Source organism: Betta splendens, chromosome 1 (assembly GCF_900634795.4).
Source record: "Betta splendens chromosome 1, fBetSpl5.4, whole genome shotgun sequence".
NCBI lineage: Eukaryota > Metazoa > Chordata > Actinopteri > Anabantiformes > Osphronemidae > Betta > Betta splendens.
The window spans coordinates 8,915,403-8,984,492 of record NC_040881.3 but is presented as its reverse complement, the minus strand read 5'-3'; the positions used below and the strand labels follow the sequence as shown (position 1 = coordinate 8,984,492).

Below are 69,090 nucleotides of genomic sequence, written 5' to 3'. Positions count from 1 at the left end.
CAACATTTGCTCGCCCTCGGGGGGAAAACGGCGTGAAACGAAAACTATAAACGGAAAAAGGAGAGAGACGCGGGTTTAAATTTAGCTCGCTGCTAATTAGCGGCGTCCTAATCTGCAGCGTGAGTGTTTTGCTTGATGAACTTCCCGTGTATACGTGAAGGGCACCGTTATCAGCGGCAGCACGCGCGGAGCCTCCGCTGAGCCGCGTCACTAAAGGGGAAAAAGAAACAGCGCCGCGTTCTTTAACCCGCTGCACGCGGGGCGTTTAAAGGTTAATGCGATGCGGCTTCGTCGCGCGCAAAAGGACCAGGAACGAACTAATGTGCAGGAACAACCTTTTTTTTCCCAGCAGACATTTTGACTTATCAAACACGTGGAACTAATCGCGCCGTTAATTGGTGCAGATCACCGTAATTACGGGTGGGAAATCATATCTGTAATTAGTTCCACCTGTGCTTTCGCGGCTACGGCGCATCAAAATGTCTGCTGCGGGAAATCGTCTGCGAGTCTGATTCGTCCAGTGGAGAGGAAATAAAAGGAAACAAGAGCACTTTCATGGCTGCAAAGCTGTCAGTGCTCGGGCTGGAGAAAAGAAGCAGGCAGAGTTCTTATTGAAAATAAATCAAACATAAACAAATGATGATCATAAGGAGAAACCCTTTGTCTTTTGAGTATTAGAGCCCTGGCAGCCTGAGAGGGTTGTTTTATTGATGTCTACTCATTAAGCCAGCATTGTATTGTATTCCCATAATGGTCTGTCACTTCATTAATCTGTTAAAACTATTAACACACAAATGCAGTTCTGCTGCAAAACAGTAGCCAACAACGACCATCAGAGGAGTTTGACGTCTCACGTGGCTGCGTTTGGTCAGATGGAGGGGGAAGTAAAATGAAGTGGGGCTATTTCCTAAATTGTGAGTGAATTATTCTGGGTGTAGTGTAGTTTGTCGTTCATGGCGGTCAGCATCCTTTTTGCTGAGACTGTCCAGAGGTGAGAACCCTGCCGGCACCTCTGACGCCATTCGGCACACAATTAGGTTGTGGCTGTTTACTCCACACACAGGCCAGAGTGTAGACACAAACGCTGTACATACTGTAAACACATCTCGGCAACAAGTGGCTGGCTGCAGTCTGCTGGTTTCCAAGCAACCTCTCCATGGCGACGGGACTCCAGGAAGTAGCGGCGGCATAGGTCGCCCTCGATGTTAAATCCACCTCAGTGTCAACTATGACGATGGCTGTAGCTGATGCGGATGATTTCAAAGGAGACTGGAGATTTGAGTAATAACCTATATTTGCTTTACATGCGTGAAAACGCCTCGCAGTGGCAGGTGGCGGAAGAAACCAGAGGAAATTAGAAAAAGAAAACGAAACGTTCAATCATTGATCCGTGGACGTGCGCAAACTCAATCCGGCTCCTGTTGCGCGAGGCGCCTGCGAACGTGTCGCGCGAGCGCAGCGCGGCGCAGGAGGGACGGCGCGTCGAGCGACAACACGCTGAGGCCGTTCAAAGGGAAAGCCACGCGGCATTGGCGAGCGCACAGGAACACGCGCATCTGCTGGTGGTAAGTCATACGGACGCCCCCACGCCGTCGTTTATATGTATATATTTATAGCCCACGAGGATCAAGCCGCTCGCTCCTACACGTTTCTGCCTGTTTGTTTCCATCCACAGGACGTGATCTCGGTGTGTTGGCGCGAGTGGGCGCGCGAGTGCTTCTCCGTGTGTGTGCGCAGCGAGAAAGGCCGCGGGCGTGCGGGTGAGGAGGAACTCTGACACGCGCACGCTGAGCCCAGCGTTTCTTCCCGTCATCCTTTTCTCCCCGGGGAGGGGCGGTGGGAGGGGGCGGGGGTTGTACCGCACCGCACGAACACCCATCGAAGCTTAAACGCACGTCTGTGGGAAGCAGCGGGGGGGGGGGGGGGGGGGGGGCTTCCCGGGAGCGCGTGGACGTCGCTCTGCGTCTGCGCGTACACGCCGCGCGCTAACGTGCGCTGCGCTCATCGATCGAGCCGTCGGTCTGAGTGATCCCACGGCCGCGTGAGCGGAATAATGCACGACGGGGTGACGCCGTCCGGTCACTTCGGGACAGGACCAATACTGCACGTGCTGCAACCCGTTTGTCCACACGTCCAAAAAGGTCGGAGCACCTTCAAGTGGATGGTTTGTATCACGTTCCGCACACTCACCTTGAGATGCTGATTTGCGTTATGAGTTCATTCTAAGCTGCAGGGGTCAGAGGGTCGGATCAGGCTGTTTACTCAGGGTCCACATCTACAGTTTCTCACCATCGCACAGAGGCTGTTTGTCACCGCGCTGGGAAATCCATTCACAGCACGGCAGCGTTGGCTCCATTTTACTTTTAGATTTCCGTGGCCCCGTGAAGCTGCGCATTTACTCTGGAGATCATTTGGGGAGTCGGGAACAAAGCAGCCACGGTGGAGCCGCATCAGAAACAAATGAAATCACAACGCGCTCCGGTTGTTCTCGCTTCCGGACGCGTCTGTGATCCGGCGCCGCGATGGGAACAAGGGATGCTCTGTTCTGGCAGAACCGTGTCCAGTGAGAAGCAGAGAGGGGTTTAAATAGGGATCTAACAGCCAGTGAGCCAGTAAACGACAGGGACTTGAGTGATCGAGGTTCACGGCTCGTACACGTACGACCCCTCTGCACCTCGAAGGGAAGTTAAAGGAACGATATGCAGGAGTTTACGGGCCAGTGAAGTTCCCTTTAAATGCATTTAGCCTCAAACGTGACGTGCGCGGGAACCGTACGCGACCCACTTCCACCCGCGGCCTGTGCGGAGCGGCCAGATGGCGGAGCAGTCAGCGGATCAAAGTCCGACGTGGACGGAGGGTGAGAACGTGGTGTTGGGACGACAGCGTCCTGCTGCGAGACGACAAGTGTCCCACGACTCGAAGGAAGCGCCGACGAGCAGCTTTCTGCTCTCAGTCGGACCACATTCTTACTGCGCAGAACAAGTATCTTCTTCCATAAAGGCTCGTTTTGAATGTTTGCCGTTCATAGTTGGTGTTGCTTCATTTTAATATCCACCACATGCAGTGTGTAACAAAATGGACCGACAAAATGTCCTCTCACCACAGAAAGCGGCTTACATTATGAAGCTCATAAAGAAACTGCATCACGTGACGAAAAGCCCGTAAATGCTTCGCGGCAGCCCAGATGATATCGCTCCGATTTTCAGCATGACCACAGAAGCCACGGTCTGATTTTAAATGTGCACCGTATGCAAATGAGCCAGACAAACGCTCACACATTCAGGACTAAAAAGTTGAGCCATCTGACGGAAGCAACGGGCAGAACGGGGGAATGATTGGCCTCGAGCGCCCCCTGGTGTCCGCGGGCTGCACTGCAGCCAAGTGATGGAGGAGAGGACGGGGAGGAACAGATAAAAGGGGCGATGAGGCATTAGTATATCACACAGTGCGTCAGGGCAAAGCCACATGGGAAATAAGACAGGAAGGAGAAAGCAAGTGAGTAAATGAGGATATATGAGGCTGAAAGGGGGCGAGGTGAGGAGAAAGGTAAAATACAAAGAGGAAACAAGGCAGAGGAGGAGGATCAAAGCAGGCCTTCATCTTGTGGGCACGGTGCTCTGCCCCCTTCTCTTCTTCCAGCTCTTTTGTTTGTCTGATCACTGGCTCCACTTTATCACGACGTCGTCTTTATCTTGAATTCAAGAGCGTTCTTTTTGTGTGTGTGTGTGTGTGTGTGTGTGTGTGTGTGTGTGTGTGTGTGCGTGCGCGTGTGTGTGATGTGTCAAAGAAACCTTTCCTCACTCAGTTCTAAAGCCGCCCGCTCGGCGTCTCCCTGCTCTCGATGCATTTCCTCCCATGTCTCTCCAATCATACGCTGTGAATCTCCCCTCTCGCACACACACTTAGTGCCTCTGCTTCACTCCATGACTCTCTACACACTTTCTTCTGTCCTCTCTCTCTCTCGCTCTCTCTCGTATACCAAACAAATGCTGGCAGAGCCTTCTTGTGCCAGTGGACTACATATCCGTGAATAGCACATTTAAATGTTCACTGCTACACACCAAAGAACAATCACATAATTCTACTAAATCCCCAGCACACATGCCCCCGCATCTTACTAACGGGGAAGAATAAAAAGCAGATGCAGGCTCTCACACACACACACACACACACACACACACACACACACACACACCCATCTCCTGACTCACTTTCACCGCACATTCAAGCGCGCGCACACACACACACACACACACACACACACACACACACACACACACACACACACACACACACACACACACCATGAGACCTAACGGCACAATTAACAGTTTCATTCCAAAGCTCTCTACTTACATATAAACCAGTAGATTCATTTTTATAACCATATTATTAATTTTTCTAACAAATCATTAAAATTGCATGCTTTTACAGAAACGGCAAAGAAATCAGCACAGCTTTGGTCAAAGCTGTCATTTTTCCAAATTTAGAAATTTGGCTTCAAATTATTAGTTATTTTACTATTTGGCTCATTTATGCAAGAAGCATCTTGGCCAGCAGTGAGAATTTGGCTTCTTTTCTGATTGCGATAACTGCATGTTGCTTTTAAACCATGAAAATCCTTTCTCTGGCTCCTGCTCTGTTCCTACAGTACATTTCTATTTCTGATCCAATACGTTAGCCTCTCTACTGCAGCCCGGCGACCGGCTCTGACAGCTGCCGGTGACACGAGCTCACACGCGGCGCGCTTTGATATACACAGTCTCTCATCCGTCCCTCCCTCCCTAAAGTGATAACAGGTGGGGAGCAGGCAGCTAACAAGTGTTTCAAACATCCACCATCCTGAGTGCTGCGAAAGTCCCAGCGCAGCAGCCAGGCGGCAGGCAGGTGCTATTCACAGAGAGATAATGAGGAGAAAACTAGGGAGAGAATGATGTGAGAATGAGTCGTTACTGTGTGTGTGTGTGTGTGTGTGTGTGTGTGTGTGCGTGCGTGCGTGCGTGCGTGCGTGCGTGCGTGTGTTTGAAGATGGAAGTCACACATAAAAGGAATATAGATGAGCATTTTTTAAATGAGTATGAAAAAAAATTAATAAATTAGATATTATATGGTAATGTGTTCAGGGACATGATGAAATAAGTTCCTTTGTATCTTTGCTGTATCTCTTATGTAAGAGCAGCCGGTAATGGCGAATAAATTGCCCATAAAGAGGTTAAAGAAAATAATTACTTGTACATTGGGAAATAGCTTACAGGGGCCGCTGTGCACGGATTCGCTTTTGCATCAGAATTTAATATAAAAGAGGAATTTAACTCCTCGGAGTTGGAGGGATACGTAGGCATAACTGTTGCTTGGATATGGAGGAGCCGCGAGTGCAGCTGGCTTTGGAGGCCTTAGTCTTGGCACAGGCGAAGCTGCTCAGAACAAAACATCTTTAGAAAGGAGTAAACACATACTGTACAACAAAAGTGTTGCCTGGAGGTAGAATATTCACCGAGGCAGTGTCAGAGCCAGCAGGGAATATGGATGAAGAGAGCGCATGCGGCGAGGGGGCTGCTGGCTTCAACACCCCGATGTTGTGCGGTTCATTACCGGAGGAACCGGCGCTGGCTGCTCCCACAGCAAAAAACCCAAACAGACAAAGACGCCCCATCAGCAGGTAACTGGTGGACTCAAGCACTACTATATAGAATCAGTCCAAGAAAACACAATGTACATGCATTAAATCTCTATCTAAATACAAAAGAGGAGGTCAGAGGAAACCACATACACCTCATACACCTCCGAGTGTCACGGTGCCGTGCGTGGACCTGGAACAGTACGTGGTCCGATGCGCAGCGGCACATTTACTCTAGCGAACCGGGCGTGCCACAGGAGGACGCAGCCAACGAGGCGCGAGGAAGGAGCAGCGAGGAGGAAGCTGCTCCCGACCGGCAGCCGGGAGCCGGGAGTCGGGAGCCCGGAGCGGAGCAGGAGGCTCAGTTCAGTTAGCAGTTAGCCTCCACCTAGCATTTTAAGCTAACAACTCCACCGCTGCATTGTGGGTTTTGCGTGTGTCATCCTGAGGAACGCGGTGACGCCTCGCTCAGTATTCTTCTTTTTGTACATTCTGTGCCGCAGACGAGGACAGAAAACGCCTCCTACAGTATGTGATTGGAATGAGGTTAAGAATGTAATATATTTTTCATCATCATCATCCCTGGGGTAAAACTTTCCAAACACAGATTACAATAATTACTTTGTATGAATATATAGGACTTCACGTAGATGGTTTCATTTGTTTATATTGGATCCGTCGTGGAGGATGCACGTGATCCACTTGCTTCATTCATGTTTTACCACATGCGCACGCTTCGTTAGCCTCGTCCAGATCACACAAACTCCCAAACCTCCTCCCACCCGGCGGTGTCTGCAGCGAGTTTGGAGTCCGTCGTATCGAAATGACTCTGCTGCTTTGAAGCCAACCAGTGTCTTGTGCGGCGTCGCAGCTCGGCGACAGCGGCGGCGAGGACAACAAAGAGGAGCGAGACACCCGGCGCAGAGAAACCACAGCCAGGAGGACTTATCTGCTTTCTATTATGTTGTTTCATCTCACCCCGCTACAAGTGAACCACAGCAAAATAGCCCTCGTTTATATATGAAGCTGATAACTCAGTCTGAACAAGTGGGAGAAAGAGGTCGCAGCCTCGGTCTGGAAATAAAATGGAGCCACGGACTGACAGTGGCTGCACGAGAGGAAAAAAGGCCACGGTGACGCAGATAAGGAGGAAACGGAGACGGCAGCAGCCGGTGACAGATCGTAGAGGAAGAAGAGGGGAACGGAGCGGGAATCTGCAACAAGATCATAGGGGAGGAAGATGAATACGACCGGGCATCTCCATTGAATAGAAACGGGTAATGAGATGCTAATGTAACAACAAAGAAGCCAGGACCCTCCGGGGAGAGCTATGCTACAGCAAGCTGCTGTATGAACACAGCAGAGGGAGGAATATTAAAATGCCCTAAACTACTGCAGTGCACACACACACGCGCGGTCGGGTGCACGTGTAGTGATTAAAATCACACCCCTTCTTTGCACCTTGGTGTTGGGAACAGTAAGAACAGCTCCTGGAAAGAAGCTGACCAAACAGAGAGAGAATGATAGACGTGATGTGTGTGGAGGAGCACTGATGAGAGACCAGGTCTTTACAATAGCAGACAGACTTTTTGAGAGGGAGGTGGAGATGAAGATTTACAAGTAAAGGGGAATAGCGGAGAGATCCACGGCGCGTATGGGAATAAATGATGGGGCGGATGTGAACCAGAAGCGGGACTGGGCAGCACCCGAGAGACTGTCAAAGAGAATGCTGAAGGAGGGGAGCAACTCAGGCAGACAGAGGCTAAGGGGTATCATAAATACGCTGCGAAATAATTAGAAACCTGGAAATCATTGAAACGCGTCCTCAAGAGGGAGCAGGAAGCAGAATGATGGTGAACGTCGAAGGACGCCTGCAGGCGATTCACAGGTTGGCTGATGTTTTAAAAAAAAAAAAAAAAGACGCTAACGCTGAATCAGACAGAGTTTTGATGCGATTTATGTTTATTTAAGTTCTCTCTGCCTCTGGGACAGAAGCGCGTCCGCATCTGTGCACAGCTCCTGTTTGGCTGTAGGCAGCAAAAAGCCTAAACGCCGGCCTTATCCAGCCAACTCTCCGCTAGACTCGATTATTTCCATTGAAAGTGAAACTTAAAATTGTTTATAACCTACAGTATGAAGGAATGCAGCGTCCCATAGGAGCTGGAAGACTTTATTTGGTGCTGAAGAAACTCCAGATATTTCAGCCCATTCAGGCATCACTGCAGGCTTGGAGTGTGTTAGCGGTAGCATGGGGCTAATTGGGTTTCCGCTCTTAATTAGGCCAATTAATTAGGAAACGCGGATGAAGACATGAGCACTCCGGCATTTAGGGATTACGGGGAGAGAGGGAGAGTCGTGGGAAGAGTAGGAGAGAGGAAAGGAATTGAGGAGCTTACGAGCAAAAAGGTCACTCGAGAGAATCTTTGCAGAGAGCACTTCAGCGATCCATCCCTTCAACCTCCCGCTGAATGCTATCACTAAGTGATTCATGGACCGCGGGTAATTACCCATTTGTAACAATTACATCAAATCAATCACTTCTTTTGGGAGGCGGCGAATTGAAAACAGAGCCTGTTAATTCAGGCAATTTCCCAGATGACACCCATTGTTGCTAATCTGCCATGAGAAACACATGAAGTGATGGTGGAGCGAGATGTGGAGGAGAGCGGAGAAGGGAACGTCTGAGACAAAAGGCTGTGAAATGTGCTTTTCGCCTCAGTTCGCTCCGCGCGACCGCAGCCGTTTCCTGAACCTCCGTCACCTGCCGAGTTCACAGTTCGCTCACATCCACAGGTGCAGCCTTCACTGTGATTCACCCCTTTGTCCACGGTAGCAGCACATCACCTCTTAGTGTAGTTTCATGTGAAGGACAAAATTCACATTATTTGCCTGGACCTGTTTCCGGTGGTTTTAACGTCCGGGTCGGACCAGGACCACACCTGCAGGTGCGAGAGGCCGACCAGCCGGAGCGGACACTCACCTCCACAAAGAGGAAGCAGGGCACGATGTAGGTGCTGGTTTTCTGCTGGCTCCGCTCCGCAGGGAGACTCCTCGTCACCCTCCTCGGAGCCGAAAGCCGGCTGTCCATCATCTGTGGGGTTAAAGGTCATCGTAAGGCTTTTGATCGGTGCACAGTGTACCTTGTTCTCTAGTAAAGTCATACAAGCATTAAAAGTCACGCGGGTCAGTTCATTATGATGATGCTCAGTGTTTGTGTTTCTTTTTCCCTTTTACATTTGTTCCATTGTAATGTTTTACTGTATATGTGTTAATAAGATGCTAAGCTACATTGAGGCTGTTATAATACCATTATTCTCATCCCAAGTCAAGCAGGAAGTTGCCCTGTGGATAATAATTCGTTAGACTATTTTTTATCACAGAAAAAGTCCTCAATGGCAATTTAGTCACTTCATTACTTTCAGCTTGGAGACTAAAATGAGTCACTAAATAGTCCTTTGCGTTCGAGGCAATAAATAGTGTAAATAGTGGTTTATTTATATTTAGCGCCTGCGATGCAGAGAAGTTCTCAGTGGGAGTGTTCAGTCACAGCACAGAGGAAAACAATGAGCCATTCAAGTGAATGTGATGACAACAATCAAGAAGGTTAAAACATTTAACTTAAAGTTTGGGAAATGTTATTACATGCATGTACTTTTGCTTCACAGCAAAAACTTCAGTCATATCGACCTCTGTGCTCGAATTACAGCTACAGTGGCAGTGAGCGGAACTGGAGAGAGGACGGGACTGTGTCTGTGTATATGTACTGTATATATGTAGCATCAGAACACAAAAAGCACGCAATGGCCCTTTAAGCCCTTCAGTTGAAGTGCAGCACACTTTGTTGTTGGAGTGAATACGCCATCGTTGTTCCTCTAACCATGTTTGAGTAGTTGCCACTAATTATGTCTAAGCAGGAAGCTTTTCATTATCAAGATGATACTTATGCACAAAGGTACAGTACACACACACACACACACACACACACACACACACACACACACACACACACACACACACACACACACACACCTGCTGTACATGCAGAGATAACCAGAAGACATGGCATCCGAAAGGCACACTCGCAGGTGCACGTGCACGTTCGCGCACGCCCGCACTTGCAGGCAATCAAAAGAACTGAGGGGGGAAATGAGGTTGAAAGGAGGAGAAGTAGAGTGGAAACAGTGGAGGGATGATCAAAAACAAAAGCCTGACAGAAAGAGATGAGAGAGACACAAAGTCATGATGCAGACGTTTGGAGACTCTTCAGAAGCGTACGGGGTGGGGTGGGAGCCAGCAGACTCAGCAACGGGAAATAACAGACATGGGGGGGGGGGGGGGGAGACGAGTAAAAAAAACTGGAGAAACCCGGGAAAGGCAGAGGAGGACATTTGAACAGGAAGGCCAGTTATGACGTGCAAAAGACTGCACTCACGCCTAATAATGCTACCGCTTCTGCTAATTTAACTTGATGGACGCCTCAGAAGGCGACCGAGTACCGATTCTCTTTGAATTAAACAGCAATTTATTCAAGAACTCTGAACCCTGAAATCGTGATTTTATCGGCCATAAAGCGAAAGTGCAACAGTCTTCGCGCTACCTTTATTATTTCAATTGCCAGCTGGTTGGAGCTCACGCCCTCATCTCCTTGACAACAATTATCTTGCTGACTTGAAGTCTCTGCTGCCTTGTCAGCCCTTTCCCCAATCGATGGTCATTATGGGTGAGAGGGGAGGAAGAGACACTTTACACGCTGGGAACGGATCCATGCTGTTTAAATTCATATCAACAGTCTCGTCAAAGGCTGGGAGGGAAAGATGAAACGACAACAATACTAAAAATACGGTAAAACCACTTGTGTGCATACTTGCACGCAACGAGGTCAGCGAAACGTTCTTATTAAATATTATTAAAGAGCACTATATCGTATTAATTAGTAAGTGCAGTCATTAAAGATGCACTAGTCCTCGAAATGTGAATTCAGCCAGATCTTCTCTCATCTGTGTCTGAGTCGATGCATAAAACCAGCTGAAAAACAAAAAATGTGCTCAAAGTTGCAGTAAAGTCCTTTTAAAAACCAGTCTGTACAATTGATAAAAACCTGCAAAACCAAGGACTCATCTGCCTGCGATGCAAAGCTACTGTAAACACGATCTAAAATGATAATTTCTGCAAGATCGCCCGAAGGCGACGTGTGAGCTTCAATTATCTCTGAAATGTGATCCCTCTTAGCGGTTTCTGCTCTGTGTCACACATTCATCACCGCAATCCGCCGCAAACTCAAAATGCCAATAAATACCTTCCCAAATCTGTGGCGTCTGACACCGACGCGTCCAGGCTGCGTTCAGGGGGATTAAATATTCACGCTGTGATTCATTTAATTGTTTTCGCCCTTTTCCTCCACTCTCGTCCGTCTGTCTCGTGACAAACACTATCCCACTCGGATCCCGCTATCCTCACGCAAATATAGCAGCAGCCTCAGACGCTTTGATTGGCCAATCAGCAATCACCGATGCTAAATGGAGAGAGGACAGGTTGCACAAGTTGTTGCGCGTACAGTATGCGGGTCTCCTTTTATGCTCTCGTCTTCCAAAGCGGCGAGAAGCAATCAGGCACAAGGCTGCTGTGACTGATTGTCTCTTGTGTTGCTGTCCATGTCATTCTCCATGATGTGCGTCCTCAAGCGTCGGACTGGCAGCCCGGCAAACAAAAGACCCACTCACTATCTCGCGCACACACACACACACACACACTGATTTCTAACACCTGTATCCACACACACACACACACACACACACACAGAAGTGACCATTATTTCATCTCTCGCTCCGTGTCAAGTCGGATGCGAGTCCAACAAGTGGTGTCACACAGCTGTTTGTGTGTCCAAAGAACTGGGGAGTGACCAATAGAGCAGGAGAGAGAGGGGGCGAGAGAGAGAGAGAGAGAGAGGACATCCTGCACAGAATCCCTGCTGTGATGCACCTTAGGTTCAACAATATGGGTCACACAAACGCGTATCTCTCTCACACGCATCAAGCAACAATCGTTTCTAAGTAGAGAAAAACAAGGAAAACGAGACGTTGACTGGTTTTAAAAACTCTCACCTTAAATCTGTGCGGGCTGCGAGCGACGGATGCTGCCGGTTCTCCGTGCGCGTCTCCGTCTCTAGGACGATGTGCTGCCGCCGCGGACTCTCATCCTGCGTGTGTGTGTGTGTGTGTGCGTGTGTGTGCGCCGCGCTTCCAGCCCCGCGTCGTTCTCGCTTCCCCTCCTCGCCTCTTTCCAAGCAACGCCACCCCTCACTTCCGCCGCGCCGTCACCGAGAAGCCCCCGGCGCCGAGTGTGAATGGGGAGAGATAGAGAGCGTGCCCGCTGCCAGGCACCCTGCCTCCAGCCAGCCTAGTCTATATCTGTCTGCACTCCGCCGCTGGGTCGCCGAGCTAAATATGATGATCTTCAACAGCACTTCAAGGCTAATTACTCAAGTGAAGGGATCCACGGGCGAGGGAGGCTGCTCGTCACAGAGGCTGCCGGATACCGGGAGAGGGAGACTGCGGAAGGAGAGCGCGGGGGGGGGAAAGATTGTGCGTCCGCGTGTAAGAGGAAGAGAAGGAGAGGCAGAGAGGAGGAGGGAAATCAGAGAGTGGGAAGGAGGGATAAGAGAATGGAGCAGCAGGAGAGGAGACTGAGAGCAGGAAAGAGCCAGCGTGGGTATGAGAGAGAGAGAGAGAGAGAGAGAGAGAGAGAGAGAGAGAGAGAGAGAAGGAGGGACTGTGTGTGTCAGAGGCAGAGCCAACACAGTGGCTAAAATGGTAGATACTGTGCACTTTAGGACCCCAGGAAACCACTTTGACACCGGGCCGACACTGCGGGCTTAATTGGAGCGCACAGGTGTGTGAGCTCCTGTTGGACCGGGGTCGTGTGAGGGTGCATCGCCCTGGGAAAAAGGCCGGTCCAGAAGGAAGGGGACAAGGTTTAGGGGATAAAAGATGCATTTTGTGTGTGTGTGTGTGTGTGTGTGTGTGTGTGTGTGTGTGTGTGTGTGTGTGTGTGTGTGTGTGTGTGTGTAATGAGCTCAGGTGACTTCAGACTGTTGACAGTGGGTTAATGATGCATCCTCATGTTGGAAAGTGGGACGCGTCCGACACATGGCCCTGCTGTATGTGGGTCAGAGGCCCACAGGTGTGAGCTCTGCAGCAGCTTTTCACTGTTCTGTGCATCTGCTCTGTGATGGTGTCGCTCTGCCTTTGTCTCCCTCAGGTTTGGAACAAAGGCGGTGTGTGTGTGTGTGTGTGTGTGTGTGTGTGTGTGTGTGTGTGTGTGTGTGTGCGTGTGTGTGTGTCCACGTGGGCGTTATTGTGTGCTAGGACGCGTTTAGATGCGCTGTGCCAGCACCGCCAGACAGCCACGCATACGGTGCTGTGGGTCTGTGAGGACAGATGAAAAGGCTGCAACTTCTCCGCTGGAAGGATTAGAACTAACACATCCCTCTGTGCAGAAGAGGTGGTGATGACAATGGTGATTAAAAGCAAAACTCTGGTTGACAGTGGTGAGTATTAGGTCAGTACCTAATACTTTCATTCACAGGTGGATTTTTTTTTTCATGTTTCCAAACCTTATGAAAGCTAATAAGCTCTGTAGGATCAGCCTTCTTCCACAATTTAAAACTGCTCCTTTATTTTTAAATTGACAAAAAATTAACCAAGATCTTAACACCTCCTCCATTATAGCCTCTTGTTGCTTTCAAACAGGTCTCTCACTTCTGGAGAGGGAATACGGACCAGTCATAGAGGAGCCTGTTATTTTTCCTAGGAATGGTGTCATACAGTAGATGTCATAGTTGCCATGGTAACCTGCCTCATTCATCGGGGTGACATAACGAGGAAACACGCACTCGCAGGAACAAACACACATGTGCACCTTTAAAAGCACACTTACGGGGAGCAACGGGCGAAACAAGTGCCACTTGGAAACGGCCTCGCTCACGAGCCGCCGAATCTCCATACGTGAGCGACGGTCCTCTGAAAAACCCTGACCCAGCGCTGCCTGAGACGACCAGAAAGGGAAAAACTCTCAGCAGCAAGTCATACTTTAACTATCTACAATCCCTGCTCAGACAAGCATTGTGTCCAGCGAGTTTCTGGGCCTTTTGTTATTGTTATCTTTATTAAAACCACTCATATCCACCATTAAAAGCACAATCTGCTGTTTTATGGCTTCAATAATGTCAAGGTTTGAGTGGCTACATAGACCAGAGGTGGAAATGTGATGCAGATTTATATTCAACATCACACTCTGGTTGCTGCAAGGACATAGTTTCATCGTTTCAGCCTCCCATATTTTATTTGTTAAAACGCTAAAACATTTGTCAAAGTCAAAGGCGAAGACAAGACGCTGCGGCAGATAAAACCCGTGCACGGCCTCGGCCCACGCAAACGCGCCGTGGTGTGTGAGGTTTCCTGGAATCATTTCACTTTGATGTTATTTTCTGGCAACAGAGACTCGGTGCCCTTCCGCGCGAGTGCACGAGCGCACAAGTCACACTCGCGTGAAGTATTTTCACACTTGCCTGCATGGCTGAGGTTCTTCGCCGCCGCTTTGCCACGTTCTATCTACAAACAGCTGCCCCGCTGATCGTTCACGCACAGGTTTCCCCTCAAGTTGCGCGAAAAATGCGCACAACTCGACTGACGTCACTGGCCGCGCGAGCCTCAACACAGACAAAAACAGAAACACGCGGAGCTCTTTCAACAATGCGCTCCGCGAGCGCGCGCGGTGGGCGGGGCTTAGAAAGCGCTGGATCTCCTAAGTGCGAACACAGGTGTTGTGCTAACGGGTACTGTACCTCCCATCACACACACACACACACACACACACACACACACACACACACACACAAGACATAAAGGCGGCCCGGCCATATTGTTCGGGGACGGGGAGCCCGCGTGCTCCCCGTATGGCTGTTCATGTGAAGGCTCTCAATTATCTTGGGGAATGAGAAGTAGGCCGAGTCAGTGGATGTGCTCATTTCATTCACTATCGCCGTGGATCACAGCCAGGGACGTTCGCACTTCAAACTGCTTTGCTAGGGGTTTTCGACCATAAAGAATTAATCAGATATTTTAGCAGAATAGGTTTATAAAAAGAAGAATACAGCCCAGGTCAGCTAAGCTCTAATTTATGTGACTGAGACACTGACCCTCTCATAAGACGCTGTTCCACTACATCAGGGGTTCATAGCCCAGATCTGAGTGAATTTAAAAAAGCAATTAATTGGGAGGAAGTGAAAATAAATTACATTGAGCAATAAATGAAATATGACTAAGCTATAATGAAATAAACATAAAAATAGGCTGGCCTAGTTTTATTTGATAAAGCTGGTGGATGATGTGTTTGAGGGTAGGTATCATGTGACACGATTAATTTGAAGGTTAATTTTCTGTTTATTAAACCTTAACCCAAACTCTGGCCAGCATGACTGCACATACTGGGCTATTATGCTCCCAGCGTAGCCCCTCTGAATGAAGGCCTGTTTGTTCTGAGCACAATAAAATCACCTGATCTGTCTCTTTGTGTGCGCACACACCCAAATAGAACCGCGTTTGCCTTCACATTAACACACGCCAATATGTGAGTGTATACATTTTATTTGCACCCAGCTGTGTATTCTCCTTTTACAGAGGTCAGAAGCGGCAATAACGCTGATTTATAGTGCCAGAAACGCACTGTCAAGCCAATGAGAGATGACCTTGTCCACTTATTATTGATATCGCAGCTTTTTCCCCCCAATCATCAACCCTTTGACCAAAATATTATTTTTGAGCTTTCATTGCATTTCAGCTAGCTCTATTAAGATAAATGGAAGGTGAGTGCACTGTGCTGACAGCTCAGTGAGGCCAGTCCCCAATTAGGGCTATATTTTTAGCAATAGATGGTCATTTTACAACTAGAAGAATACAAAAAATATTTCAGTCTCATTTCCATCAGAAAGGCAGACGACACGTTCTGTCACGTTGCCCGTCAAACACAGCAAGTACGGCAGATGCAGGCAACCTGTCGCCCTGTGAAAGGCGAGCTCACAACAACAGGAAACGGGCCGCGCGTGTGTGCGCGCGCGCGTGTATGTAGAGGGCTGGCCCCGCGTAGTGACTGGAGTCAGGTAACCGACCCGCTCCGCTCCTCCTCACTGCCGGGCTGAAGGGCACCGGCGACGGCCAGAGTTTCGCACCATTCTCTTTCTGAAGCAATGCGAAACGCACTTTTGTAGGTGTTTTGTAGAAGTTTTAACGCGGCGTTGATGTGACGCGCTTCGCGGTTCGGAGCCAGCTCGTGCGCAGAGGCCGCTCAGGTGCGCTGCCGCCGCCGCCGCCGCCGCCGCTGCTGCACGAGGAAGTCCGCGTCGCGTCTCCAGCCCTCGTGCCACATTACGTTAAATTCACTGACCTGGACGCGGGACTGCACTTTTTCTCGCTCCTGCCTCGCGCTTCTGCTCGGTCCGTCCGAGCACGTTGGACTCGCGCATCAGCTGGCGGCGTTTAAACAGGTAGGACTACTTTTTGGTTGCTTCCCCCGACATTCTTCCGCCAATTTGAGCCAAGTGTGGCGCACGGGACCGGACCGGACAGCACAGCACGGCGTGTCGGTTAACACCCTTAGAAACGGTGCCAAGCGGTGGAAACGAGCGCAGCCAGAGCCGCACAGCAGCAGCTGTTGACTCGTCTGACCCCTGTTAACGACGGCTAAACGAAGATTAGAAGCTCTGTCAAACGCTACTTGACTCCTTGGTGCTTTTTTTTTTATTGGATTTTTCCGTCTTTCTCAACCAACAGCAGCTAGTCTTGGTGTGTTCTGGGAGTTTGTCCTTAAATATCGACCGTGTGTGTGTGTGCGCGCGCGCGTGTGTACAGTAACCTGTGTGTCACCTGGCACAGGCCTCACAGCTGTATCTGCTTTCTGTCAACGGCGAGTGTCGGGTCAGCGAGCATCTCGTCCGCGTGTGTGATGAAGCGGTGGTGGAGCTCTTCTAGCACCACGGCACATCCACCCACACAACAATAGATCCGTGTCAGGTTAACCCCACATGTGTTGTCTGACTCACCGCGTTTAGAGCAACACACACACACACACAAATGGCCCCACACCGCTGCTTCATCACTTTTAACCACAGCTGTGCCACACCTGTGTGTCACAGGTCGATCCAAGCGCGCCGCGTTCGTATTTGCAGCTCCGCAGCTGATTTACAAGCAGGGGTCCCAGCGGGAGCTCCTGGTGCAGCTCCTCTTCTGTCAGGCTGAGCAGCGGAGGCCTTCAGGCAACTCTTAGCGCCTTGAAGGAGCGTTAACGAGCACGCTCGCGCCCGAGGTTCTGAGGGGAAGTCGCGCACAGTGGATCACTTCAAAGGAGATTTTGCAAATAAACGTGTCACATCAGCCAAAGACTGATGACGGCGTAACGCATAGGATTCTCTGTGTAGACTCTGCGGCTTGTGGAAAATTGCAAAATTCGTTTCTGTCACCATCAGATATGCGCCTGAGTGTTGACAGGGATGTGGCTGTGACATCATAACATTGCTATGTTATTAAATGTGTAGCGTTACCCGGAGCTAGATGAGGTCATAGTCTATGAGCCGCTATCAAATCCAATCTTTGATGTGTAACAACAGTGCTTTGTGCACAGAGAGCAAAAAAAAAAGATCCCAGGTAATGAAAAGACATTTGTTAGTGTGTTTGTTACCATTCAGCTGAAAAGTTTTTATCTTTGTTGCATATGAAATGTAGCGCGGCGCCCAGGTCGATTCTCGAGTCTCCCGCAGACGCTGTTTGGTTTCGATATGAATCTGCAGAAATGCACTCAGATGTACAAAGAGGAAGAGAGAGGGGAGAGGAGTGGGCGAGATAGCTGCTAAAGGGAGATAAAAGGGCAGGAGGGAACTGTGTGGTCGTCAGCACCACCAATCAGCGCGGGTTTTATCTCTTCAAATCGCGTTGAAGGGAACAGGAGACAGTGAGACCCTGACAAGTCTCGCTGAGATTAAAAAAAAACACACAGCGATAAAGAGGACGAGACAAAGGAGTAGCTGCAAGTGATGAAATCCGCCACTTCTGAGCTCGGGAGAACTGGCCGATGGATGAGTTTTCGGCAGCGGGGCGGTTCCTCGCTGCCAAATCGCCCGCCGCAATCAGGAGCGTCGTCGTGATCTGCGACTGTTGGCGCGTTTGCGCGTCTCGGCCGCGCTGTGTGCGTTAGCTGCACAGCCTTTTGATTGTACGCCGTCGCACCGACCTCAGGCTGTTATTACTGCGGCTACACACAAGATTAGGTTGAGACGCTGAAGCACACGCTAAGACGGTTCACCTGGGAACAACACATCACTACGACCGTGGCCACACGGAAGGGTTTAGTCTCTTTCTAGACATCCCATCGCTCATGGGAAGAAACAATGGGAGCTATTAATAATAAATTTGTTCTCATGGGATAAAACTCCAGTGTGAACGTGGAATCAGTGCGGCTAAAACTAGATTATTCCTCAGCTCTGCTCTCGTATCTGTTGTACCTATGACTCTGTTCTGTCCATGTTATCAGGCAATGGCTCCTCCTAATTTTAAAGCAATTGAGAACGTGACAAATACTGAAAGTCTGCAGATCTATTCTCTAAACCTGTAGAAAGGTAGACTCTCCAGTAGATTTGTATTGACATGGTGAAGAAGCTCATCAGCGTGTTTCTGCATTGCTTTCACACATTTATCCACACAAGGTGGTTTTCAGATGGTGCAGGAGGTGATTTTGTCTTAAGCTTACTTAAGACCTATGCACACACCCTACTCTTGACCCTAGCAGTGAGGTGTAAGTGGAGCAGAGATTGATTAGACAGCGGACTAATGTGTGATCATAGTGGAGGCAGGCTGAAATTACTCGAGGAATCACGTGAGTCGTGTTTGTCCCGCTAATGTTTTTGCGTCTTACTGAAGTCACTCAGTCTCTTTGGTTTTGCTGAGTCAAATATCACCGCCTGTTTTGGAGCGACGGTTTCTTTGACCTTAATGTGTTTTGCATATGATAAGTCTGTAGCAGAGCGCTGATATAACTCATAATTTCCCTTTTTAGTAAGTACACAATGAGTGAGTCAACCTCCAAACGCAGAGCACAAGCTAAAGCTCTGTTGTCCACAGCCGTCGATGGTTTCTGGGAAACTGCAGAGCACGGAGGAGACAGAACAATCTATTTACTGGCAACAAATACCTGATGGTTTCTGAAATTCCTCCTGGCTAACTCTGTGTATGCACAACATGGGCCTTTACTGGTCAGGACTTTCCTCTGTGCTGCTTAGCTGCTGGTAAAAGGTTGTTCCTTGTTGAAGCCACTAATATTATTCTCAGGTTTTGCTGGGCTTGAATCCCAAATATTGTGTTCCGTGTCCTTCTGGTGACTGTACTCTACATGGTGCACATTTCAGTGCCTAAACAGAGATTTAACAGGTTGTAGATTAGATAAGTCTATAAGTTTATAGTCACTGGCCAAACACACAACCAGAATAGGTTATCGCATTCTTACACTGGCATTAATTTAACTGCAAGGTTTAGTTGCTTTGTGATTTTATAGGCTGACATTGAGATGTCTGTAAAAGTAGGTAGTAAAACATGCCTTGGTTTGTACCAGTTGTGAGAAAGAAAGAACTATTGTCCCAGTTTATTGATTGTTCTTTTATATGGGCTTTTAATTTGAAGCACTATTTGAAGTGTTCATACTTTTATTCACACATACTACCTCCAGTCTGTGGTACTCCGTGATAAAGACGTCTTGCTGTTCTCCTCCGAGATAATTTGCTTTGCAGTCAGCCTCACTTTGCTATTCACTCTGCGAATAGCAAAATGCCCTCTGTCCTTTTTTTATTTGGCGATCCTCCAGCGGCTTGTTGTGGACAGCTCATGTTATTCAGATGCCCAAGTCAGAAAAAAATGCATATTCACACTCCTCAGTGTGTTTCTAACCTTGGTCTGTTGACTAAAGCCTGAAGCTGTAGAGACAGGAAGCATTCCTCTGTAGCAGCCCATTGATTGTGCTAAAAAAGTCCTGTTTGCTCAGTTGTTATCGAAACCTTATGATCTTGGTTCTTGAGAATTATCCAAGGTCTTTAACACAATTAAATGTTGACCTGAACAAGCAAATTAATTCAAGTACAAAGTACTAAACGCATATCCTTTAAAATCACAGCTACAATAAGCAGTAAAATGAGAATATATCTGACTAACTGGCAACTCGCTGTTTGAAAGCTGATCTGGGTGCAGCTGAGTCATACTCACCCAGTGTAACATTTAGTGAAGCAATTCATGTTCAGCTGGTCATTTTGATGTATATTCATCCTCCTTCGCCTCCATAACTACAGAGTCCAAGATTATGAGCAGCTGTGTTGTGAAGGATCAGCGTGATGTCTGTAATTTCTGAAACAGTGGGCCTGAGCGGAGTTTGTTTGTCCACAGAGAACACGAGGGGAGAGAAGTTAAACATTATGTTGGCTGACTAGACATTTGCACGGTGACTCGACGGCCCTGAACAGATTTACACACATGCTTTGTCTCCTCTCAGCTGCTAAGGAGTGCATAGCTATAAATCATATAGTTATTTTAGAAAAAAATAATTTTAAAGCGAATTATTTCTGTTGATTATATTTTAATGAGTTCAATTTGCCTAATGTGATTGTAATTGTCTAGTTTTATTTTTTTGGTATCTTTGACTGTTGTCCTGATGTGATTTGTGTCTGCTTCATGTTGCTGCGTTTCATGTGTGTGATGTGTGTAATCATGACCGAGCTACAAGGCCCAGCGGCGCGCGGGGCTGCAGGCTTTTGACTCCATGACAATAGCGAAAATGAGCTGAGACCGGATTACACCAGTCCTGCATTCCTTTCCAAACCTGTTACACACACACAGACACACACGCACGCACATGTGCACATTCGCACACTAATCCTGCAAACACGGGCGGACAAATCAGCCAAACGAGCCAAAACACGTCTTGCATACGTTTGTTCAAAGTGCAAAGGCAACACTCGCCAGCAAGAATATTGTCAGTGCGCATGGGGTCAGAGAACTGATGCTAAAATAGTTTTATTTGAAGGGGGCCAGCTTGAAAAGTGTCACAGTAAACAAACTGGAGCCCGTCTGCATTAACGATTTAGCAAAAAAAAAAAAAGAAAAAAACATTTGTGTTCATGCAAATCCCCTCCCTTTATTTATCGCAGTCCTTTGTTACTGTGGGAATGCCACCTGTCAACCTGCTTTCCATTAGCACAGTTGAACCTCATCCTAATGCACAGCACGGTGAGTGGTTAAACCATAGAGCAGCATGAAAAGGCTGACCTGCAGCCAGCCGCTTTACTGGAGATCTGCACAGGCAGCGCAGCCGCTCGGAGATGAGACACATTGCCTTTATTTCAGTGGCATTTTGCTGGGGAGCTGTGTCTCTAAAGTGCCACTGTTGGAAAAGCCTTTTTTGGTTTGTTTTTCTTTACTTCACTAGACTCCGTTCAATCTTTTCAAGTGATTAAAACTTCTCCAAAGAGCTGTGAGGGGTTCAGTACCTGCATGAAAACTACATTTGGGCAGAAATTAGCTTCACTGTCAAAAAAGCTTGTTTGATTCTCTGTTTTACTGTTAACTAGTTAGTGTATAAGGTAAAGTAGCAGAATGAAGCCTGATGTTCAGTTAACAATGATTAAAACCGAACAAGATCATAATCTGAAATGCAATATAGAAGTCAAAAAGGGATTTTGCGTCGAGCTGCACCATCTGTGCTCACGTTTTACGGTTAGAACGTTTCTGTGGAGACGTCGGGGGGCCGCGTCGTGGCTGCAGGCCATCCGCGGTTAGCGGCCCTGTGTGTGTGTGTGTGTGTGTGTGTGTGTGTGTGTGTGTGTGTGTGTGTGTGTGTGTGTGTGTGTGTGTGTGTGTGTGTGTGTGTGTGTGTGTGTGTGTGTGTGTGTGTGTGTGTGTGTGTGTGTGTGTGTGTGTGTGTGTGTGTGTGTGTGTGTGTGTGAGAAACCCCTGCATGTGTTTGCCTGCGAGTCGGTGTGAAAACGAGGCTTGGCGCATACTTGGAGGAGTCGCAGTGTGAACCCGATGTGTGTCACTGAGATGCGGGCAGAATGTCTGTTATGTCACGACCTCAAGTGTCTTGTCAAGACCTGTCAGAACCCCCCCCCCCCCCCCACACACACACACACACACAAGGCCTCCTCCTGTTCATGTTTGTTTCACTCTCACTGCTTTCAAGCTTTTCCATTTATGCAGCATCTCTTGGTTTCCTCCTAATTCGCACTTCTCTTAGTGACCTTCAGCCTCGACACGATCGAGGCGCATTTTATCTCGACAGTCAAAGTGCTTGAGCTGGTGTTTGTTTGAGCACCGACTCTGTCAGAGTCTAGTGTTGGTCTTTCTCCGTCATCCCCCTCCTTTTCTCTAATCCTAATATAATGTGATCCTATCATGAAATGACAACACTTTAAATCTTTTAAAATAGTTAATACAGGGCTTTAGACCAATGCACAGTGGGCAACTTGTACAACATTTCTCCGTTCCAGCTTTGTAAATAGTGTCTAACCTTTCTGTCAGACGCTCATTTCCATGAAGCCTAACTTATCTTGTAATCGCTACTCATCTTTAAAGCGTGACGGCACCAACGGTGCATTCCACCTCCGGGTTAAAAACGGGGGTTTCTCTTTAGTTTTACTTGTGCGCGCCTGTCTGTGAGAACTGAGACATCAGCTCAGCAGTTGGTTGCTGTTGTCTCTACTCATGCAGGGTCATGCAGTAAATGTACAGCGTTTAAAAGATTTGCTCCTGCCGCTGTTTGAAGTTGAGACGTTAAAAGCGATGACTTGAGGTGAAAGTTCAGAATTAGGTTTTTATGTCTGGGTTTTACACATGGATACGATGGATTAAACAGCACTGACATACGTACAGTAGTGGTGCAACAAGTGGCTGCTCTTGTTTGTAGTTTCAGGCTTTTACCTGTGAAGGTGACTGTTGTTTCAAGAATGACAGAAACAACATGAGCTGTGTTTGGAAGAAAAACAAACTACTGTGAATGGACAGTGAATATTTTGTTAGTTTGTTTTGTCAGTGGTGTTTAAAGCTGTTTTTGAAACCGTTATTAGCAAAAACTGAATGTCACGAACTTCACTCCTGGTTCCCCTGGCCACAGTTTCATAATAAAACTTCAAAATCAAAAATATCCAATATCATTTATCATTATGGATAAATTCTCGTCATTAATATTATGATTCTTTGTTGCAGCCCTATCTCTCTGTTGAAGACCTGGAAGCATGTTTAAAAGCAATAAGAACCAGCTGGTTGTGTGGTTTCACCAGCTGACACATGCAGTGGCGAGTCACACAGTAACACTGATGCAACAATGTGACTTCACAGGCGGATTAACTAGATAATCCAGCATGTTAATTATACACAGGGAGCCAAGATGACTCACTCAAGCTGCATAGGTCCTTATTCTTCGTCTTCGCCGTGCACGCTCCAGATGACCGTGTTAATCTCGGCAGCCTCTCTGCTGCCTTGATGAGTGGATGACAGGGTGTTTACAAAGGCTTCACCACGCTGTCACTTTTGATCTGCCGCTCGGCTTAATATCTGCGCAGCTGATTTTTCTCACCCCGAGTCCCCCCAGACTTAATATTTTAAACGTGTGAGGCAGATGGTAATTCTGACATGGCTGGCGATCAGAGGCCATTCTAGGCAGCACGCACGCGCAGAACTGAGTTATTTGTCATCCATCTGCGTGTTTGGCCAAAGAGATGTTACTCTTGCTGTGTTCTGAAAGCAGAGAATAAGTCAGTAGGCACAATTAGAAAGACCTGGCAAATGTAATCCTGCTTCGACATTGTTTCTGAGGACTTTCCCATCAAATGTGTGTGGTTTGGATCAGAATCTCTGGAGTGTTTGCCCATTCACTCGTGTTTTTGCAGTTGACTGAGACAACGTGAAGCCTCGGGTTCAACTAGATGAGGGCACGCACACAGTAACATGGACTTGTCACTACATTTATGTTTGTGACTCCAGTCCGTTTTGTAACGTTGGGACGTGGTTGGATCCGTTTCAGGGTTAAGGATTTGTTCAGCCTTGAGCTGGGTTTAAACAAACTCAAGACAAATTCACATAAGAACGCACAGAATTCAAAGGTCGTACAGGAAGCACTCGGTTCCGAACGAAGCAGCTTGTCCATCTGGAACGGCTCCATCAATGCTGAGAGACATATCCAGGTCTGCTGATATGTCCAGTCCCGTATCAGGCAACAATGGAACAGATTTCCTCTCCCCAAACTCTGGCAAGCAGTTTTCTCACGTCACAGATGTCTAAGGACGGTTGGTAACATGCTGGAATAAGAGTCCTAGTCCCCACTTTTATAGAAGGAGAATAAACATCTAGTCAAATTACCTACAGTAACAATGCAAATCTGTCCGCAGTGCTGCAATTTGTTGTCTTGTGTTTTGTAGTGAGCATGTGTGCAATGCTCCGCTGTCCATGTAGCTGCTAAATGAATACATGTGGGATAGGGAGCTCCATTACACCTTCAATTCGTCACATGCATCTCAGTTTTCTGTCAGATGTTAGACAGCAGTGAAAATGTTCTGTACCTGTGAGGTGCAGGGATGAGTGATGTATGATGGTGATTGTGATGATCCCCTGTGATATAACGGACAGGTGTGCCATACATTAACCCACTGTCCTTTTCACTGATGCTCACTGGGGGCTGGAATGAAGTGTTTTTATTCTCCTGACCTGATCTGTCAATCAGAGGAACTTGGCTGTGCAGCGAGGCACATTCCATCCATACCACCCACACACACACGCACGCACGCACGCTCACACACACCCTCCTACTGTGTGTCAGATTTATTTCCATCTAGATAAGCAGGATATCCATCTCCAATAATGCAATTTCTGCTGCAAGGTCTGTAAAGCAACTAAAAATCAATAGTTGATGAAAAAGCACTTTACTACAATTCTGTGTCCATCTCTCTGGCTGAGGCCGATTGCCCGTGCGATTGCCCTGTCTCAGAGTGAAGTTCTATCTAGGAATTTGTTTGGAAACGAGTGTAAGTCCCGGGCTCCGGCGTTGGTGACAGCAGAGCATGCTCAGGTTCAGAGATCAGGGTCGCAGTGATTGCATGTTCTGTCTCTAATCGTCTGGAGGACGGCGGTGTTTGTGCTTTTCCTGTTCCCAAACACGGGAGCAGGAGGATATTTTTAACTTGCCGTGGCCTTGAAATACCCTCGCGCTGTCTCTCTTCATTTCACATGGCTGGAAATGCGAATCTGCCCAGATAGAAACTTTAAAACCTCTTTAGTCCCAGTCTAAGGAAATAGCGCCGCATTTTCCTAAAACCTTCAGCTTCTCCACTCTTATCTGGTCCAATTCTGTACTTTCCACTGCTGCAGTTTATTTGCCACGCTCTAGTGCTCTACTTCATTCCAAGGCAGTAAAGGGAGTCGAAAATCCAGCAGTGTTGAATAGAAACAGGATAATGGGACATGCAGAAGCAATGTTGTAAATGAGCCTTGAGCAGAAGCTTATTTGCAACGTTACTTTCTTTGAACTTCTTTCAACTCTTCCAATAAAAGATGGTTGTAGCAAAGACTGGGTGATACAGGTGTTAGAACCTAATAAAACCGTTAATGATCAGGTTACAGTGTGTGTGCTTATTTTGTGCTTTTTTTCTGATCCCCCTCCCATCTTGTGTTTTCCCCAGTTACAGACTTTGTACTCACTCAGAGCAATGGCACTGTTCAAAAAGATTGAGTTAGCGCCTATGGAAAGGGCAGCTTGTGCATCTAGCCTATTTTGCTAAAAGAATATGACCAACAGTATACTAAATATGTAATCAAAGTATGTACAGAGTCAAAAAAATCAAATGATGAATAATGAAGCTGACATTCAGTTAAAAACAAAAAGTGGGTATTTTGGCATCGTATTTGTTAACTTGTCGCTCATTGCTGCTACCGTCTTGTTGGATTTCCTACCTCGGCAGAGTAACGCTGTTAATAATTGTCTTGATCAGTTTGTCTGAGTCCTGTGACTCAGATTCAAGGTGCAGTGATGCTCAGCGATGTAAAGCAGTGGCACGGACATTAAAACTACTTCTGGCCTTTTATTGACCATCTCCACGTCCTCTCGCGCGTTTTTTAAATGTTATCCCGAATGTCGTGTAGCGATTCGGTACCATGTGTCCAGTGGTTTGTTACAGCACCAGGCTGCTGAAGCTTGTTCTTCTTCTTTAACCCCTTTTTTTGCTAGACTGATGTGTTCAGGTCAACGCTCCAGCGTCACTCATAGAGTCCAACCTGGACTGACACGTGCCTTCACTCCTGGCGTTCGTCCGTGTGAGGCCAAAGTCAACACCTGCATGTTCCCCAGTCCAACATGCATGCTCACACACTGGCACATGTCTGATGGTAGTGTCATGTTGGAATAAGACACTCCTCATTCAGCAGATGTATGCAACACATTTGCGGCGTGTGGATCTAATATCTAGCCTCTATCCTGGTTAAATATCTTCCATTGGTTTTAATTAAATCCTCCGTTCGCCTTGAACTGTAGTAATAGTAACACTGCGTCTTATCTGATGTTCTCTCTATTACACGCGACGCCTTTGAAAGTCACGGGAGCGAGCTGTGAGACTAAATGATTCTTCTAGTTCTTCATTCCAGACTCCCTACTGTTCCTCCATCTGTTCCCACAGAGCTAATGTCACTGCATCAGCGCTCGGCATACAGACTTCATGGCACCCCACTAAGCAAATATACATTGTTATATAAACACGCACACATACGCTGAAGGTAAATATACACTCGTGTGCAGGAGGAATGCTGAGAGAAAACCCTGCGGGCGCGTTGGAGCGCGGCTGCATTTGGTTTATTAAGCTGTCATTTATAGCAGCTCTGGAGCTGATGATTGTTTTCACTTCATCCCTGCGTATTTTTTTATTAACCCATTTACGGCTAAAACGTACGATTGACAGGAAAATAAAACAATTATGGTAATTGATTCGTGGCTGACTAGTTGAACTTCTTAATTGTCAGATATTGGTGGGGTTTTTTTTCTTTTGTAATTGCGAAACTAAATCTCGCCAGACGCCACTTAGCGCTTAACAAATTACAATAGAAAACTGTTAATGTTATTATCACCACCTGTGCTTTTATAACAATAAGTGAAAACAGTGAAAGGGGAAAATGTCCATTTACCTTTGCATCCAATCACAGAGGTGTTGTAAGCTGTGCAGTTTCCTCTTTCTCTCCTTCCTCTTTCAGCTCGTACACTAGAGCCTTTGTGTCCTTAGTGCGACTGGGTGAGGGGGGAGAGCGACTGGGAGACAAACTGGGAGAGTGTGTGTGTGTGTGTGTGTGTGTGTGTGTGTGTGTGTGTGTGTGTGTGTGTGTGTGTGTGTGTGTGTGTGTGTGTGTGTGTGTGTGTGTGTGTGTGTGTGTGTGTGTGTGTGTGTGTGTGTGTGTGTGTGTGTAACATCATACCGCTGAGGTCAGACAACCTACGACTGAATTCCTTCAAACCAAAAAAACGGCTTAATGAAGTGATGTTTAGTCATTTCCCTCCTTTGCATTAACACGTGTGCCTGTCATTAAACACTGCAGCAGTGTTTTTACTCCTGCTGATTTGTTTCAACATGAAGTGGATGTACAGTAGTGTGATTTATTAGAAGCGAGGGTTCAGTGAAGTCCGGTTTTCAGTTTGCTTCCACAGTACATCGGTGGGTTGCTGCTTTGAAAGTACCACAAGAGGATTGTGGGAGTGTGTGAAAATTCACAGATAAGGTGTAAAATTCATGGTTGAAGACCTTGCATTAATAAAACTCCTAATTAGATTCATTATGTGGACACCGTCTAATAAAGAACAGACCCGATTTATGGCAAATGCTGCATGATCTGCAGTGTCTGTTGTCTTTTTGAGGGTTGAATCCCTGGGGGTTCAGTAAATTCTGATTCTGACCTTTCTCCAATTTTCTCCCTTTCTCATGAAAATGCTGGAGCCTTCTAATAGTTTAAATTAAAGAATCTGAGAGCGCGGCTCTGCTCTTCAGTTTAGCTGGGGGCAGATTGCCGATAATTGCTTGATTGCTTTAGCTCGGATACGTCGGCTCGATAATGATCACAGTCTTGTGGGAAAATGAGCAGATTAAATCTACAATTTTTCTGTTCCCCTGTTCTTGAATGTTCTTCTTCTGTGTCCCAGGTTGTCCAGTCTTCAGAATCTCTGACCCGCTCAGCTTGGCTCCTTTCCAGCCATCTTGACTTTCTCCGTCTCTTCACTTTTTGACTTTGTCAGGCTGCTTCCCGTCTCTACCCTCCTGTATCATGTCTAATTATCGAAGTCAGTGTGTGTCTACGGGGACCTCCTCAATACCTCCTCATCAAAGCCTCTGTTTGTGTTTGCTTGTTTATCTCTGGCTGCTATTCCAGGCGCTCTCCTGGAGCCCTGATGAGACACAAGCCTCCACTCCCTACGGAGGCTTATACTGTAAGCTGTCACTGCACCTCCACTCATTCAAAACACTGCCAAAATGAGATTTTGTCTTTTTCTACCCCTGTTGCACTTGAAGGCTCCGTTCTTTGTTATCTCTCAATCTTTTTGTATATACTGTGAATATATATATCCTCATATCTGCTTGTGCTGATCCCCCCCCAGTCTGTCTTGCCACCTCATTTGCTGAGGGAGCTGCAGAGTAATGAAAGGCACGCCAGAGGTTGTTTCCTCATCAAAATACGTCCCGACTCTTCTTGTTTCATCATTTTTTTTTCCCTCCACACTCCACACCTGCATCTTCATGGTGGTTTTTCTTATCCCTTTTTCATCCGTGACCCCACTGGAGAGACACGAAGGAACAGATCAGGTGTTAGTAGAGAGAAGCTTCTGACTAATAATTGACGCATCCTGTACAAAGACTCTGAAGGATCTACTGTATTGTCTAGTGCACTGTGGTATTTGTTATAGAAGAGGGTCAGTGTTGCTGTGTTCTCCCTCAATGCCACATCTTATGACTAATCTTTTTTTTTTGTGTCTAGCACAGAAACATCTCTGCTGCCAGTGCAAAAACTCTATGCTGTAATTATTTGCTTATATTGCTCATGCATTTACTTTAAATTCTTTACTAAACCCGCCCTGTGCAGAATCACACAAGGGCCAAAAATAAGTTTTGTTTCTCTCCTGAGAAGTTGACTTAAAAGCTGCAGCTTTAAAGGTTTCCCTGTAAAAGCAGAGTCATGGCTCACGGTGGCAGGTTCTCATTACAGCTGCTGTGTGTGTGTGTGTGTGACCCCAGTCTATGCGCGCTCATACTTCTGAGTTTTGGGGAACTCAAATATTGTCCCGTTTAGTGTCAGCTGCAGGGGAAAACAAATATTCCTCATCATTCATCGTCTTTGAAATGCGGCTGTGTCATAGCGGCGACAGACGCCTCATTTGTTGTGTGTGGGGGGGGGGGGTTGTTGCAGGTGGAAATAACACAGAGGATGTTTGGTCACGGTTTCCCTGCAGACGACCGTTGTACTGCCGTGCACTCGCATGCTGAAACCCTACCTCTGTTCTTGTGTTACAACTCATTAGCTGCCGCGGCGTCCTCTGTTTGTGGGACGCACAAAGACACGCGGTCTGATTCCTGGAGCACCGGCTGCTTCTACACGTGCAAAGACGAAAATAACACATCACACAAAAGAAAGCGACAACACAACAGGAAACGATGCTAATTGGATTCATTTGAAGTAATGCGGCTTCATTCTCTGGATGCAGTGAACTAATGTCTTGTTGTGTCCCAGGTTTCAGGATGGATGAGGCGGAGAAGTACAAACAGCGGCTGGAGGCTATTGCTGTGAGTACATGCACGCTGAACACACAGACCTGTACACTGAGTTTAAAGAGCCAAGACCGATTCTAGCACAGTGGAACTTCTGCTTGTTCTCCACTCAGAGACACTTAGAATTCAAGTCAGCTCAAAGGCGACTCTTCTACGTCCCCTATTCCTCTAGGGAGGGTTCAGAAGCCTTGTTCCCCCAGCTGACCGCGACTACTAGATAATTTATTGAGTGGGCAGAGTGGTGAGCCAGGGTGATTCTAGTCCCATGAACACAAAACCAGGTTGCCATGGGAACAGCTCCTCTGAGCATTATGGGATATAGAGTTTACTGTTCTGCCAGTGTCCTTGCGGTGGATGTCAGATGGCGGTGTTATTCACTGTCCTTGCTCAGATTTGAATAAAATCCTCATCATCTGGCTTTCACGCCCCAGTGAGCAGACCGTAATTCTGTCCACAATCACTCTCTTCCTGCAGGAGAAGCGTCGGCTGCAGGAAGAGCAGGAAAGAGCCAGGAGAGAGGTGGAGGATGAGCGGCTCCGGGTGCAGCAGCTCAAGGTCAGCAGGACGGTCGGCCTGTCTCACTCATTCACTCGCATATTCATGCAGTCACTCGGCCCAGATGTTTTTTGCCCCCCCCCCCCCCCCCCCCACACACACACACGCACACACAAAGGAATTCTTCAGAGTTCAATGCTTCCTGGTTTTGACCCCCACAAGGTTGGAAGGCCTTCATTGCTTTTATGTGAGTGTTTACCCTAACTGAGCCGCTCTATTGTTTTCACATGGTTTCCACGCGGATGTTTCCTCCTTCCTCTCCACTGTGTTACCCAGGCCCCGGGGCACATTCTTCAAATTGTGTGAAATATTCGCAACGTGTGTTTGTGCGGAGGGGGAACACTTTGCGACGCCCTTGCCGAGCGAGTTCTCGCATATGTTGTCGCTATTCAAGTTGCAGCACGCTTCAAAGATTCATCTTAAATGATCATTCCAGTATGGATGTTCTCACAGCAGGTGATTTCATCAAAGCTTGACATACATTCATTAGCTTTGACACCGACTCTAACCACGGGGTAAATGTGAGGATGTGATGGGAGGGAGCGGATGCTTCTGAACGGCTTCTGACCCGCAGGAAAGTTTAAAAATGGGCTGGGTTCAAAAAGGGGGAACAGAGCTGAGGTTGTTCTTCTCTGTGGGAGAAAAGACCGTATTTTTAGTCAAGTAGGTAGCTACTGACTAACAGTTGCCAGATTTTTGGAAACATGAGTTGATCGGCTGGAGGGGGATACGGATTTTAGATGCTTTGACCACAGCAGTTAGTGAGAAGCTTGCAGGCATCACCAGCCGAAGTGTGTGTGTGTGTGTGTGTGTGTGTGTGTGTGTGTGTGTGTGTGTGTGTGTGTGTGTGTGTGTGTGTGTGTGTGTGTGTGTGTGTGTGTGTGTGTGTGTGTGTGTGTGTGTGTGTGTGTGTGTGTGTGTGTGTGTTGGCTGTGGATATTACTGCACACAGCCACATTTGTATGCTAAAAATAATATCCCAGGCTATTTTACTAGATTAGATTTACTGAGCGTTCCCTGCAGAAAAAAACAGTTTATTTCTGCTCGTCAGAGTCAGAGCAGTGTTCCTGGAGCTGGCTGCAGATTACTGCCTGGCTCTGGGGGACGTGTGCGGCTGAAGCCAACCTTTGAGCAAAGGTCAACTCGTAGCACACGTGTCTCATGTCTCCAGACCATTAGGTTAATTTTATATAGAGTGTGAACTTTTTTTGGACTGAAATGATTCTGCATCTCCATAATAGAGTAGAGAAATGTACAGTGTGTGGAGCTCATTCACAGTAACACTGACTGATAATAGCAAACTCGGTGTGATGAGCCAGTCACATGGCACAATGAACATTGAGCAGAGCAGTTTGTTTTCAATCTACTCTATAATCTATTAAACCTGACAATACTGTCCTCAAGAGATGGTTTTGAAAATTAAGTACAGGTAATACTTTCATTCTTTTTACCTCTCGCCTGTTTTCCGGATGAGAAATGAATTTATTCTCACTATGTTTGTTGCTGCTCGGTTCTGCTTTTAGCGCTTCTCGTGACCGTCTTCTTCTTATATCTACTACTGGAGTTTGCATAAAACACTGCACATTCATCTCTAGTGAGTAGGACACTGAGATTTGAGACACTTGAACGGCTAAGTGTTTGTGAGTAGTGAGTTCACGCTGGAGGAGCTCTCTGATGTCAGACAGTACATCAGAATGTATACAGAACACTTTGCTTTTTTTTTGCACACTTCATTGTGTTGTTGCATTAATTTTAAATAGGAAGAGCACTGTTCTTCGTTAAGTCGGGAGCTCAGTGGGAACACGTGAACGTTTCTTTTTCCTACACTGCTGCTCGTAATGGCAGTTCAAACGGCAGGACATGAACACAGCCTCGCTCAAGGAGTCGCTAAGCTGTAATTGCTCCTACAAAGTGCTCCAAGGGTCTGAATAGCTGGATGAAGGAGAGATTTCTTCTTTTTGTGTAGCTTGTTTACCAACAGCCAGGCGTGAGGCAAATACACACCCCACTACCACCTGCTTTACATGCAGCAGGCATCATTATCATGTTAGTGAGGACGAAAACCACGACTGGGTGATATTTATCGTCTACAGTAGGACTGTGTACCAGCGTTTTATGTATTTATCACATTATAGTAGCCCAAATAAAACTAATGGCAGCCGACTCAGACTTCCTCTTCCTCGTCTCCTCTCTTTTTGCAGAGAAAGTCTCTACGAGACCAGTGGTTGATGGAGGGAGCTCCCCTGTCGCCAACCTCCCTGGACACTCGCAGTCGCTCCCCTGTGGACGGCTCCCAGGACAACCAGCACATGGAAAAGTATGACGGCGCTGCGCTCCAAGACCAGGAGGCCGTTTATGGCAGAAACAGTTAGAGGATCACACAGGGCAGGAGAGAGAGAACGGTCACACTTTCAGTGCATTTGTACAGTCAGAGCTTCATGGATAATTGATACAGTAGTTGCAGCTTTCTGTTTTCTACTTTTATTTTATCATTTCTGCTGCTGTCGTACATTACGTGTGCTTTGGAAAGTTGAGGTTTAGTTCCGACAGTTGTGCGCGCGGAGACGGCGACACACGCTACACACCGGATTAGACGTTTGATCTGAGGCCACAGTCCAAGATCCCAGTCGTCCCAAGTTCTGCTTCGTTTCCAAAAACGTCAAAATGTCATGCGCGTGTGTGTGTGTGTGTGTGTGTGTGTGTGTTTACACAACTGTGTCTGCTTCAGGTTGTCGGAGACGGCAGAGGACAAAGACAAGCTGAAGGTTCAGGTGGAAGACGGCCAAGCGGTGAGAGACGCACACGAGCAGCGCAGCCCCGTGTAGACACAAAGAGGCCTGGGATGTGTGTTAAACACGCTTGTCCCATCGTCTTCCATTAGGCAGACACATTCCCACAACATCTGTCTGTGGCTTTTTGCCATGAATAATGCATTTCCTCTGCTGATGGAGCTTTGATGTAGCACCCCCTGTTCAGAAGCAGGAACTTTGTGAATGTAAGCAGTCCTGTTACATAAACGTATCGGCACTTGATCCACTCAGGATTTATTGTTTCACCTCAGGCCAAGAACAGAAATGTTTATGTCAACCTGCTGGACAAAGGAGAACTGTCTGTCCCCTTAAGATTTTTAATTATTTTGATCATGTTACTATTGTTGATTCTTTGATCTGTAGAGATAAACAGAGTATTCTGTGTTTAAAAGCTACTGCTAGTTAGTCATGCTACTGTTGTGATGGTCGAGACATGCTAATTATGACCGTATCCTCTCATGAGTGCTAAAAACACAGCACTCATCTTTAGTGGCAACCTGAGATTGAGTGACAGATAATATCTGGCAAATCACACATGCATCACTTTGTGTTTGTGCGACGATGCTGAGGTTTCTGTAATTGGACATCTAATTTTAACATCGGCACAAACACTTTATTTCCGTCTATTGTGACTGTATTACTGTAGGTGTAGGTGATTAGTTTTAATGGAGGCTGTGTTTGTGTCAAAAGGGTCAACTCTTCTCAGGTCATGTAGGGCTTTTCAGCTCAACCACTCCCCCTTGTGACCAGGCAGAAGGCTTTGCCTTAACATAATCATCCATGGATGTGTAGGATAGCAAACGGATTTGGCAACACCAGAAAAAATGTTTAATAAAAATAGTCTGTTCTTTGTTTCCTACTTTGAAACAAAGAGGTTCAGGAAACACAATGCCACTGGTTGGTCAATCAATGAATTCCTCCCCCTCTTACTCCACAGGAGACAGAGACTTTGGCTGAGGCGGAAGAAGGTAAGTGAGAGCAGATACATCATTTAATATTTGGAAATTGCAGTGGACATTTTAGAAAACCGAATCTCATTTTATATGCTAGAAATAATTTGATGGAATTTGACAAGCTTGGGTATATTCACAGTACAAAACAGAGTGGAGTGCATACAGGAGCACTTCAATTTTCAATGAGGGTTGACGAAAAAACATGCCAAGTGCTATTTGAGAATGAAGGGACACTGAGATTCCTCCATATTTTCTATGCAGAGGAATCATCATTTATTCCTCTTCATCAACCCGCCAGGGCAGCTGATGTTAAACGATTTTGCACATTTTAGCTGGTAAAATGTGGAACGTTTGTAACACTGCGCTTTTCAGCGCTAAAGTTACCCTTTTAAATACGGTTGTAATTTTATTCTGTGAAGTCAGTGTTATTATTTAACAAGTCATGTTTTCCGTGACACAGTTCATATCTGCTTCTAAAACACACACATGTAATTGTCACTGTAAATAAAAATGATTCCTCCCTCAGAAGTGGCTCAGAATGAAACGGTGCAGAACGGCGCAGTGTTAGGTGGGTTTTCACTCGCACACGTCAAACGCACACTCCATCCATCCACAAACAAATACAGCGCACATTGTCATGATGTCATCCCTGGATTAGAATGTGTCTTATCTAATAAACCATTCAACACTATCACCAGCACCATGGAATCTAGATGTGTCTGTATGAGTGTAGTGATCTTCAGGCATTTGCATTATAAAGGAAGGAGCCGCTCAGGTATAGCTGCACCTTTAGAAACGTTCATACATGCTGTAATGAATATTTACACATGTTGAAGGTTGCATATATATTATGCTAATAGGCACTTAAGTGTGAACCTTGCATTTTTAGAGGCGGCTTTCAGGAGTTTAATGAAATGGAAGGCTTGAGTTCTTTAGTAGCAGATTGGTCTGATGCTATGTAGTTTTGTTGCATTTCACTTATCCTTCTGTCTCTAATTGGGGAAACAGATGCCACTCTCTGAACTGAGGGATATTTGTTTGTTTCTGCAGAATCAAATGAAGATGAAGTGAAGACAACCCAAAGCCTGCGTCTGAACAAAACTGACATTCCCTTAACCAATGGTACCAAAGATTCGGAAGTAAACACTAATGACAGTGACTCAGAGCCAAGTGCTCAGTCCACCAGCACCAACGGGCCGGTCTGCGTTACTGAGGGTGTGGTCAGCTTGAAGGCAGAGCCAGGGCTAAGCCTGGGTGTTTCTGAAGCAGAGGATGATGAAGACACCGTGGTGATGAGGGCCGAGCGCGTGATCATCACGGACGAAGGGGACGATGCGTCTGAGAAAGTGACGCCACAGGAAGGACGCCAGGACGCCGAAAGCCAACAAGAGGAGCCGGCGGAGGGAGCGACGGCGCTAACGGAGCAGGCTGAGTCACCCGGAGCCACTGCAGAGGCGCAGCCAGACGATAGAAACGCTAACGGAAGCGCAGGTGGTGAAACAAAGGATGATGGGCAGAACAAAGCGCCAGCTTCCACCGCCACAGCAGCCCCAGCGCCGGAGCCCTCCCAGTGCTCTCCGGAGGCGGAGCGGGAGGCTGCAGCGTCGCCGGGGCGACCGGCAGCGGCCCAGCCCCCCGCCGCCCCGCCGGGCCCCTTCCAGGAGGTGCCGTTGACCGATCCTGACGAGAAGCCGAAGGCGGATAAGGGCGCGGGCGAGCAGGAGCCGCTTCTGCTGCAGACAAGGGCCCAAGTGGTGCAGGGAGCTGCGGACATCCCAGCCGGCACAGAGACACGCAGCGGAGAGCAGGCCAAGGCAGCCGGTCACAAGAGCTGCCAGTGCTGCTCCATCATGTAACACTCTGTGGATCACACCCCCCATCCATTTTTAACTATTCCCTACCACCACTCCCCACGTGTGACCTTCTGAGCTTTGATTCCTCCAGGAGGATGTGAGCTCTCCCAGTCAAAAAGAAGAAGGGAGGTCTGGACGGGACTGGTTAGTGTTAAAGTGCCTTGAGAACCCAGTTGTACACTACTCTCCACACACTGGACCAAAGCTTCAGGTGTCTTTTTTTTTCTCTTACACCATTTGAGCTGGATTTAATTTCCACCCTTTGAATGCAGCTTCAAGAAAGACTTGATATTGTTGCATTGTGTGTAATTCATTTGGTTTTCTATCATCCAAATATGATGTAACAGAACAAGTCCAAAGATTCCAGCGTTCATAAAACATACTGTGCTAATATACTCGCTTTAAAGTTTTATTTTTCTCCTATAGACACATTTTAATCAGAGACCTTTATGGTTTTTACAGATTTTAAACATGTATACACTGATGGTCAAAGTCATTGTTGGCTTTGAGGGAGGAATTATATTAGAATACCTGAAAGTATGTATTTGTATTTTTATCAAATGCGCTTTGCAGGTGCCCAGCGATCACATATAAACTGTGTTCTGAATATGCTGTGTCTGCGATAAGTGTAATGATTAAACCTGCATTTGTGATACACTGCTCAACATACGTTTTTATCCAGCATTTCTGCTCCACAAACAGGAATTTGTCTTCCAAAAACTAAAACATTTTGTTCCATAGTGATGTGTCTGAAGGCATGAAGAAACATTTTTGTACTCAGACACAGAAAATGATTGTAAGTGCTGCGCGTCTGTGTTACTTATCAGCACAAACTGCTTTGAACAAGTCGTGGAAATCATTTAAAAGAGAATTATGCGTATACATTTCAGTACCAAACGGATTTAAACGCAAATTATGGTACAATTTCCCCCCGAAGGGAAAAGAGGAGCTAGCGAGGATTCCTAACTGCTGTATAAGCTCCTCTGCAGCGAGAGCAGAATCGCAGGCGTGTTTGAGAGGATGCGTCTGCTTCATCCTGCGAATGTGGCGCTTTACAAAGCTGCAGGTTCTCTGGGCTCCGGTGACACTTCCAGGAGTAACGAGGGGCTAGAAACCAAAGCAAAGCCTGAGCCCCTTGGTAAAAAATGCAGTAGTGTGTCTCGTGGCTTCAGTGAGAACACGTTCTACGGTGGAGTCCTGTGCAGCTCTAATGGGCTTCAGAGGAGCGTGTGTGGAGGCCGGATGTGTAAAAGACAGGTGGACTCATTAACCGTCTCACATTATAAGCGCCGCAAACCAAAAAGTCAGCAAATGGAGGTCTTCATAGGTGTTTGAAGCTCTGTTTTATGGCAGATTCACTGTTGTGGCTGTTTTAAGGGTTTAACTGGCTGCTCAGGACGGAAACGGACCGCTCCACTTTAACGTGTTTCATCGTGACTTCCGGATCATGTGCCCGTGAGCCGTCGGCTCTGCTGCGCTGCAGACTCTGGACCGTGGGCTGGCGACAGCTTGAGGATTGAAGCCCGCTGGACCGAGCCAACGGCGCCGCTTCTGATTTCTGCACATCAGCGTCCACCAAAACGCATCTGTCACGAGCGTACGCGTGCGACAGGCGGAGGTGGATTTGAAAGAAGCCCATGGGTTTACCAGAGTCTGGACGTGGAAGAATCCTACAGCCATGCAACCAAAGGAATCTACGACAGCAACAGAAAGTTACTGCAGCCTCAGTGTTTCTCCTGCTGCTGGAAATCGAAATAACAGGAAGTAGAAAGTGGAGCATCGGTGCAGAATGATCCGTGTGTTATTTGCTAATCTGCAGAGGCATAAAGTGCTCAGACCTCACTGGCAGCAATACAACAATAGATGCATATTTATCCCACAGTGTTGTGCAGCCGAAAGAAATCCTCCAGCTCAACTTCTGCTTTGTTTGATAACAGCTCCCAGAAAATCACTGACGTTCACGTTTTTGTCTTTCTCTAAATTCTAGAGTGTCCTTCAGCGAGCTGCCAGGACTTCAGCGCACCTCTCTAATATCACATCATTTAGAGATGTAAAATATATGTGAAGCGATAACAAGTCACTGGAGTTCAAATATTATTTTAGCCATGTCTGCATGAAAACATTCAGCCCCATTGACACAGTTTCTCTAGTGGCGTTCAGCTCCAGTAGGAATTTGAAATGCAAACACTGGCTTTAGCCTATACACTGGCCAAGCACTATAAACATCCATTCATCCTCATCTGCTGCATCAATGCAGAGTTTACATTTTTCAAAAACACAAATTACAAACCAAGACTAATTGATTCACTTCCAAAGTTGTGCATCTGTCCAAAACCTTACAAGAACCATGTCTTAAAAATTAAGATAGCTTTATGATTGTATGTTATGTGTTTTGACAGTGTAAAGTTGCTGTAAACTGATTGAACATTTCCCTAAACCAGCAGAAAAAACTTAACCACCCTTTGCGTAACACAGTGGGTGATAGTGAAGATAGGAGCCTCCAGAGTAAACAATCACTGGTTCATTTCACAATCACAGAAACCACAGATGGGATCTGGACTCTCCAGTATTGTCCAACCGAGGCGTCTATAAAACCAGCAAAGCCTCCACGTTGCACAGACGCATCACGGGACCAGAAAAGCGTTGAAATGCACAGAGCCACGTTCGTGTGTGCCGCGTTCCTGCACGGCGTGACGTCACGTCCAGCGCAGAGACAGCGCCGCTCTGAGCTTCTCCAGCGGCGCCAGCGGCGTCTTCGTGCGCCAGTGAAAAGCAGTTAAACGCACGCGCTTCGGGTTGAAGAAGCTCAAATCCTTATTTCCTTTCTAGAAATCAAATAACATGACGCAACCATCACTGCTGGCTTCTCATAAACAATTTATTTTTCTTCCAGATGATACAGGATTATTTAGACTTTCATTTAGCCCAAACAGTCACATGTTTCAAAATATTATAGAATTTGCTAATATTCATTGTGTTCAATGTGCATTTATCGCCAGTGCGTCGCTGAATTGATTCGTCAGCCGTGTTGTGTGGTCGACACTCAGCTGCTTTCTATGAAGAAATTGAAAATGACACTGGAACATTTGTTTTGACCAGCGGACCAGAATAAAGCGCATTCGCAGTGGTTGAGTGGGTGACATTTCATACACAGAGAGGAAATTGGCTCCAGAAAGAACATGGCTCTTCACGAGAATACAAAGATTTTTTTTCCAGGCTCTTCACAGGAAAACTAATTGCCAATTACTGAGCCAGTGTCCCCCGGGGCCGACCCGGAGCTCAGCTACAGTCTATGGGAGTGTGCTGCTCAAATATTAAACACCTCCCATCACAAATCTATTTTCTGAAGATCACAGGTTGTGATGAATCCTATCAATCAGTTTTAAGGTTCACCACCAAAGCACTTAAACACTTAATTATTACTCCTCTTCACATAAACCTGCAGCTTCATCGCAGGTTTTAATGTTTTATTGCAAGAAAATCTACGTTTGCTTCAGATATTTCACTCATGTGCCAAGTCTTAACGAGTAAAAGCATGAACCGGTCCAGCCATCCGTCCATTATCTGACCCTTCCTTCCTCTCGCTTCAGCGACGGCAGAAATTTCAAGGCCAGAACTATCGGGAGAGCAGAGACTTTCACATTCTCGCCATTAAAACGAGAAAAAGTCGTTGGCAAAGCACGAGCCTGACTGAGCTCACTGTGGACGAGCGCCGGCGAGGATGCTGACGCGGACCCGAGTGACTTAAAGGCTCGCGGTAATAATCCCGCCAGCCCACACGCCCGCGACGGTCAAAAACAATCAAACCTCGCGTCTGTCTAAGCAGGTATTCGTGTCACAAGCACAGAAACAGGCTTTTGAAACCGAAGCTACTAGAAAAGCAAGCGTGGTGTTTGAGGAGGAGGCCGCTGCAGCAGAAGGAGCTCAGGTGGAGCGTCTCAATGGCCTCCAGCTGCTGCCACGGATCAGGCGAGGGAGCTTTGCTGTTCCAGTTACACAGACGGGGGGGGGGGGGGGGGGAATCCTGAGGGAGAGGCTGCAAAGCGCTGAGAAGATTCACCTCAGAGATTCTGGCGTAAAACAGTGTTTGACTGACCTTCACGTGCAAACGAGTCCTTCTACGGGAGACGAGACATCGCAGCTCCAGCTAGAACGTGGCTTGATCACAATGACATTATGTTCCTCGCACATTTCTCAATCTTATTAATAGGAGAACATAAAAGTGGACCCGTCATGTTTCCACTGATGGGAAACACAAACCCAGACAACTGCCAGTATCGTTTTCAGCTCAGACTCAGCGTGAAGTCATGGTTACGAGTTATAAATATGAAATCCTTCTTACATTTTAAACCTTTGAATGTAAAGATTCATTAGTGCTGTACAGTCGTGACCCTTAACGCTCAGTGAACAGCTTTAGGGATATATGTAATGAAATATAGGCTGATTATACTAAAGGTACAGTTACAAACATCTATTCAATTAAAATGTCAACCCCTGTAATCGCAGTGTGTTCAGCAACTCGATCGCCTCCTCTCCTCCTGGTACAGACTTTCAATTAACATGTGTTGCTCACTAATTGGATTAGTGCTATCAAATCCACAACAATGGGGGTAAGCCTGCAGCACACGTGTTTCTACTGTGTCTGTATTAGCGGTCCGCGCGGAGGTGGGCGCTCACAGAGGGCGCTGCGGGCGTCGGTGTGCGCCAGAGATCCGGCTGAGAGCGGCTGCACGCGGGCCCGGCGCTGACGGGGCCTCGTCTCAGGTACGTGCACCCCACTCTGCTTTGTTCAACCCTTGAAATCCATTTGATCTGTATTTAAAAAAAAATGTTAGGGCCGAAATCGGGGGCGCCAAAAAAAACGCCCAGTCAGCGTCTATTATCCAGCAGTGGGACTACAGTGAGTCTAATTAGCTGTGAAGTTAGCGGCGTTCCGTTATTTTCATTGGGTTTCCTCGTCGAACGCCCGCAGATCTGAAAGCACCACGGGACGCGGCTGACCTCGGGAGAGGAGGGCAAGCGTGTTTGTAGGGCCTGTTGGACATGTATTTTTAATGAAGATCATAACGTTGCTGTTCTTTTGATAATGCCGGCTCCTTTGTAGATGATAATGAGCAAAACACGGGCGTGTTGTGTAATGGAGGTTTAATCCGCAATCACTAGCGACCTGAGAGAGAGAGAGAGAGAGAGAGAGAGAGGGAGAGATTCTGCCAGCTTCCCCTCTGCGCATTAGAAAATAAAGCGGAGCAGCATGTCATATTAGATATTAATTACCCAGATACAGGCTGTAATGCCATTAGTTTGTTGAAGCTGAGCATAAGGGGAATATTATATTAGACAATATCCTTATTACAGTGAGGAGGGGTTGTCGATCTGTAGAGTTGCAGGATCATAACAGCAGGTATCTTTAATTCATATATTTTTATGACTCTATCTTTCACCTTCTGACTGTGACTAAATGCTCTCGTTGGTGACCTGACCCCTCCATAATAAGAGCTGTCCAATGCGTGAGGCGCGTGTGGACGTGAGCTGTGGACACGGTGTGACGTGGGAAGGTCACAGATGCCCCCGGAGCTTGATGCGTTGTCTAACGGGCACCGAGGCGACGCGATGCTGCTCGTGACGAATGCGCTGTCGTTACAATAACACGCCGTGGCAGGTGGAACACGCGGCTCCTCCGGGCTTCCGGTGACGACGCCCGTCGCTCCTCGTTATCTCCGCACGAGCGGCTCGGAGCGTGCGTTTATCCCATCGGCTCGCGTCCGTCGCGGACTTGATGATGCGTGCTCCGCGCCGTGTGCAGTGAACTGCAGCCTGGCAGCCGTCAGCGTGGATGCGGGTGGAGCGCGGGTGGAACGGATGATGACACGCCGCGCGTCCGGGGTGGTGATGCGGACGTGGCGAGAGGAAAGTGATATTGCAGAGGCTGGTCGGGATACGGCACCCTGCAGACAATCCTGTTGTTATTTCCAATGTGTGGAGCAATTCCCCCGGCCTGTAAGCTGATTACAGTTATGTGGGTTCAGCAGAAAACTTTCAGATGTTGTACAGTGAAGTGGAGGAGCTGGTAACAGACCGCGGTGGTGCTCGGTCTCAACGCTCTCTGTGGCCTCACTTCCATTCACACCTCTCTGCATAAACACAAAGACCCGGGACTAATTAAAAGCACATGAAGCGTCATAACGAGGCATTGGCCGGAGCAGCCTTGGTTTCCTTGGTGCGGAATCGCAGCCGTCTTCTGCAGAACAGTCCCAGGTTTGTTGCTGGTCCCTCAAAGGCGTGTGATTGGGGTCTGAGCAACACGGAGGCAGCTGCAGCGGAACCCATGTTCGCCGTCGTGCGCGTCAGCACCACAGCGGAGCCTCTGTTTGCTGCTTTAGCCATTGTTCCCTGAATGGAAGCGTTAGTCGTCTAAAGAGAATGAGGCAATGTTGTCAGAAATGAAAATATGTCAGCGTGGCACTTAACGTCTCAAAGTGGCTGCGCGGTAAGATGATGAGTCATTCCCTCGGTAATACTACGGCGAGTCGCGGAATGTTTGCTGAAATGACGGGGTGTAACGTAGGAGGCCGTGATTGTTGTTGAACTCTGTTAATCACTCCGTTCCACTTTGCCCTCTGCTTTCACTCAGAGTGACTGGCTGGAGGCTGAACATCCGGACCGTTTTACATCTGCAGACTCGTCGCCATGGCAACAAAGCCAGAGGCCTGGCAGGAACCCAGTCCTGCCGACTCCTCGAACAATGAGCCCTGGACGCAGGGCGACGTGGGTGCAGCCACCAGCCGCAGCCACGGAAAGGCTCCCCGGGCGCCGCCGGAGGAGGACATAGACGCCGCGGAGGCGGGAGGCGAGGAGGCCAACCTGCAGGAGGACCGAAGCTTCGCACCGGACGGAATGGACGGAACCGCCCAGGAACGCGAGGAATCGCAGAGAATCGACGAAGTGACGGAAGAAGAACCATCAGAAACGTTCGATTCTGAGGAGGAAGAGTCATGTGTTCAAAGTGAAGATGCTCTCCCTCCTCCACCGCTCAGTGACCTATCATTGGAAGGATGCCTTGAGGGAGATGGCTTTTCCAGCATGGAGAGGGAGGCGGCCGAGTGGACCAGTGACGCTGAGATCATCTCCGACCCAAACAGTGGGAATAGTCAAGAGTTGCCACAGTCGGCCGAGTGCACGGCAAATTCACCAGCTGAGAACGAAGACGAGCTGGACTTCTCAGCAGATGACTTCAGCAGCGGTGAACCTGAAGACGATTCACCGAGGCCTGTTCAGGAGCTCTCGGACAACGAACGCGTTGTGTGCTCCCCTCGTTTTGCCGACGAAAGCGAGGAGGAGGAGGAACCCAACGCAGGCGCTTCACCCCTATTCACAGCCCAGGTTCTCCAACCCCTGCGTTCCGAGTCCTCTCCTCAACCAGACGGGCTACCAGCGCTCGCAGATGTTCCCGCTGAGCAGCAGGAGGCGCTGTTGGACCAAAGCCAGCCTGTACCTGCCCCCAGGGGAGGAAACCAGGAAGCGGCGCAACAGGTGCACGGCCAGAGCGCTCCGCCTTTGTCAGCCGTCTCCATAGAGGCGTCCAATCAGGGCGGGGCGGCCTCTGTTGTCGCTGTGAGCGAAAGGGAGCCCGGGGTGGGAACAGAGAGAACAGAGGGAGCGAGCGAGCACACAGGTGGAGAGGAAGGCCAGAAGGAGAGAGCGCTCGAAGGGAGCAAAGTCGCGCCGCACCGGGCCAGAGACTCTTATATTATTCTCTATTCTCAGATGTCCTAATTTAGTTTTGCTCTTTTTCCTTTGTTGGTTATTCTGTTCCTTCCTTCTATTGACTGCAGTCTTCTTTCAGCACTTGTTCTTCTCACTTACCTATATTAATGGCAATCTGACACTGTGTCCTGCTTCGTGTTACTCGCTATTACCCAACATGTAACGCACCCTGCTCCCTCTCATCGTCACCTACCCCCTCCTTAAGTTGTCCAGTCATGTTGAGATAAGTCCTTGTTGTGAAACTAGATGGAGTGGGACCTTTGACCTGACCTTTTGACCCTTTTAGCCCTCTACACCTCAAGCTTGGTCTTCTTTCCCACAGTGAACGTGTACAATTAAGAATTCAAATATCCATTGCGATCTAAAATTTGAGAAAAAAAGGGCGGTATACATTAAATAATGTAAAATATATCCCTACTGTGTATAAACCCCTTTATACCCTTTGTTGTTTTTGGTCGGACTGTTTAGCATCTCCCTAATTTGCAAGCTCATGGCATAGGCTTAAGGTTTGGCATGCAAGATATTTTACTAACAAGGAAAAACATGTTGCTGCAGATGTTCAGGGACAATTTAAAATGAAACCTAGTCACATTTAAATTTATTCAGAATACCTGCCAACTTTTAGCCTTTTGGCATTATCTCCGTGGCTGTTACCATCTATGACCATGGATTACATAGTCATTAAATCTTGGCAACAACATAATTGGCTTCACCTCACCCCCTCTCTTTTGCTGACCTCCTCTCCCCCACATCCCTGGACGTGGCCTGAGATTTGCTGACCAGTTGTAGTTAAATGTCCCCGAGTTCAGGCTGGAGATACAAGAGGTGTGTTTACTCTCAGAGGTCTTGGTGTCCTGCTTTAAATCTCTACTAAAAGCGTGGATTCAGTTAATTGTATGTCTTTAATATGCACATATTTTTTGTTATGTATTTATTTTCTCCCATATACTGTGTGTTCATCTCACTGTCTCGTTGCTTTTCCACCCGTCATTCTTCAGAGAGGTGAGGAAGAGCGGGTTTGTCCAGTCATCATGTGCACGCGGGCCTATCCTGACCCCGTGTCTGAGTGCCAGCTGTTCCCCGGAGAAGTGGAGGAGCCTGAGGAGGAAGTTGGAGACGAGGGCAGGGAGAGGGAATCAGACAGAGACAGTGCTGTGGAAAGCACTCAGGGGTCAGACACCTGTGACGGGCTAGTCAGACCGGGGGACAAGGAAGAAGCACTAGGGGATCTCTTTTTCACTGGGGAGAAGTAAGCTCAGGCGGTTTTCTTTCTGTCACAAAATCTTCCAGTACAGTCTATGTTTAGATGATGATGTGTTTTTTTTTTTTTGTGTCGCAATCTCTGAGCAGCAATGACGATGTTCACACTCAAAACACGAATGAGAAAAGAATTCACTTGCTCTCTTTTACTTCAGGTGCGGCCAGACCAGCATTTCAGTGACCTCCGACCTGTCGACGCGTTCCTCGGCTTCTCTGAACGAGGAGCAATTTGAGGATTACGCGATCCGAGGCTGGGAAGTCTCCCTGCGCCGTGTGCGCGGCCCACAGCGGACGGGGCAGGATGGAGAGCGACTCGTGCGACGACAGCCAGAGCGACAGCGGCGTGTCGGCGGACTTCTCCCCGTGCAGCACCCTGGAGGGCAACGCCAGCCTGTCGGCGGGGGCCAGAGAGACCCCCATCGAGAGGGAGATCAGACGGGCCGTGGAGCGCGAGCACAGCCTGAGGAGGTCCAGGGGGCTTCCCAACCCCCCCGCCTCCCCGGAGTATGTGGACGTCCCTTTGAGGAAGACCGTCCTCTCCCAGGCGCTGGCGGCGAGCTCCGAGCGGCACCAGGGCAAAGACAGGCAGTTCGCTGGGAAGAAGATGCAGCACGACATCCGCAGGGAGACGCAGCGCGAGCAGGACCTGGTCAAGCTCGGGAAGGTGCCCGGGGTCTACGACAAAGGAACCGTTCGCCAGATAAAAGACCGGAAACAGATTTTTGAGGTCTTTCAGAAGCCAAGCGATTCAGGTGTTAACTCCTCATCCAGGAGTAAGGCCACGTCCTGGTCTTCCGCCAGTGACGCTTTAGTCCAGGAGACCCAGGAGGACGCCTCCCCCCCGGCGACGACTGGAAGAGTCTCCAATGGGGAGCGGAGGCAGAGCGTGGACCCGCTGGGTCCCCCTCAGAGCAACCGCACAGCAAAACAAACAGCTTCAGCTGGGCTGAAACCCAGAGGACCCGGTTTCTCTGAGGCGACGGGTTGCCAGGTCATCATCCTGGAGAATAACATGAGCATCCCAGCACTGAAACTGTACCACCAGCAGGAGGCCGAGCACGGTGCCGCTGGCGATTCAGGAAGTCCGAACCGAATCCGGACGAATCAGGACGCAGGGGAAGACGCGGAAGTCAGGGAGAACCCGTTCTTCAAGCTGCGCCCCTCCACAAACGTGGGTAAAGTGGAGCAGGAGATCCGCGAGGCTAAAGAGAGGGAGAAGGAGCTCCGCGAGCAGAGGAGTAGTGTACAGAGGGCAGCACGGGGGGCGAAGGGAGGAGGACGAAGAGGAGAAGGGCCCACCGGCGTGAAGGGAAGGACCCCGGTCGCGTCTCCTTCTCCACCGAATGGACCCGTCGCCCCCGAGTCCTCCAGTCCTTCATCCAGAGGGGGAGCGGGGTCTACAGCAGGTGAGTGCAGCTTCCACGGGCAGAGGTATGTGGGCTATGATAAGAAATGTATGAGTGTCACTGGTGATGAAAACCCCCCGAAACAGCTCAGCACATCAGTGGAAAACCCCCAACATGTGCTTTCTGTTACAAGCCCAATTTTGCACTAGAGGCCATAACCTGCCCGACGACACAATAAACTCCCAGACCTTCACAATAAATGGATCGGAGGTGAGATACGTCTTAGTGAGTCAGCAGGAAACCAAGTCAAGCACAGTGAGGACGACTGTGGGAACGGACTGATACATATTTATGTCTTTCATTTACATTTTGCTGCAGCTGTTTGCTCGTGCCGCCGCGGTTACAAGGAACCCGGGGGACGAGCTCATTAAGAAGGACAGAAATAACAGTTTGATTATACAAATACATCCACGCATGGAATCAGATGTAAAACCTGAACAACAACCAACGCACAGTGTAACGAACTAGCACAGCGCGTAGAAAGACTCAGGACCTCCTCCTGCTGTGGACGCGTCGGCACTCAGTGGGACCTGGGTGTGACCTCTGTTGTCTGTCAATGAGCACCGGCTGCTGGGAAATGATCTGCGCCGCATTGTTTTATAGGCTGCCGGTAATAAACCTCACGTAACGGTGTATTCGTTTGGGATAAATCCCGCGGTGCCGCCGCTGCCTCTTCCCCGCGTCACCTCAGGGTTCGCTCCCACCTCAGAGGCCGCGGCGCCGACCCCTTCGGCCCCTCGCTCGTCCCGCCCTCACCCGCTCTTCTTCCTCTCTCTCCCCTGCAGCGCGCCAGTCCGTTGGCAAGCTGGGCATGTGGCCTCCGGCCGAGGCCGAGGAGGAACACGTTGCTCCTGCAGAGGTGACTCAGTTAAGCTCTTCTTCTCTTGCAAAGACACTCAGACACTGCTGTTTCCATTGTATTGTCATTTGCTATGTTTGAATGCAGAAACAGCTTCTCAGTGACGTCTATTATAGCATTTCTGCTATATTGAACACAGCCGCTCTTCCTGTCAGCCACACTTGGTACAGCACATGTAAATGTAGGCAAAGCATCCTCCTGAGTCGCCCCTGGATATCGCTAGAAGGAGATATCATGATATCAACAATATCGCGCTTTGGGGCTCAGAGTCATGAGTCATGAGTCGGTCCAGAGAAGAAAAGGCTCCTAGGAGGAAGTCAGCACCTCCACTGGCCCAAATACAGTATGGGCCACAAACGTCTGCTAATAAACTGAACACACAGGAAGCTTATCTTTATAGATAAGGGAGGGAGGCAAACAGCCGTGAGACCACGAGAGGGGGAGGGAGAGACAACATCAGTGTGTGTGTGTGTGTGTGTGTGTGTGTGCTTGTGTGTGTGTGTGTGTGTGCGTGTCTGATTCTTTGATAGACCTGAATGCTGCTCTGTGCCTTTATCTGCATGATTGAGTTTGGCACAGGTCGATGTTAGCGTTAGCGTTAGCAGCGTCTTCCCAGCGTGTCGAACTCCTCATTGTTGCCTCAGATCCTCTTACACACGCCGCCTCTTCTCCTGATTTTTCTGCTTCTGCATGAATCCCTCTCCTTTGTGATGTTACAATCGTCACCTCCGCAGGTGGTCCAGAGTCCTCGCCCCCCGAGGAAGAAGAGCCCCCTGGTGCACCGCTGGGAGTCGGGCCTCGTCAACGGCGGCGAGCAGGACTTCTGATGAGACGGACACATCGAACGCGATCAAAGCGACGCGCGGAGAGAGAGAACAGGCCGGAGGAGAGAGCGCCGACGGAGAGGAAGAAAGGAGAGAGAATGCGATGTTAGAAGGAGGTCAGGGATTGAGGCTAGAAAGGGGGTCAGGCGGATTGGGAGCAAGGAAATGTTGATGGTGAACTGAAACGCGTCCTTCAGCGAGAAGCAGGAGGATCAGGGGGAAAGAAGAGAGGCTGGAAACGGCGAATTAAATAAAGAATAGTATTGCTTTTAGTTAAAAACACATTTCTTCATTTTATGTTCTACTACTTCATTATGTAAATAGATTGAGTAGAGCAAACATCTGCTGCTGCTTGTGATGCCTTACTAGTTTATTACACCTGTACAATCAAATGCAATTTAATATAAGAGCCACGCAATAAATCTGACCTCAGCTCAGTCTGCTCCTTGTTGACTTTGCTCCGGGGAGTTGATAGCTCAGGGCTGTGTTGGTTTTATGGAGGGGTGGGGTCACAGTACATGTACACGATACCAGGCTTGACTTGACCACCACCAAGGCTGCGCGGTGGTGTTAGCAGAGGTTCCTGTTGTGTTATTTGCGAGGACTGAGTTTGTTCAGCACATCCCTCGAATGGAAGAGGCCACAACCATCAGAGAAAACAATTTCCTTCAAAGGGTGAACATGGTTTGAAACGAACCAATTGGGTCATAGTTCATTCCTGCTGGACGCTAAGCAGACTGGGACTCCTTGTATGAACTCTCTAAACTCTCTAATCGATTTGGAAGAACACCTGGAAACACCTGGAAACAGCTGGTTTAGCTACTGGATCAACTTAACGATCCGTACAGATGTTTCACATGTGACGTTTATACTCATTGCGCTGAATCCAGTCCATCAAAGGGCCACATATAGAGACAAGCAATGTCTTCATTCACATCTCCAACAGATGTAATTACATTTCATACTTTGTCTTTGGACTGTGGGAGAAAACTGCAGTAGGAAAGAAAAAAAACCCATGCAGACAGAGGGAGAACATCGAACCCAGACCCTGTGTGTGTGTGTGTGTGTGTGTGTGTGTGTGTGTGTGTGTGTGTGTGTGTGTGTGTGTGTGTGTGTGTGTGTGTGTGTGTGTGTGTGTGTGTGTGTGTGTGTGTGTGTGTGTGTGCGTGTGTGTGTGTGTGTGATCACGCTTTACTGACCTCCCAGTCCTCCCGTGAATAATTCATCACCTCATTCTGACTGGACTCAGCCCACTGACATCGCCGCTGTGTTATTATGGTTGAGCTGCAGCGACTTCAGGGATCAAAATTATTAATAAGTTTCAATCTTCTCTAGGCAACATCCCTCATATTACCATGTTGCACATAACCGGAAACCTTGATGCTACTACTACTGGAATGCTTTGGCATTATGAAAATTAAAAACAAGTTAGTCCCACATGAAATGTATGTGGATAATAAAACACTGATGCTTCTGTCAGGACTGAAGACAATCTTTTTTGCTTCATGTAGCAAAACAAACAAACCCACTGTGGCGACTAATCGGGTTTTCTGACGTGCTCCAGCCTCATTTCCATGATATTTCATTATCACCATCTTCTCAAGTCCTGCTAGCACGAAGTCATGGATGCAGCAGATGCAGAGGACAGTCAGTCTCTGTTTGGTTTGACAGGAGGCCAGAAATACGGGAGGAGGTTTGTTATGTATGGACTTTGTGAAATGATGTAAGACTTCCACGGTAACCACTAGTCGGTCGCTGTTGTTATAGAAACCCTGATATTTCATTTGTCTACAGGAAGGATCAGGGCTTATGCGGCCGCCGTTTGAAGTCTGGTACCTCCAGTACAGTGTGTGACACACACTCAACAACAAAAAGGTCAACAACAAAAGCGATTCAGAGATTCTTCTTTCGGTTTCCTCACATATGCACTGGGTGTGGGTGTGTGCTCCGCTTTGATGTTCAGTGAAGGGGGAACAAAATGGCAGAGCTGAGTCACACAGAATCAACAGTCTGTGTTTTATTGTATGGTGAGACCGGCTGACTGTATTTTAAGCATATCTGTGACATTTCATTCCCTCGTAGTTATTCAGATTTGTCTGAATCCATCCTTCTGGCATTTACAGGCTCCAGCAGGCTTTTTGGAGGCTATTTACATGAGATTTGCATTATTCATGACGACCTCTGATTGGTAACAGGAACAAACGCTGGTTATTGCGGCGCTTGTTTTCAAACTCCCGGATCCGATTGTGCTGGACCTTCTGTGGACGTCTGGCTTTATGTTTCAGTGTGATCTCACCAAGGAACCAACTAAAGGAAACAAACTAAATCAGATCAAATACACAGAGCAGTTTGTCATCTAATCATACACAATGTAATGACACGAAAATTAAATCTCAACTTTAGGGCTGACTTCAATTAAAGGTGTAGTCGCTGCAATTGCCTCAGATTAAATTCAATTCCGAAGCCAAACTTGATGCCGGAACTTTTGGGCTCGACATGAAACGCGCGCACCTTTATCTGGAGTCCGCCTTCACGCCGCACACTTAGCAAATACGCCGGAGAAACAGCATGAGGTGGCATTAAAAGGGCAATTATGAGTTTCAAGATTGCGAATGTCATTTGATATCAACATGACTCATAATTTAGTGTGTCACATACGCACGCAGGCACACACACACACACACGCACACACACGCACGCACACACACGCACGCACACACACACACACACACACACACACACACACACACACACACACACACACACACACACACACACACACACACACACACACGCAGGGTGAGGCTGGATTGAGCCGTGGGTGCAAATTAAGGTGCCACTTAAGTTCATCAGCATAGAACCCTCATGGCTCACGGCCCTTATCATTATTCTGCCTCTTATTCAAACAGCGTTGCCTAATGCCGTCATCTGGATGTGAATATCTCCGGCGTTTCTGCGTGTGCTCGCGTGCGACGGCCGGAACGGTAATCCGTGACTCAGACTCCGATGTGCCAGACGAGCCAAACAGCGCTCCCTGAATGCATCCAGCCTCACATGTTTGCGTGCATTGATGCAAAAGGAGCTCCTGCGTGCTCGTCTGCCGCTGACGTAACGCTCCGAGCTGCTTCCTGTCTAAGTGCAGCGGCTTCTGTTCTCTGTCGAGCTATTATCACCTAATCACATCGCTGACAGCTCAGACTCAATGCTGCGTCATCGCACGGCTGTAACTGAGGTCAACTTGAAAAAACGACATGAAGTCAGTGACTTTCATGTCAGTGCATACATATAAATGGTGCCCTCTGCAGAATGAGAGCAGAACTACAGCAAAAAGCCCTTTAGTACTTTGTCCTGTACCTGTTATTACAGGATATCCTGACATGGACTCAGATAATACTACTTAGTTTTTGACAGAGCATTTTTCAGTTTGGAAACCAATATTAAATCTCACTTTTAATATTCTACATATAAATATCCAGTATAAATAACAATTATGATCACATTATCACATTATTTACAAAATGAATATGATGATTTCTTTTATATAGTTACAGATTTTGATCTGACTCCTGTTTGGCCCAAGAATATTCTTATGTCTTAATTCACAAGCACGTCCCCACATCCGAAGATAAAACTAACATTAACAGTTCATCTAACATATACCATTAAGCAAACATCATCCTTGTGGCATCCTCCTGCGCTGCATGAAACAGGAACTTCAGAAATAGCTCTTCCTGTCGTGTGACTCTCACAGATCCCACAGTGATAAACTAGGTTAATGTATAAACACACACACACACACACACACACACACACACACACACACACACACACACACACACACACACACACACACACACACACACACACACACACACGTGTGCTCCCACAGAAACAAACACCTCTAACGCGGATGAAGTGGAGCTGTGAAGGTGGTGAGGGGGTTCCACAGTGGGGGTGTGGTGGGGGTGGTCTCAGTGCCCCCACCGACCCATTCCTGCATAATAACAAACACAAGTACATGCGTTTAACATTACACATTAGGCGTGAGAGGATTAATGTAAATGAGATGTGTGTGTATTTTGCATACGGTCACTGCCAAAAATAAAGGCAAACACACTGCATGACCTGCATCGTCCTCACATCCTCCCAGCGTGTTTCTTCTGAGTGTGTGACCTTTATTATTGTTTCCACAGTTTCAAGCACCGCTGATGTGAATGTAAAATATTTAAATATTTAGACTTTTATTTTACCTAACTTGAACTTTCAGAAACATTGAGACTGACTTTTTAGAGGCGACTTTCTGTCTTGTTTAACAGAACAACCTTGAATGTGAAATAAAGACACACTGCACTGAAAAGCCTTATGACAGCTGCTTAGTGTGGCGTGGATGGATCAGCGGCGGCGCACGGGGAGGAGGAGTCTGCAGAGACTCCCTTCATCGAGCTCGGTAATGACAGTGATTACGACTAATGAGAACGGAGTCCAAACCCTGCACAACAGCACTAATGAGAAACATGTGTGGGTTTGACTTGACAGTGTGTGTGGGATGCGTTGGAGTGGGCTCAGGGGTGTTTGGGTGCAGGCCTGACTGTTTACAGAGAGGAGACCTTGGGAAGTTTACACTTGCTCCTTATAGTTAGGAAACATAGAAATACCAGAAATACCAGAAACAAGCAGCAATGTGCACTTCAGAAAAAAACCTAATTAAGCTTCATGTGGTCCAGTCATAAATGAAGTCGCACCGTGTGGATCAGGTTCACATTTACCTGGGATGAAAAGCTTGAACGCCTCAGTGTGAGTTCTGCAAAAAGAAAAAAAAACGAGGACAAAGCCTGTTAATTTCTATTCATTTACTTGAAGTCGTCACGCAGCGTTTGGCAGAACTGAGAGAATCCGCTGGAAGAATTAGGAGGAAACTGCAAATCCACAAGAGGATGCGTGTTTTTGCAGAGAAGCACCCACCGACGACGTGATCCCTCGCGTGGACCTGAGACCAGAACTGAGCTTCCTGCCTGAAACAGCGGCACAAAGCATCAGTGAAGCGGCGCGTCACTCAGTAAATACACTAAATGCATTGGGATTAAAATACCTTTTCTTCTTTTTCTCAGCTGCTGCTTTTACTTTGGAGGAGAGGGGACGGAGAGGCAAACGGGGGGTTCAGTTCCACAGAGGAAGACGTGTGTGATTGTGACAGTGGCTGCGTAAAAGCCGTGAAATACCTTGTGTGCGCGCTATCACGACCGCCAGCGCCACGGAGCACAGGAACAGCACCGCCGCAGAGAAGGAGCCCAGAACCAGAGGCAGGTCCACCGCGGGCTCAGCTGAAGGAACAGATGGTGAAGTACTGCAACCAAAGCCTTCCTCAAACAGCTGGGATGTCATTCATAGGAAGTCTAAGCCAAATATCAGGCCTGAACGTCTTCCTGCTCAGAATTAAGTTATAATAAACCCACCTGGTGTTGGAGTAGGGGATATTTCTGAAAAATAAAGGAAGAGGTGAGTCTGGAGCTAAGAGCCTGCAGCGATCGCATGTGTGAACAGGTACCTTTGGTTAAAACCAGGGGCGCGCTGCGCTCAGAGTGGCTCCAGTAGCTTCCCAGCTGGACGCTGTACTGGCACTGGTACCGGGCCGCGGTCGCGTTCTGCACCGGCACCGGGAACCGGGCCCGGTGCTCGGTCGCTGAGGCGCGTCGGGTGTCGACAGGAAGCTCGCCGTCCGCCGCGTACACGGAGAAGACGGCGCCGGGGTAGGAAGGAGAGCCCGTGCACAGCAGCCGCCACACATCTGTCTGCAGCTGCAGCTCCAAGGTGGGGGCGGGCGGCGCGTCTGGAGGGAGACGAGGACGCAGCTCACACCACCTGACTTGACGCCAAACGCGCAGCGCGGCGGGTCCTCACCTGAGACGGTGACTCGGACCGTGTTGCTGACGCTTGAGTTGACCGCTCCCCGGTCCTTGCTGATCTGGTACATGCAGCTGTACGCGCCCTGCTCTCCCGCCGTCACCGGCCCCACGGCGAACACCCCCGGCCGGGCCTCGGCGCCGGCGGCCCGGCTCGCCTGGGGCCGGAGCGCGACGGCCGGCGCCCCCGCCCGCTCCGGGGTCCTCAGCAGCAGGAAGGTGGGCGGGTCGCCTTCGGGCCCGGGCCGAGACCCGGACTGGCCTCCGAGGGCGGGGACGGAGCAGCTGAAGGACAGCACGGCCCCGCGGCTGACGGCGCCCGAGGGCGGCTCCACGGACAGGAGCGGGGGAGGGAGGGCCGGCGTGGGGGGAGGCGGGGCCACATCTGGATGAGCGGAGCAGAAAAGGGGGGAGACGATCACCTGTGAAAATGATCAAAACCCGCCCCTGCAACCGTCCCTGTGTGTGTGTGTGTGTGTGTGTGTGTGTGTGTGTGTGTGTGTGTGTGTGTGTGTGTGTGTGTGTGTGTGTGTGTGTGTGTGTGTGTGAGTGAGTGTGTGTGAGTGAGTGTGTGTGTGTGTGTGTGTGTGTGTGTGTGTGTGTGTGTGTGTGTGTGTGTGTGTGAGTGAGTGTGTGTGAGTGAGTGTGTGTGTGTGTGTGTGTGTGCGTGTCTGTGTGGTTTCCAGCCGAAACGCAGGATGTAACTAACGCTACACGCCCAGAGAGCACGGGACAATGAGACCACAGACTGCACCTGCATGCAGCAGGAGCGGATGGGAGTGTTTATTGTTAGACCACACGATGCCGCATCGAGCCTTTGTTCTTTTATGAATCAACGGTTCAGTTACAGGCTGGGTCACAGCCGCTTTCAGCATTTCTTTGTAGGCCAATATTAGTTTCTTAAATTCTCTTTTCTGCTGTACTATATATAGAGAATTCCATCTTTTTTTTTACAATGAAACACACAAACCTCGCTGCTCCAGCTTCAAATAGGGGCTGAAGGCACTGAAACAGCCCCGCTTGGTTTTGTACAGACAGCAGAAGAGTCGATCCGAGCCAGAATCCCCCTCGTTCACACTGACGTTGAAGTGGACCTCTGACGCGTCGGACGGCAGCTCCCGAGAGTCCACCTCAGCGACGACAAACACAAACGGGATGCGTGAAATCACGGGCGCCGGCTGCGATTCGCTCGCGGACGCGCGTTCTCCGGATCGTTACCTTCTCTCTGTATTCGTACAAGGCGAACTCCCGCCCCCGACGGCCCCCCGCCGTGCGGCAGACCAGGCTCACGGAGGCGCCGGACCTCCGGCCCACGTGCAGCGTGGGTTCAGGTAGAGTTGTACAAGGCCTGGCAGTAGAGAGACATAGTCCTGTGGAGAGAGAGAGAGAGCGAGAGAGAGAGAGAGAGGGAGAGAGAGAGAGAGTCTGTTTACATCGTAAGATGTTATTATACTTGCATTGCATTCTGGGTAGCTTACCCCCCGCACTACACAGTAACAGTAAAGTAAGTAAAGAGCTGCTGATAACTTCATCTTCTGTACTGACGACCTATTTACAAATTAATGTCTTATTGTCTGAGTAAGTATTGAGTAGGTATTTTGTAGAAGTAGTAGGTCAAAGTAATTATTATTTTTCTTGTTGAATTATATTTTTATCACCGGCCAAGTAGCAGATTATGCAGACTATGAATGGGATTAGGAATCAATGTCTGTTTAATAGTTTGTAGGCCCCTGCTGCTTCCAAAGGTTATGTCTTGATGAAGGAACATTCAGAACACTGAGCAGATTCTTTAGCTTCATCTCTTTTAAATAATGTGGATTTAAGTCTCCACATTGCCTGCTCCAGAATCATTACCTGCCTTGTACAGTATTATCCTGCAACCTGACTTGTGAAGTGTAACTTGGGAGTTCGCGCCCTTAAGGCCACATTAATATTCATCTAAGGCCTGTGTTTAATGGGATTAAGTCTCTGGGCTGATAGACTGGCAGCGCAGCTCCATTCCTCTTCCACGCATACCAAGCAGACAAAACTCTTCAGATGGAGTTGGCATAGAAATTTAAATTCAAAAGCGGGGCCAGATTTACATAAAGACAACTCAGCATGGGAAAAATGTTTAAATCGCTGCAGCTGGTTTAGGTTCCCATCAGTAATCTTCACAACGTGCTCCTCAAACCAAAAAGACCCTCCCATTCAACGGGTCTAAAGAAATTCTAATGGCCAAACAGTAGTTATTGAGTAAAAAGTTGGGGCTTTTGCATAAAAATACTTTTTATTGTTGATAAAGTGTGTATGTGTGTGCTTACAGTGCCACCCAGACTCCTCGTAAGGCGCGTCAGCATTACCCCGGTGAACTGATGGACGTCTACTGCTCACAATGCAGCAAAAAGGTCAACCAGCTGAATGACCTGGAGGCTCGCCTTAAAAACCTAAAGGCCAACAGGTACTGTGGCTGCTGCGTGATCACCTGCCCTCTGACTTTTAACTTCATTGTGATGTGATTAAGAAGTAATTTGGGCGCTGACTGTCTTAAGGTATTAAGAATTACTGTGTGTGATGCATGAACAAACACAGCCCACACTATGCACATGCACCACACACACAGCAGCGCTAATTGATTGTTACAGGCTGTTACTCTTTTGCTTACCTCAACCAGCCTGATAGAGAGACTATTATTGGTAACATAATCTGTACAGCCCAGACTGTACAGGCTCCCTGCAAACCAGCGTGCAAATACAAATCAGTCATTTGAGAATCCGAACTTTTGTAGAGTAATGTTTTACTCCAGTGAGAGCGCTGGAGTGGCACATTTATACCTCCCTGTGCTGACTCAGGATATCTTCCTGAAGAGAATGGGTCAATAAGCCAAAGCACCTCCCCTAATTAGACCTATGCTTTGTCCTTATAAATAAATAAGTAGACATCAGAAAATCGGAGGATGCAAAATGCAGCAGAAGCAAGACTTGTGAATGTGGGTGAGATGTAAATAAAATTATATTGTTTATAATGTGGCGAGTAAATTAAAGGAAGTAGATACAGGATATATTTTGACAAAAACAATGAAGGAACTGGTTTTAGCAAACATAAATACAGTATTACAACAAAAATGTATATATTTAAATTAGTCATCGTAGCTCTCAGTCTCTTGGCATATGCATTAAATGCATTATATGCATTTACACAGTAGAGTTAGTAGGGTTATTCAACACTGTCCTTGTCTAGATGTACAGTGTGTGCTCACTTGTGTTAACCCAGTGTGTAACTTGGCACAGACAGACACATCATGCAGAGAGTGTCTTTGGGCTTTTGTCCCCTGAGGCAGTTGCTGATCGGACAGAAACCGCTGCTCACCGAACCAGAAGTGAAATTGTATCGTCATTGACGTGTCCTTCAGTGTTTCTTTCACATATCTGTCACACTGAGCAGTCAAAGTGTGTGTGACTCTAAACACAGACATGTGACGTAATAAATGTTATTTGTTTTTCTTTTTTTACACTTTATAGCCCCAACAGGAAAATCTCCAGCACTGCTTTTGGAAGGTAGGCCACTGTGTGTTTGTGTGTGCTGCACATGTTTGCTGTATTTATTGACTTCATACATACACACTCAACAGTGTTATTGCTGTCTTATCAGTCAGCTCCCTGAACATTGTGCTCTGACAGCTAGTTAATCACTAACCAGTTATGGAGAGAAAGTGCAGGAAGTCTAGAAGCAATTAATCTTATCTGTAAGTGTTTGAAGTGAAAGAGTTTTTTTTGTACAGTGTTTCACTGTTCAGCCCGTTGTGATGCAGTGTTTGGTATCTGGGCCTTTGTCCTGTTTCCATCCACTGCAGTTAAATTATAGTGACGGAGAGAAAATGGCCTGCCAGACGTGACCTATGTACTGTATTCACCATTAGGCTTGATTATCTCTGTTGCCTCCACTGTCTTCTCTTTCTTTTACTCTTTCTGTTCAGTTTATTTCTCTTTAATGACATTTATCACCTCTCCGCTCTAGATGTCTAGTCTCAGTAATGCAGCGGAATCCCCCTTTACTCAGATTCCCCCGTCTGTGAATGTGGAGACTGTGTTTTCAAGCAGCTTCTAATCGTGGTTCTGCCCATATGGTCCTGTATCGACTGCATCCATTTGCAGTGGTATCATTTCAGCCCAGAGCGAGCCGGTCATCGCCTGGTTCTATTCTCGGCCAGTTTTTTTCTCTTAGGTTTGTGGCGCTTTGTGTTCACACAGGCAGCTGCTCCACAACAGCAACCTAAGCAGCAGCAATGGGAGCACAGAGGATCTTTTCAGGGACAGCATCGACTCCTGTGATATCGACATCAATGAGAAGGTATGGCTCTCTAGGTATTAGCTTTTTAAAGACTAAGCAGATGCTCCTTAAGTAGCAATAATGGGTCTTGCTAATTCTGTGTGAATGAAAAACTAATGAAAAACTAATGAAAAGCCATGAAAATGTCATAAACCTCTTCTTTAGCGTTTTCTGTAGGCTTATTGGGATGGTAAATGTCAGTACAATAAACATGTACATAAAAATGAAGCATTTCACAAGATGTTTGCTTTTGCCAGGTGGGTTCTCTGGAGAAGAAGGTGGCAGAACTGGAGAATGAAATCCTAATGAATGGTGAGGTCAAGTCCAGGTTGAAGCAGGAGAACACGCAACTGGTACACAGGTACAGTCCAAAATATTCATATGAGCATAAATTAACACAGACGTAATGTGTAGCTCGGTGATGTCACTGTGCTGAATGCATGTTTGGTTACGTGTCCAACGTCTCAGGGTTCATGAGCTGGAGGAGCAGCTGAAAGACCAGGAGACACGAGCAGAGCAAAATGCGCAGGAGGGGCTGAGACGGCACCGAGAGGCCTACAGCAAGATGGAGAGAGACAAGAACACGCAGATAGAACTGCTGACTAATCGGTGAGAAGCCCCTACACGACATATGCTGCATTTGTCTTCAGATGCTTGATGCTAATAAAAGATTTCTATATCAAGTTGCATTTATATTTCATGAATATAGACACTGATGCACCTGCTTGTTAAGCCAAAATGCAGGGTGTATAATTAAATGCTTAGAGATTCCTCCTGATGAACAGCTGCAGCATAAACTAAGTGCAAGACATGCATTCTAGAACTATGTAAAAGTCCACTCACACACAAGGCTTTGTGTTTTTAGAGTCAAACAGCTGGAGGATGAGAACGGCGAGATGTCCATGAACATGTGCCGACTCAGGTCCCAAACAGAAAAACTGGATGAGGCAAGTTCCTTCCTTTTCTTTGTCTGTTTGCTTATGTTTATGTAACATATCCAGCTGAGCTTCTTATTAAGAGCACTTCTCCAGTTCAGCCCACTGTTTCCAGTGCAATGCAGTGCCAGGCTGTTTTCCATGTCCACACCACATACTGTACTGTACAAAGTCGGTCCACTGTGTTGAAAATGTCAGTTTCCTTTTATTTTAACATTTAATATGCCATGTACATGCACACACACAAAGGTGATGAGGAAATGTAAATGTTATTTCCTGTATGACTCTCGATCCACATTTCTATATTTATAAGGTATGCAAATATAATCTGTGAATGTAAATGATGCCAAAACAGACAATTCTCAGATCTGCATGTAGTTTCAAACTATAACAAAACAAGGACCAAATATTTGGCAGAAGGTGGATAATGTGATACTCTCAATGTTTGCAAGTAGAATTTTACGCTTCTATGTGTTCACATTTCAAATGGTTCAGTGGTGAAAATGGATTCTGTGAGTGAGTGTATACAAACTGTAAAACTGTGTTCAAATGGCATCCGCAGGAGAAGCAAAGGATGACGGACAAGTTGGAAGACACCAGCCTGCGCCTGAAAGATGAGATGGACCTCTACAGGAAAATGATGGACAAACTGAAACAGAACCGACAGCAGTTTCAGAAAGAGAAGGAAGCCATGCAAGAGGTGGGAGGATTATTGACCATGCATTAGACGTACTTACATGAAGTGGATTGCCCCCCCCCCCTCCCTCTTTCTCTCTCTCGCTCTCTCTCTCTCTCTCTCTCTCTGGTCATGTCAGCACTAACACCTGCAAAACACTGCATCAGTATTATACAACACTGATTATGTGTCAACCTGTCATCTCCAGCTCATTGAGGACCTGCGTCGAGAGCTGGAGCATTTACAGCTGTACAAGCTGGAGGCAGAGAAGCCGACGCGAGGCCGCAGCTCCTCCTCAAGCCTTTCAGATTTTAACAGCCGGACCAGAGAAGTGGAGCTGGAGCACGAAGTCAAACGTCTCAAGCAGGTATTGATGACAGGCTCCCTTTACATGAGAGATGTATACACATTAAGCGTAATAATCATAAAACACTTTTATATAGATTTATAGAATGTCAGTCTATAAAGAAAGTGCCAATTATACAGTTTCTCTAATATTCATTGACTAGTCTTTATTCAGGTGGTTCATAAAGACATAAACTAGTATCACTGTTGTGTCATTGTAGGTATTATGGTATTGTAGTATAATACCTATGAATGGTGGTGTGTGTGTGTGTGTGTGTGTGTGTGTGTGTGTGTGTGTGTGTGTGTGTGTGTGTGTGTGTGTGTGTGTGTGTGTGTGTGTGTGTGTGTGTTTTCAAATGAACTCATCATGGTTCATCATAGACTCAAACCTGTTATGTGTTTCTTACTTTTCTACTTTGTTTGTTATTTTATACCAGTTCTGATTCTGAAAATACCTGCACAGTGATTCAGATGATACAAACAATTTGTGTGTGTTGAAAATATGATGCATTATATGTGGGGATAAGAGCCAGTCACAGTGGTTTTTATATGGTTCGTATATGGTTCCTTTTGAAGCTACACACCAGCTACATCACAGTTTTACAGTAAGGACAGTACATTCATAGGGTCTTTTTGTGTGTTTTAATATTCAGGCTGTGGTAAAGACTTAAATGCCGTGTTTATATAGGTTTGCAGCATGTTCATTCAAATTAAAAAATACAACAAAATAGAATTTGATAAGATGTGTAAATGCTAATTCTCTCTTGATGACATGTGGCATTCCCCAAGCCAGAAGCCAATACACTATAAAATGCATTTAGAAATAACAACAGCCTTGAGGTAACCTTATTGTATGTAAAGCCAGACAGGATTGCTGATTCTTACAGCGTGTTGCACCCTGTCAGAGTTGATAAGTTTTATCCCCAGCAGATCCGGCATTCTTGTCACACCGTGTGCAGGCAAGCCAATGGGAGAAAGATAATAATTGTTTAGTACCAGCGTCAATCTATAGATATCTCATTTCAGACTTGGACCTTTGTAGCTGGGCAGGTCATGTAGTTCTATGGTTGACAGACTCTGGTTAAGGGACACTGCCCTGTATCATCCACACAGAGAACACTCTCATCATCTTCTGCTTGCCTGTGCACCTTTTGTAAATGTGTGTGTGTGTGTGTGTGTGTGTGTGTGTGTGTGTGTGTGTGTGTGTGTGTGTGTGTGTGTGTGTGTGTGTGTGTGTGTCCAGCAATTTGTGTCCCAGGACTTTCTTCCCCCTGAATTCCAGCACCTGGTGTTGTCTGGGGCTCGGCTCTGTCCTGGTCTGATGGTAAAATTGCTTCTGTGAATTCTGACCTCCCGATTAACCACTAATCGCAATGGGTGAATTTGCCCAGGCTGACTTTCGAGTCATTGCTGCAGTTCCCTAACTAATAGTGAAGGATAGAACGAGGGAGAATCAAACTGACCTCATGTCAGCACTCAAAGGCAACTTAATCAAGGAGCTTTCATAACACACCAGACAAAGCAGGGGAGCCGTTTGTTCTGTAACCCATAACCCATGTCACCTTCTGCAGGCGTTGCCAGCATAGATGTACGCTGCTGCGTGTGCTTGGTTGAGTGAGGCTTGAGTAGTGGTCATTGTTCCGGCGTTGCCGTCGCCGCCCGGTGTGTGCATTTCACACGGTCCGTTCATTCTCTGTCCTCTACCTTCTATTCTCATTCTGTATTTTAGGAGAACCAGAAGCTGAAAGAGCAGAACGATGACCTGAACGGTCAGATCCTCAGCCTCAGCCTCTATGAAGCCAAGAACCTGTTTGCCACACAGACCAAGGCGCAATCGCTGGCTGCTGAAATAGAGAACGCCTCCAGAGACCAGGTGAGTGGAGAGGTTGTACAGTCTGTAAGTTATAACTGTAACATATGTATGTTACATATGCAACAGTGAGTAAATACTAATAAACATGTCCAGTGTCTTTCATTCCAGTTTACATGTTCCGTAGTTGGATCGTAACAGTATTTCTAGGACATATGCATGCAAGTGTTCCAGATATTACACAGTGGTACTGAATTTGAATCTAATTTGCATAATATGAAGGTCATCACTGAGACTATTACTCATGCATTTCTGCTAACTGCTACCACAGAAAGAACTGCTGAAGATTTAAACTAATAGTTTAGCAATGGAAGAGCCGTCCATTTACAGTAGCAATATTTATAGATAGTTATGTAGCTACAAATTAACATAGTCTTATTCTGATTGCAATAACTGCATTGGCACAATAAACATATGTAACAATGCTCTAACGCTGATCAAGTGTGCAAAGGAGAAATGAAACTGTATTTTTATACTTCTTTCTTCCCAGTTAATGGAAGCCCTGAAGGAGCAGGAGGAGATTAACATACGTCTGCGGCAGTACATGGACAAAATAATCCTGTCCATCCTGGACCATAACCCGTCCATCCTGGAGATCAAAAACTAGCAGCGACTCTCCTGGAGTGAGAATTGTTCTGGAACAAGGATCATTCCAGCTGTTCAGAACCTGCAACTCAGGGGAGGCAAACAGAGCCAGTTTTGGAAACTGGGACTTATAAATGAACTTGCATCGCCCCCTGCTGTTTCTTTGCAGGACAGGATATTCTCTTGCAGTGAAGAAAGTCAAAGATGTTTTGACTGCCAGTAATTCGCTCTCTGACTTTACATTACACTCGTGTGACTCTACAGTCTGATCCAGTTTTATTTTATTCTCTGCCTGTAATGTGAACTGTACCCACTAGCGATTTTGATCTCATTGGACAAAAGTGTTGACTTATAGAGATACCCTGCACTTGGACAAAGTCATTTGGTGTGCTACACTGGATGTATAGTACATAAAAACTGGAACAAAATAACAAAAATAACGTGGTTTCTACTGGATGCTGATGTAGTAGTAGCTGTATTATCTTTAGACAGACAGTTGGGTAAATTGTAGCGAGGTATATTAGAAAATACAGAGTTTATACTAGTTTGCCAGCAGACAGTGAAGCTTTGTGAGACAGGCCTGAAGGCGGATCAGCTGTAAACTCCACCATCACGTTTGTAGTCCCTACATGCGTGTGATGATGCGATTTGTTACAAGCACGTGCTTAAAGATGACTGGAGATGAGGCACGAGTGGTTAGAGAAGGCGGAAGGATTAAACAGGCTGAAAACAATGAATCCCAGTACGTGTCTAACGACGGACCAGTGTGTGCTTTGAGAGGAGGCGTGTCGTGACGTTGTTGTGGGTCAAATGAAGGTAATTGTGCGTTACATTGAGAACATGTCTTCCAGGAACCTTGCAAATGCACTCGCAGTCTCAATCAGTCCACTAGTGAAGACGCCTTCACTGAGAAGTGGCCCTTAATTGGCTCAGATGAGAAGCAGACACATGCTGCGACCAAGGAGTGTCTTTCAACTGTACCTTCCGCTGCTGCTGAACGCAAACAGAGGAGGAGAGCGAGGAGCCTTTGCTGCTTGCAGTAAAGCCAATAGTGTTGCACAGAACTATATTGACATGAATGTACAGGGTGGATTTACACGGAGCGACTGGTGGCTCTGATTGGATGTGAGCGTGCACAGAAGTCTCACTTTCTGATACAAAAGCCAGGATCAGCTGAACCACACAGGTCAGTTTAGACCCGACTCTCAGTTTTCTAATGGAACACTGTAAATAACATGAATGTGCAACTCGTTTCACTTCGTTTGGCCAAAACGGCGTCTTCAGTTTAAGTCTCTGCAACCGATTCAGACATGTTGCAACACATGTTCTGTACAATGTCCTGTACTGTATCGAGGGGATGGTCGCTTTGACGGAGGCAAAGATTCAGATCTGATGTATTATGTAAACTTGAGTTTTGCTTCCTTGCACAAAAAGGACTTGTTCTGCATGGTTCTCATCTACAGCCCTTCTGTATGTGCCTTTTGAAGACGTTCTTCAAGATGATGCTATAGATTCACAGTTTCTGAAGGTACCTTCTACGTGTAAATGTCCGCGTCTGACATTTTCTTGACTTGTATTTAGTGCTAATTTGTATTAATGTGCCATTCACCACTCTTTTTCAGATTAATACTGAGAACTATTTTATACAGTTTTATCAAGGAACTACTGCTGATTACTAAGTTGTCCTATTAGAAAAAAATTATATAGCACAAACCTTTGTATGGTACTCAAGCCAGATTAGCATTTTGAGAATATTTTGTCAAGATAATTTTTTTTTTAATTTGCACTTCTAATTATTTTCTTTGTCAAACTAAGTCCGTTGCTTTTCAGTTTGCTTCAAACTGGCGTTTCCTATGGTTGTGAACTGTCTTCCTGACTTAATGTAAAGTTGAGCATTATAAGCAATATTAACTTATTTACCTGCTGATTTGTGTCCCGTTTCGCTTCACAAATCTAGTTGCGAATATAGCAACGTGTGCCATTTTAGGTAAAAGAAATAAACTACATTGAGCTGTCAAACTTGTCAAAACTCGTTTCTTATAGTTTAACTTTCTCTCACTGTAAAGGGCAATGAATGGCTTTGGCAGTGCTCCTTTCCTTCAGTTTTATCTACAATGTGTGCATTCTATCAGATACATTTTTAACACACTAATTTAATTTAATAATTAAATAGTTTAAATATTACTGGCTCCATTTTTTAGTGCCTTACTGTGAACTACATACGGTGTTGTAAATAAATATAAATAAATAATCAAACATCTGACCACAATAACCACTTAAAATAACAACGCTCATCTGAATTCTCAATCACGTGTCTCTTTGTTTCCGCCTTTCCCAAACTCGGCCTAAATGGTTAAGGCGGCATTTTTGACCAGAACCTATTAATTAAAGATTGAGATTCGGTGTCTGTTGTTTGGACGACGTCTTGCTACGGCACAAAACCTAAGACATTAAAGTGACCAAAACGTTCGTAGTACACGGACTAAATCGCGCGTTTTGCAAAACCGGATGTCAAACCCTAAACACACCTGAGCGTCGTCCTCGCGCCGCCGGACGGAGAGTCGCGCGACAGGTGAGCGGTGGTTGAGTTAAAACAGTGTGGATTTAGGCTGCTCTCAAACACCTGCGTGTGTTTTTTTAAATAACCTGTTGGTGTTTAATTCTCCATACTAAAAATAACTAGTAGTCGTGGTTAGTGTCTATCGTGGCTAATAAACGTTAACATTAGCCGGGTTAGCCGGCTAAAACGACCTTGTTGGGACGTAGTGCCGCACCGTTAGCTTCTTCTTTGATTTAATTTCGCTTTACGTCACAACATCGAGCAAAACAAGTAGGAAGCAGGTTTAATAGCCTGCTCCACGCAGAGCAATGAGGCGTCAAAGCTTCAACTAAAATAATTATCCAAACCCCCGAAAGGCCAGACTAAACTAAAGCTGTAAACCGTAACTTAGTTAAATGTAGCATTGATGAAATGAATTTACTTTTACAAAGCAGGTCGAATTGTTGCTACAGGTGAAACGATGCACCAGGATCAAGGGAACTACGGCAGGAGACGACGGACGCGTCGCCTCGGCTCTAAACCAGGCGGTCACGTGACCGGTGCAGGCTCGGTTAATGGTCCGGTTGCTCCCAACGGCTACACCAAAACCAGTGGGACGACCCCAGCTGCGGCACTGAACGGAACCAAAGTGCAGGTCATCGTAAATGGTTGCATTAAAGTTGGGTCCGAGGGCACGAGCGCTGAAACATCTAGGACTTTAGCAGCTGGGAGGGAGAATGATGGAGGAGGTCCGGTTCGAGGCTCAGTCCGCCGGGGTTCTGATCCAGCTGCCCGCGCTAGGGCCCGTAATTCTGAGCGAGTGACACCAGAGAAATCAGCAACGCAGAAGAAGAGAAAAAGAAAGAAAGTCCATCAGATCAAGAGGTGAGTTATTAATTTTGAAGCTGTTTTAAATAAATCAGTCAGTCTAAAATATACCTTAATTTATAATTGCACAAAACTTTGAGTCTAATATTTACTGACTGAAATTTGAGCTGATTTAGACTATTAAGATTAGTTTAACATGGAAATTTGTCTTTTATTATATTTGACTATGACTTTTGTAGTTTAAGCCCAGCTGCTGTTGTTCTTTGTGTTTAAATCTTTAAACCTTTCTAGAGACACAGAAGTTAACTGCCCGGATAAGCGTGAACTCCCGCTGTTGCCGCCACAAGAGGAGGAAAATTGGGAAAATGAGATCCAAGATGTGTCTTTCATGAATGAAACCTATGGTTAGGAAAAGGCATAATATCCATATATCAGCTGAAATGTGTATTTTGTGATAAGAAACCAAAGTTTTACAGACTATTTTCGTTTTCTCTAGGTCCAGAGGATGTGCTCCACTTTAAACTGCAGGATCTGACCCTCCAGCACCGGGTCACGTGTGACCTGCCAGCAGCCGCCCGTTACAGCCCGGCAGCGCACCACCCTCAGCCCGTGCGCTGGTCCCGCCACAGGACTCCCACCGAGCCCGACCAGTTTGCAGACGCAGAAGAGTAAGCAAACACGGGCTGGCGTTGGCCATAATGTGTCACCAGCTGCTTATTAGGCCCTTTTAATAGCTGGAGTTTTAGGTTGCAATTAGGTTATCTCAGCTGATTAATTCTTCATAGTCAGATTTTTATATTAAAATATTAATTGTTATTACTTTATTGCTCTTAAAAGTTATTTTAGTTACCTACCACACTTTGCTGTTTTGCCACTTTAGTGACAATAAAATCCCCTTTTCTTCTGACTTAGAGTGAATCAGTGAAAATTTTTCTTCACTAGTCCAAACAATTCGACAGTAACGTCTGGGACAGAACAAGTTTGTCCTGCCTCTGTTTTATTCTTTATCTTATTTAATTGCATTATTCAAATGATTTCCTTCAGCGCCTCAGAGGCTTTCTGAGTAATGACAGCGTTTGGCCACTAGATGGAGGAGCTGCTGTACAATCTGGCCGGGTGTGAGTTATTCCACGCACCTTGGGGAGTTCAGTGGGTTCATTCTCAAGGACTTGGGAGATGTGAGCACTAACTTGCATACTGCTCACACCCCATGTCTCCCTGGGATTTTATTCCGAATGCAACTAAAGATGGAGTTGCAGGCAACAGTTACAGAGCTGATTAATGCCACCTAATAATACTAAATCATTCATGTCCACAGACACCATTTCAATAATTGATTGGGGTCATAATCTCTATTGAAATCCACAGCAGCGTGCTCCAGTGGGATGTTGTAGCTGAATTCAAAGCAGGGCTCCTTTTTTTTTTTTTCCTGTCAAGCAAAAGTATGCAACATCTGAACTATAGCTGTCGAAGACGCAGCGTTGCTTTTGATGTTGCACATTGTTCGTGTTAGGGGAAATGTGACTGGAGGAGTAGTGGTGATGGGGAAAGATGGGGGCACATGTCTCTGATGTTTGCAGGCTTTGTGGATTTAGTACAGCAAACATGACATGAAGCTGTCTGAAACTCCATAGATGTGGTTCTGTGAGGATAAAACAGTATCTCAGTAGTTGGCTCATGCGTGTAATATCAGGAGGGCGGGGCTTCAGCGTCCTGACCCCCCCCCCCCCCCCCCCACACACACACACACACACACACACACAAAGACAGAGTCAGATGAATGTGGAGCTGAAGTGAAAACTGCATGTATGTGTTAATAATGTAAGTGTAAATGCTTTTGTCCACGCTATGATTGACTGCTGATGCTAAAGTTTTCATTTAAATCTATTTGCAGTAATCTGGATGCTGACGCATAACAAATGTTACAGTAAGATGATAATTTTGGGGAAACTTGGTTTATTCTAAAGTCAAGCAGATTTGACACATGTTATGCATTTGAGCAGAGACATTTAGTAAATATTTGTGAATATGAATAAGTCTCTCCCATGTGCTGAAACCAAAGACGCTGGTGTCGCATTTGTCCCATCACGTGAAATCATTTGAACTCTGTGTTACTGTTTTGGCGTCAATCTGACCTGTTCTGAACGTCTTTGTTTGCTGTGGAAATGTGCATGTTTTCTCATCTAAAGTCACCGTGAACATTATCAGTCTGCTCACAAAGTCCATCTGTTGTTCATTGTCACTGGAGCAGCTCAGATTCTGGTGCACTCTCACTTTTAGCTTTGTGTGAAGCTCCCAAATCCCGACTAAACCAGCTTTCAGAATCCTGAAAAAAAACGCCATATTTGCTTTAGCATCGAAGGGATTTCCCCCCTAATGCAACAGTAGCTGCAATAGTCTTGCATTACCAGCTTGTGTGGGTGATAGCAGAGTTGCATTGTTTGGAAATTGCCTGTCTGTGTGTTGTAATCCATGCGAATGATTAATGCTCCTAGATGTCTGCGTGGATCATCTCACCACATCCTGTGTTTGGCCAAATAGTCGGAGACGCCGGAGGCCTGCAGTGACCGACCCTGCTGCTACGTCCACGCACGCCGCACTCGTGCTGTGGATCAACCTTTTTGAGAAAAAAAAATCCTATCAGAAACCTATGAAGAGCGCATTGGTCAATCATCTGTCATCTCATCTGCTTTTTGAATCTGCATCCTTTAATCTTGTCTGCTTCAATCTGCCGTTTCAGGATTCACATAACCCTTCACTGCTCTGCATGTAGTAGTTGACCGAGAACAGAAAGTGGAAACCAATACCCATAAATTTGGCTTTTTAATTAGAATATTATTGGAATTGCAAGGCCAATTTAGTTGTTATTGCCAAATACTGAAATTGTTTGGATTTGAGATCATGAGAAGCTAGAAGAGCTGAAGGTTTGTGTCTTGTTGAATTTGCAGCACTACAGCTGTTAAAGGGTATCGAAAATAGGAACCTTTTTAATAAATCACACTAATTTGTAGTGAGCAAATTAATGAAATGAGAGGATGCGATGTTTTCAATGAAATAAGCAATGCTAAGCAAAGCATAACTGGATGAGTCACATTTAAAACCTACAATATACAACATGTAGATGATTCAAATATTAAAACTGGAGTGTTGGACCGCTTCCTCCTTCAGGTGCGGTTGGTTTTGGATTGTTCCTATCGTCTCTTCAGCTGCACGTTTGCTTCAGTTGTGTTCTGGGAATGCACGCAGTCTAAAGCCTTCCACTCCCCTCTCTAATCAAGCCCTTTGCTGACTTGGCCGCGTGTTCTGGAGCACATAGTTTTGATAGATCTCCTTC

At 47.0% G+C, this 69,090-nt stretch overlaps 5 protein-coding genes across 15 annotated transcripts in view; 3 read left to right on the top strand and 2 right to left on the bottom strand.

Annotated features, from left to right (window-relative positions):
* The window catches only part of plppr2b (phospholipid phosphatase related 2b), a 29,317-nt gene extending 14,994 nt beyond the window's left edge, over positions 1-14,323 (bottom strand). Inside the window, exons 1-2 of one of the 6 annotated variants that reach the window (XM_055507558.1) lie at positions 14,184-14,323; positions 8,598-8,708 (exon numbers count right to left, since the gene is read on the bottom strand). In XM_055507558.1, the coding sequence (XP_055363533.1) occupies positions 8,598-8,708; positions 14,184-14,189 (117 nt within the window). In that variant the 5' untranslated portion in view covers positions 14,190-14,323. Of the gene's footprint in view, positions 1-8,597; positions 8,709-10,913; positions 11,283-11,718; positions 12,318-14,183 lie in introns of those variants that run through there. The other 5 variants (XM_029149774.3, XM_029149794.3, XM_055507559.1 and 2 more) reach the window with 5 other exon arrangements.
* Positions 14,324-15,754: 1,431 nt separating this feature from the next.
* On the top strand, positions 15,755-36,317 carry palm3 (paralemmin 3). Of its 3 annotated transcripts, none has more exons than XM_041071619.2 (8): positions 15,755-15,773; positions 29,449-29,501; positions 29,961-30,041; positions 32,243-32,358; positions 32,770-32,830; positions 33,789-33,819; positions 34,331-34,372; positions 34,855-36,317. In XM_041071619.2, exons 2-8 carry the CDS (start codon positions 29,457-29,459, stop codon positions 35,658-35,660), a joined length of 1,182 nt encoding a protein of 393 aa, XP_040927553.1. In that variant the 5' UTR covers positions 15,755-15,773; positions 29,449-29,456; the 3' UTR covers positions 35,661-36,317. The 3 variants fall into 3 exon arrangements, with proteins under 3 accessions (XP_040927553.1, XP_029011745.1, XP_029011736.1); XM_029155912.3 differs by lacking the exon at positions 15,755-15,773 and adding an exon at positions 15,780-16,157 and having other exon boundaries at positions 34,334-34,372; XM_029155903.3 differs by lacking the exon at positions 15,755-15,773 and adding an exon at positions 15,780-16,157.
* An 8,609-nt stretch (positions 36,318-44,926) lies between these two features.
* Positions 44,927-49,244, top strand: LOC114854538 (uncharacterized). Its single transcript, XM_029149046.3, has 3 exons — positions 44,927-46,087; positions 46,873-46,946; positions 47,681-49,244. The coding sequence occupies exons 1-3, from the start codon at positions 44,983-44,985 to the stop codon at positions 47,771-47,773; spliced, it is 1,272 nt and encodes a 423-aa protein (XP_029004879.2). The 5' UTR covers positions 44,927-44,982; the 3' UTR covers positions 47,774-49,244.
* Positions 49,245-51,542: 2,298 nt separating this feature from the next.
* Positions 51,543-55,608, bottom strand: LOC114843237 (uncharacterized). Its single transcript, XM_029129638.3, has 11 exons — positions 55,557-55,608; positions 54,889-55,040; positions 54,641-54,800; positions 53,669-54,055; positions 53,316-53,597; positions 53,224-53,247; positions 52,990-53,091; positions 52,860-52,890; positions 52,733-52,782; positions 52,537-52,571; positions 51,543-51,764 (listed from the first exon to the last, which is right to left on the bottom strand). Exons 1-11 carry the CDS (start codon positions 55,606-55,608, stop codon positions 51,672-51,674), a joined length of 1,368 nt encoding a protein of 455 aa, XP_028985471.1. The 3' UTR covers positions 51,543-51,671.
* rab11fip4b (RAB11 family interacting protein 4 (class II) b) lies at positions 55,172-66,663 on the top strand. 4 transcript variants are annotated; one of them, XM_029149059.3, is made up of 14 exons: positions 55,176-56,110; positions 57,171-57,206; positions 57,900-57,999; positions 58,236-58,339; positions 58,447-58,587; positions 58,844-58,925; positions 59,476-59,613; positions 59,798-59,956; positions 61,178-61,258; positions 61,664-61,807; positions 62,295-64,961; positions 65,402-65,813; positions 66,048-66,160; positions 66,253-66,663. In XM_029149059.3, the coding sequence occupies exons 1-11, from the start codon at positions 56,025-56,027 to the stop codon at positions 62,409-62,411; spliced, it is 1,188 nt and encodes a 395-aa protein (XP_029004892.1). In that variant the 5' UTR covers positions 55,176-56,024; the 3' UTR covers positions 62,412-64,961; positions 65,402-65,813; positions 66,048-66,160; positions 66,253-66,663. The 4 variants fall into 4 exon arrangements, with proteins under 4 accessions (XP_055367547.1, XP_029004892.1, XP_055367543.1 ...); XM_055511568.1 differs by having other exon boundaries at positions 65,384-65,813; XM_029149069.3 differs by lacking the exon at positions 61,178-61,258 and having other exon boundaries at positions 55,183-56,110.
* The last annotated feature ends 2,427 nt before the right edge of the window (positions 66,664-69,090 follow it).

What these genes read in the sequence shown, in the direction of transcription:
- palm3 (XM_041071619.2), top strand. Translation starts at nt 29,457, where the DNA reads ATGGATGAGGCGGAGAAGTACAAACAGCGGCTGGAGGCTATTGCT. An exon ending in GACAACCAGCACATGGAAAA is followed by an intron (nt 32,359 to 32,769) that starts GTATGACGGCGC and finishes TGTCTGCTTCAG; the next exon opens with GTTGTCGGAGACGGCAGAGG. An exon ending in TTTGGCTGAGGCGGAAGAAG is followed by an intron (nt 33,820 to 34,330) that starts GTAAGTGAGAGC and finishes TTCCTCCCTCAG; the next exon opens with AAGTGGCTCAGAATGAAACG.
- LOC114854538 (XM_029149046.3), top strand. Translation starts at nt 44,983, where the DNA reads ATGGAGAGCGACTCGTGCGACGACAGCCAGAGCGACAGCGGCGTGTCG. An exon ending in GGGAGCGGGGTCTACAGCAG is followed by an intron (nt 46,088 to 46,872) that starts GTGAGTGCAGCT and finishes TCTCCCCTGCAG; the next exon opens with CGCGCCAGTCCGTTGGCAAG. An exon ending in AACACGTTGCTCCTGCAGAG is followed by an intron (nt 46,947 to 47,680) that starts GTGACTCAGTTA and finishes TCACCTCCGCAG; the next exon opens with GTGGTCCAGAGTCCTCGCCC.
- LOC114843237 (XM_029129638.3), bottom strand. Translation starts at nt 55,608, where the DNA reads ATGAATATTAATGTGGCCTTAAGGGCGCGAACTCCCAAGTTACACTTC. An exon ending in GCTGAGAAAAAGAAGAAAAG is followed by an intron (nt 52,783 to 52,859) that starts GTATTTTAATCC and finishes CCGCTGTTTCAG; the next exon opens with GCAGGAAGCTCAGTTCTGGT. An exon ending in GTTCAAGCTTTTCATCCCAG is followed by an intron (nt 51,765 to 52,536) that starts GTAAATGTGAAC and finishes GTTATTATGCAG; the next exon opens with GAATGGGTCGGTGGGGGCAC.
- rab11fip4b (XM_029149059.3), top strand. Translation starts at nt 56,025, where the DNA reads ATGGACGTCTACTGCTCACAATGCAGCAAAAAGGTCAACCAGCTGAAT. An exon ending in AGAAGGAAGCCATGCAAGAG is followed by an intron (nt 59,614 to 59,797) that starts GTGGGAGGATTA and finishes TGTCATCTCCAG; the next exon opens with CTCATTGAGGACCTGCGTCG. An exon ending in AGAACGCCTCCAGAGACCAG is followed by an intron (nt 61,808 to 62,294) that starts GTGAGTGGAGAG and finishes CTTTCTTCCCAG; the next exon opens with TTAATGGAAGCCCTGAAGGA.